Below are 72,089 nucleotides of genomic sequence, written 5' to 3' on the forward strand. Positions count from 1 at the left end.
TACACAAGCTATTTATTCTCACTGACTTAAAAGCCCATTCAGAGATGAGAAGGGTATTGAGATACTGTATTTTAATATGTAAGTGAACTTGAAAAGTCAGAAAAACAATAAAAACTTTTTAATAAGAGTTTTATTTGTGGTTCATTGTGAAATCAGAGTAAAAACTTAATAAAAAATAAAGCACTTTACTTTAAATAAGCACTTACTCTTACTTTAAAATAAGAAAGGCACACGTTACCCTGTAGAATTAGAACACATTCACCTACTCTCTTTCTCTGAATATAACTAAAGTGTAATACAATGGCAATTGGTGATCATAAAAAATAACCTGAGTGTCTAGATGAACTGAAGAGATGAGTGATTTATATTCTGTATATTAGTGCATACAATTTGCTCTAAAGCCATGAAAAATAATCATTTTAACGTTGTATATGTGAACACATACTTGAATTCTGAATTCCTCAGCATTAAAGGTAGAGTGCTGGACAGAATTTTTATTCTTATTAATCTTCTCCTTTTTAAACAAATGTTTATTTATTTATTTTGAGAGAGAGAGAGAGAGAGAGAGAGAGAGAGAGAGAATCCCAAGCAGACTCTGCACTATAAGTGCAGAGACAGACACAGGGGCTGGATCTCACCAACTGTGAGATCATGAGCTGAGCCAAAATTAAGAGTCAGATGCTTAGCCTACTGAGCCACTCATGTGCCCCTCAACCTTCTTCTGTTAACAAGACATTTAAAATATGTGAGTTTTGGCCAATAATTTTGACCTTTTTTCCACCAGTAAGAAAAGTTAAATTTAAATAACATCTAAAGTTTCAATTATTTCCTCATTATATGGTTAGTGAGAAGGATTCCATCATGTTTTATTCCTATAATTCCAATAACTAGAGCAAAAGTCCATCCTAGGAACCTCTAGGGGTTTATACTGATTAAATGTGTGCTACAAAATATTTCATTCATAGTTTTATATTTCTTATCTTGAGAAAATTTACTACATCAATGCCACTTTATTTATTCCTCCCTCTAGTTTTATAACAAGGGATACAATTTTAAGGAAAGATTATTACATCATTGGTAGCTGTCTTTTAGTATCCCTCTTTTATCCCTACTGTGGGAATAAAATTTTTTGTTTCAAAAAAAAGATTAGAAAAAATATTTCAAAATTAATGTTTATGGCATAGTTCTCACAGTCACACACATATTTCACAAATTAGTCAAATTTCCCAACATTTTATGTATGTTGACAATTACATAATTATAGATACTTTCCAAAATTTCTCTGAAACTAAAATTTTTCATGGAAGTACTTGAAAAAAGGAGGAAACAAGCTAAAAACTGGCTAATCACCAAAACCAAAACGAAACAAAAAATAAACAAGAAAAATAACACACGCAAAGCAAAATAAAATAAAATGCAAAGAAAAACTGTGCAAAGAGCCAACCCGGCATCAATGCTTTGCATGTGAAGGGTGGGGTGGGGGGTGGTTCCCACCAGGTGCACAGCAGGCAAAGTATGGGGGTGACAGGCCCTCCATATGCCTGGCTGGCCTCAGAGTACATTTGGAGAGGTAGGACGCTCAGATCTTGGACTTTGGCTATGGCTATGTAACCGTGGGTTGGCACAGAACCTACAAAAACACCTAAATTCAATGTCTAAACTTAAAACTCTTTGGGATAACTTGTGTGGACCTGAGAGTCCTCCCCATATATTCTGTGGTAGCCAAGACCATTTCTACATGATCTGGGGATAGAACTAAAACCCCACTGGTAACTGGGAGGAAATTTTACACTATTTACACTTAATTTGGTATTTAGAATTAGATGTAATTTTGTTTTTGGAAATACTAGACAGCATTTCTTGCGTGTATAAGAATGTGAAGCTACACTCCTTCTTACCATTTGAGGATTAGAATGGTACTAGGGTTAAATTTCCTTCTATGAACAATATGCATTATGAATAAACTAAAATTTTAATTGCACTGAATCCCCCAAGTCACTTTACACAATAATGACCCAACTGACTTTACTAGAATTGGTAGTGCACTTCCAAATAGCTGCACACCAGATTGTTTGTTCAATAAACAGTTTTTGTTTTTGTTCCCATGAGATGGTCCATGAACACAGCACAGCCTGTCTCAAGAAGTAGAGAGCCACGTGTATGAACCTGACAGTGATCTGTAGCCACTGGAGAACCTGTAATGCCCACCTCTGAGCCAGGACTTGCCAACCACGGTTGGCCCGCTTGGCATCTGCAGCTGTTGTTACCATCCTGTCCCACAGCAATATCTTGATTACTTAGAACTACTCGAATGGCCTAATGTGTTTGGTTTAAAAGACAAATTAAAAGAGGAAAAAAGAAAAAAAAGCAACTCATCATTGACAGCTATATCATAGGTGCTTTTACTACTGCAAAATAATAAAATAAATAAAAAGATAAATAGACACAGTGCACATTTACATGTCATTTCATTTCCCTATCCTGTAATATAATAAAATATGTAGGAAGGTTCGGTTTGTCTTTGCCCCTCCCCTGTACAGGGAGCTAAATGTCCTGAAACAATCCATAGAAGGTAACATTTGTGGAGATAGTTCAAATACCTACGTGGTGATGATTCCTCGTGAAGTCAAAAATTCTGGGTAAGAGAAATGCTTTTACTCTATTTCACAGCTTATGCCAGGGTTTCTTCAAGAGCCAGTTTTGAGAATGGCATCCTGTGTAGGTCTGTGGCCATACCTAGGAATCTCCAAACCAAAGAGCTCTATTGTTTCATTGATGCCAGAGGAAAGGGAGCCTGCAGTATATAATGATTAACCTCCAAATCTTTATCAGAAAGGCTAACTCTTTTTTCTAAATTTAGGAGAAAAAAAAATGCAAGTTGCACTGGAAAAGGGGTTTTGGTACCCAGATTTAGTTTACATTGTACCCAATTTTTAATAAAAGGATGCTATTTTCCCAGGAAACATTTATATTAATGCAGATATTTAATTCCATATTCACTTTAAATTTTAATTTCAAATACAGGGTAGGTTAACAATCATATTTCATCTTTTTTAACATTTGGAGTGCTGTAGGTAGACCTTAATTTTTTTATGCAGTCATTTCTTTTCAAACACATACTGAGCATAGCTCTGTGTTCCAGACAATTTTTAAGCATCAGAGAGAATCGAATGATCCCCAAATTCCATACAACCTAGTTGAAAGAAACAGGACATATTGCAAACAAAAATATATATTTTTAATTAACTAAGTACTAATAAATTAACAGGGCATGGGCTAAGTTTTAAATATTTGGCAATTATTAGATTTTATGTTCTAATGAGATATAAATGTTTAAAAGTATTCATTTGTTATTCACAGCAATCACATGAAGAAGTTATTATAACAGATTAAAAATGAAGATTCGTAGAAGCTAACTATATATATATATATTTTTTTTTCTTTTTATTTGAGAGAGAGCACGTGCAAGCAAGCAGGGGAGGGGCAGAGAGAGAGAGAGAGAGAGAGAGAGAGAAAGAGAGAGAGAGAAAGAGAGAAAATACCAAGAAGGTTCCATGCTGTCAGTGCAGAGCCCAGTGTGGGGCTTAATCTCAAGGACCATGAGTTCATGACCTGAGCCGAATCAAGAGTCTGATGCTCAACTGACTGAGCTACCCAGGTACCCCAGAAGTTAACTAATATTACACATGGTCATACAAATAGTAAGTGGCAGAACAGGGATTCAAAATATTATATGAATAGTATGAGCAGAATACGGTGAAAGCTAAGAAGAAGGCAAATGAGAGACAGCTGGCTGCTCTGGGAGGTCATTGAAGGCTTCAGTGTAAATGTATCTTTGGTTGAAAAAGATGAGAGACCTAATCAAAAATCTGAAATCAAATAAACCCTGGCTCAAGTTTTATGCACTTGTGTAGCTACCCTGACAATTTACACTCACAACTTTTGTTTCCTATCAAGTTGAGACATGAATATTAACTATTTCAGAGGTTATTTTGTGTGTGTGAAGAAGAAAGTGATATAAAATCTTTAGCAGGGTTCCAGGCCTAATGAATTAATCTAAAAAAATGATTACTATAAATGATGAAAAAGAGACTGTAAGAGAGATGAAATGGAAAATGTATCAGAAAGATAATGATTACCTGCAAGGAGTGGGTGGAAAAGAGTAGAAAGAAGAAAATAATGGGAATAAGTAAGAGGGAGAGGAGGCAATGAAATTTCACTGAATATAGCCTTTGTGTATCTCTGACTCTCAGCCCAGAATTAAAACCTACCAGCATGTACTGAGAAACCCAAAACAGAATACAAGAGTAAAAAGTTAACCTAACTGAACTACAAATCAATAATATAACTCTACTAAAGGGAATAGGAAGGCAACATATAACCTAAGAAACTTTTAAAGGTAAATAACCTATAAATAAATACTGTAATCGATATAATAGAATTATTAAAATAGACATCGAGGGAATGAATAAGTATTTCTGAAATTATTTATATACTAGCATTAAGTGAATATATAGATACAGATACTAAGAGTTGATTACCTGTCTAAAACAGAAGTTGTAAATAAGAAAAGGAAAAAGCTCAAATGATGGAATTTGAAGTGTCCGTATAAATGCATGGCAACAGATTAGATAGATAGTTGATTGATAGATTAAATATAAATACAGATATTTAATTTGTGCTCATTGTTATTGGGGTATTATTAATACCAAGCCTTGTTAGTGGACAGAGCTAGGAAATATATGTATGTATACTAACCCATGCATACACACAACTAGTGCTAAAACCATTTTTTTTCTTCTAAATGACACTTTTACATTAAAAGACAAAACACAAACAAAAATAAAAACTAAGGTTCCATATTGAAATAAATGGTTGAGTCCAGGGTTGGAGCAAGAGAAATACAAGATAGGCGTAAAACATCTTAGGGTGCCAGGAAGTAAGAACGTTCTCATAAGAGGATGGACGCCTGACAAAAAGACAAGGGAATCCGCCTAAAGTAGAACCTAATGGCCAAACAATTGGAACAATAAAATAATGATAGTGTTGGATTACAATCCATGCAATTCAATATCCATGAGTTCATACTAATATAAATAAATATTTAATTAATAAATAAACAGGGGAGAAAGAAGAGTGAGTACCTTTTCTGAGAAGAATTCCACTTTAAAATTTCAATCTTTTTAAATGTTTATTTCTTATTGAGAAAGAGAAAGAGAGAGAAAAGCAGAGGAGGCGCAGAGATAAAGGGAGACACAGAATCTGAAGCAGGCTCCAGGCTCTGAGCTGTCAGCACAGGGCCTGACGCCGCTCCAATTCCCTAACCGTGCGATGATGACCTGAGCTGAAGTCAGACGCTTAACTGACTGAGCCACCCAGGCGCCCCAGCAATTTAAAATTTTGAAAGGAAAAAGAAAAAGAGGAAGCCAACATTAGGCAAACACCACAGCAACAATTGTTAAAGACAAGGCTGGAAAGGGTTGTTAAAATTAGTAGGTGGAAGTTTGAGGAGAAACAGGATATTTGCTTAGTCTCAAAGTATCTACCCCAAGGTATGTATTAAATATAGTAACCTTAAGAAGGATAAACCTGGCAGATACCAACTTAAGCAAGTGATTGAGGCTAACATCATCAGTCTTAAAATATTTTGACATCATGTAGTTTCTGACCTAAGCCACTAAAAACAGCATAATATCAGTTATGTAGTATTCTTTCCCAAAAAGCACAATCTTATTTTAAACATGAGACAACCATCAATCAAAATCAAATTAGGAAAGGTTTTCCAAATAACTAGCATGTATTTTTCAAAAGTGTCAAGGTCATGGAAAAAAAAGTAAACTGGCAACTATAAAAATAAATTAAATAAAACTAAGAATAAATAATAACTAAATGAAATATGGGAGTCTATAACAGGAAAAAAAGGACATTAGTGGAAAGGCTGATAAAATTTGAATAAAATTTTATCTTAGTAGTATTGTGACAATGTTAATTCGCTGGTAGTGATGACTGTACTATGGTAATATAAAATGTTAACAGTAGGGAAAGTTTGGTGAAGGGGTTATGGGAAATCTCTATATTTCTTGCAACTTTTCTGTAAGTCTAAAACTATATAAAAATAACAAATTTCATAAAAATTCACTCAGGAGATTTTGTTATGAGCAGTGCTTAGGTTTCTTTGCTCTATGTGTCAGAGTGGAACAGTGTAAGATTGAAGGAGTAGGCAAGAATCTAATCACGAGGACTCCTATAAGTTATGCCAAGCCATATAAAATAGATTTCAGGTGAAGGGAATGACAGTATCATTTTTACATTTGAGGGAGAGTTTTCTTACAACCTGCACAGAGGAGACTGGCAGATTCCAAGAGTTGAGGAGATGGAGCTAAAAGTTCCAGGAGACGCAAGCTGTTAAAGTTCCCAGTACAAGTACTACAGAGAAGAAATCTTCACGCAAAGAAAACCCCAGAGAGCTACAGAATGCCCCTCAAATGGTCAGCAGAAAACGCGTCAGGGTTTACACATGAGAAAATTACCTGGCACTAGGTAGAGAACTATCTGAATGAATTAGACCATAAAGTGTCTGGTGCTCTCTAGGGCCAGGAATAGCATATGTTCCCACCAGTAAGATGGAAAATTCATAATTCATGAGGCAATACATAGACAACTCAAGAAAGTCTTATTTCATTGATGGTAAATAATTAGCTGCCTGGGAACTGCTCTGCAGCCACCTAACCAATAATAAAATTAAGACCTGAAAGGAACAAGCTATGTCTAAGTAACTTAACTGAATTCCAGAACAAAGATCTAGAACATTTATAGAAATATGAAAATACAATGATTTAAAATTTATTGGGGCATCTAGGTGGATCAGTTGGTTAAGCATCCTACTCTTGATTTTGGCTCAGGTCATGATCTCATGGTTCGTGAGATCTAGCCCCTTGTCAGGCTCTGCACTGACAGCATGGAGCCTGCTTAGGATTCTCTCTCTCTCCCTTTCTCTCTTCCTCTCCCTGCTCATGTTCTCTCTCTCCCTCCCTCTCTCTCTCTCTCTCTCTCTCTCAAAGATAAATAAATAAACACTAAATTATTTTAAATAATATAAAATTTACAATATCTGGAATATAATTAAAAAATTAACAGACATGCAAATAGGTAATGAAATATTCTTCATAATAAGGAAAAAAAATCAGTTAAGTAAAAGTACACTAAAGGTGACACCATGATTAGAATTAAAGGAAAAGTACTTTAAAACAATTATTATAATTTTACTTCTTTTTTTTTAATTTTTTTTAACGTTTATTTATTTTTGAGACAGAGAGAGACAGAGCATGAACGGGGGAGGGTCAGAGAGAGGGAGACACAGAATCTGAAACAGGCTCCAGGCTCTGAGCTGTCAGCACAGAACCCCACGCGGGGCTTGAACTCACGGACCGCGAGATCATGACCTGAGCCAAAGTCGGCGGCTTAACCGACTGAACCACCCAGGCGCCCCTACAATTTTACTTCTTATTTTCTAAAAGTAGAGAATGAAAATATATAAAAAGTCCTCAAATTAAACTTCAATAATAAATTAAAAATATCAAAATAATACGTAAGAATAAGTGGAGAGACAATATTGCATAATATGTAGGAAGACTCAGTATATTTAAGATGTCAATTCTTCACACATTGATCTGTAGATTTAATACAATTCCAATAAGGATTCTCATAGCATTTTTTTTTGTAGAAATTGACAAGCTGATTCTAAAATTTATATTAAAATTTTTCTTAAATAAAATTTATATGAAAATTTGAAATGCTGAGACTACTCAAAACAACCTTGAAAATAAGACCAAATTTGCAGGATTACTGTTTCAAAACACATTATAAAGCTACTGTAATCAAGACCATGTGATATTCTCATAAAGATAGATTAAACAGATAAATGGAATATAAAATAAACAGATTGACATATATAAGGGCAACTCATTTTTATTTTTTTATTCTATTTTACTTTTCAGTTTGTGCTTTATTGACGTTGATGCTCATGTCTTGACTGCATACTTGCTGCTGCTTCTTGGTCTTCAGGTTCTCCTAGTGCTTGTTAAGTTGGTGGACCATGGCATGTGTCTTCTTGGGCCACATATCCAAAAGCTTGTACTTTTTACCCTTGTAGAATTTCCTGAGCTTCTCTTTCTGAGTTTGCTTGATGATGGTAAGAACACAGGCAAAGGATTCGCAAACAACTCAGGTCTTGGAGAACTTGGAAGCCCTGGCACCCATCACTTTGGTGATGCACAGCTGGGGCAGCTCAACTCTGCTTTCTTCTTTTTTAATGTTTATTTTATTTTTAGGAGAGAGAGAGAGAGAGAGAGAGAGAGAGAGTGAGCGGGGTAGGGACAGAGGGAGAGGGAGACAGAGGATCTGAGGAGGGCTCTGTACTGACAGAAGGAAGCCAAAGTGGGGAATTCGAACTGATGGACCACGAGATCATGACCTGAGCCAACGCTTAACTGACTGAGCCACCCAGGCATACCTGCCACAGCTCCACTTTCAGGTCCTCCAGCTGTTTCAGCAGTTCTTCCTTCTTGCTGAGAAGGTCTCCAGCCTTAATCTTGGCCAGGTCTGCACGATCTGTTGCCACTACCACCAAGGGAAAGAGACCAAGGGAAAGGCCAATTCATTTTTTAATAAAGGTTCAAAGGCATGGCATTGGAGAAAGAATAGTCTTTTCAGTAAATTTTCCTGAAACAATTGGATGTCTGTATGAAAAAAAATGATACATACCTTGGACGGTAAGCAGATGTTCACTCAAAAGGATCATAACCCTATGCAAAACAGTGAGAAAAAATAGAATGAAATCTTTGTTACCTCGGGCTTAGCAACAAAAATTTCTTAGATACATCACCAAAAGCACAATCCATTAAAAAAAATTGATAAATAAAACATCTTCAAAATTAAAAAAAAAATCCTGCTCTTGAAATATCACACTTATGAAAAAGAAAAGATGAGTTACAGGGTAGAATACAATTATTTGCACATCTTGTATCAGACTGTGTCCAGAATGTCTAGGGAACTCAAATAATAAGAAATCAAACAGCTAACATAAAAATTAGGGGAAGAAATTTGGACAGAAACGTCATGAGAAAAGATACACGGATGACAAACACCTGTGAATATGTTCAACATCACTAAAATTTAGCGAAGTGCAAATTCACTAACAAGTATGATTTTTAAGGAGGATATGGAAGAATTGAAATTCTCATACATCGTTGCCTACAAAGTGAAGTAGTACAGCCACTTTGGAAAATAGATCCAAATGAAAGCATATGTCCATGTAAAGACATGTACATGAAAGTTCATCAAAGACTTATTTAATAGACAAAATCAGAACCAATCCAATGTCAATGTCAATCAACAGATGAATGAGGATATATATATGGTGTTATATCTATACCATGTAATTCTATTCAACATAAAATTTACTATAGAGATATTCAACAAAATTGATGGATATCAAATGTGCAGAATGAAAGAATCTAGACAAAATTGTACACACCGTATGATTTTATTTATACTAGCATTTATTATGTGAAAATGAATCTGTCACTATAAACAGATTGTAAAAAGAGCAGGAAAGAAAGTGTATGAGGAATGATACTCTGGCTCTCACAGATTTAATCCAGAAGTGGCACACATCACTTGTGCTCACATTTCATTACCAAAGCAACTTATATGGCCACATCTAACATTAAGGAGCAGGAACATGTAACCGTGTGCCCAGAAGTGAAGAGAGAAAAAAAATACTTGTCAATATTATCAACTATATACTTGATTAACTCAGAGGGAAGCTTTATATTGAATAGGAAGGAAACACAAAACACTTAATTGAACTGACGTATAAAGGATAAAAGACATTCTTGTGGTGTAGGAAAAAGAGTGATACACTCCTGCACATTGTTCATTTGAAACCTTTCACCAAATCTAGTTTCTTGAAACTTTTTTTTTCGACTTTGTCTCTAATTCCAATATGGAGTATATTGTTAAACTAAGAGTGTAAATGTGTTTTTGTTTTAGCAGCAAACACACATCAACTTAGAATTAATTTTAACCATGTTATAACATGTATAAGTTGGTGTCAACAGGGAAGCTGAACAAGGAAGCTCATGTTGGTGAATATTGGCTTAAATATCTATTTAGACGCTGCCTTGAGATAATATTTAGATGCAAACTAAATTGAGAAATATGCAAACTAAGTTGAGAGTTTCATCAGCAGTATCTTATAGTCAGATATGACTAAATTTAGAGTCATGCCAGGGGCTGCCTTAGCACAGACTTAACCAGCTTCTGTCATGTCATTGTCAGTATGCTGAAATCCACATGTGTATATTTTCTGATTTTAGGCAGAAGCGAATATTACATTCAGAGAGAAGACCTTTTTACTGCTTTATTATTGCATAATGTCCTGGATATATTTGATACCGCTTACAGCTCCAATACACCTGTCACTGCACCTCACTGCTAAGTCAATGACAGCTCAGTAGTCACATGTTACCAGCCAATATATTCCAATGCTATCATTTTTCTAGTCATTTTGAGTTAATCAGTGTTAAAATCCAGGCTCAGACTTCTGGATTAGCTGTCTTCAGAGATGTATATCACTAGCAAGTTTGATTTTAAGAAGGTGTGATGAGTATTGCACTGAAGTACATCTATGTTCAGCATTTTTGTTATTTGAGATTATAATCTAGCCTGTGTGGCCTTGAGTACTGTCCAGCCCCCAGCAGAGGAGATTAAAGCTTCCAAAATGGTGTGATTTGATAATGCCCAGTTTCTTCATGCTTACATTAGTTCTAGAATTATATAATTATTAATTATTGGAGCTGGAAAGTACCTTAAAAGAAAAAAAAACATATATGGAGAATATCCAGTGATTAGGCATTGTATATACATGCTTTTATAGTGCAGTTAAGTAGGTCTAATAATCCTCTTTTTACACTTAGAAATACTGGATTTAGTAAGTGGCAAAGCTGTGATTAGAATTCAGGCTTTCAGCTTTCTGGGTTTTGTATAACCCTTTCATTTAAAAAAGATATTTTACTATAAACATAATCATGCACTTAAATCCTCCTGTTAAATATGAAAAAGTCAGGGCAGAGAAATTAAATAATTGCATAAAGCTTGCATAGATTGATAATAACATAGCAAATGTGTCTCTTGAATTCCAGGTAAATATGCCCTGAAATCAAATCAATATCCCAAATAATGTATTCTTTTAAAAGTAATCCCTCAATTAATTCAATATTTGACCCACACCTAACATTAATTAAGCATCTGCCGCATATGAGGCTCTTATTTTGTACTGAAATATATTTGATATATAATATTGTATAAGTATAAGGTGTACAACATGTTAATTTGATACATTTATATGTTGTAATATGATTGCCATTGTAGCAATGATTAGCACATCTATCATGTCATGTAATTATCATTTATTTTTAGTGGTTGGAATAATTATGATCTAGTCTCTTAATAAGCTTGATGATTAGAATTTAATATTGTTACCTATAGTCACCAAACTGTGCATTAGATCTTGAGGACTTATTTACTACTCATTGCAAATTTGTTGGCACTACATCTTGAAATAAGTTTCTCTGTTCACTGAGCTTACAATTTAATTGAGGAGGATACTGAGTAAAAACAAATTAAGTATCATTTCAAGTAGTTTTAAGTAGTATAAAAAGAAACAAATCTGGGTAAATGAATAGACATACTACTCTAAACAGAGGAGGACTTTGAAGAGAAAATATTTGAGTAGACATAAAAATAATGAAAATACGGGGCCCCTGAGTGGTTCAGTTGGTTAAGTAGCCAGCTCTTGATTTTGGCTCAAGTGATGATCTCATGGTTTGTAAGATGGACCCCGACTTAGGGCTCTGTGCTAACAGTGGGATTGGACAGTGCTAACTGCTTGGGATTGTCTCGCTCTCTCTCTGCCCCTCCCCAGCTCGCACTGGTGCACATACATTTCATTCATATACATTATGTATACTGTGTGTGTGTATGATACATAATACAGAAAGGCAGAATTATTTTTTTATGTTTATTTATTTATTTTTGAGAGAGAGAGCACAAGAGGGGAAGGGACAGAGAGAGAGAGGGAGACAGAGAATCCTAAGCAGGTTAGGATTGAATCCTGAGCTGTCAGCACAGAGCCTGATGTAGGGCTCAAACTCACAAACCTTGATACCATGACCTGAGCTGAAGTTGGCCACCTAACCGACTGAGCCACCCAGGCACCCCACAGAAAGGCAAAATTATTTTTTGTTTGTTTGCTTGTTTGTTTTGTAAGGTCAACTTTAGAGCTGCATTGACAAACAATGTGGTCATGGCTCATTTCAATGCTCTGGGACATATGAAAAAAGAAAACAGTATTAAAAATTTCTAGAAATAATGTTTCTTTTTTATTTACTTAAGACATGATTATTTTCCATTTCCTAAAAATAATGTAAACCATTTGAATGGAGTAGAAAAGAAATCCACCTGAAGTTAATAGAAATTTTCTAGCACAGTTTATATTAATCAAGACCTGTTAAGGACTTGGGCCTAAATTTAGACAACTGTACTTATAATTGACTGAACAAAGAAGAACTCAGAATATTAGGAAAATTATTAAATTTAGGGACAGTTTCTTCTCCTTTAACGTAAACAGTAAGGACTGAGATAATGACAAATTTATATTCTAGGATCTCTTTCTTATTAAAATAATTGTGCAAAGTTCCCCAATTGTCAGCACAGGATACTAGATTCTATATATCACAAATGGTGCCAAATTTCATTATTTTTTTTCTCTTTGGTTGTATCTCACACTGTGCTGTAACTCTCAGCTGGGAGGATTTTGGAATAGATAGAAGGAAAAGATAACCCAGAAAGGACAAAATACTGAAGTAAGTTTTGAGGATAGGGTTTTCAACTATTTGAGAACAACAAAAAAGCACCTATCTTGTATAGTTTACACATTTACACATCTGTCTTTAGGCAAGGGATTTGAATAGACGATTTCTCAAAACCCATTTGAACTATTTTAGTCCATTCACCAAGTCTCCATTCAGTTCTATAATACAGTTTAATGGATATAATGTTCAGCACCATCTTCAAGCCAAGCTTTCCAAATACCTTTCTTGCATTTCTGTCTTTTTTCTGGACACTTTTACCATATCTCTAAATGTACTTTTTTTTCTGAGTTTGCTCTGTTTTTAGCCTATTATGTCTACATTAGATGCTAGGTAAAGCTATTTGCTAACAGGCAAACACTGAACTCATTTTTTTTAACCTTTAGGTTGTTCCCACAATCTGCCCTTCTTTAAATATCTGACTGAATATTAGATCACACATATGCTAATGACTGACATCATTAAATACGGTGGTAATGGATCTTCTTCTCTTTCTTTCTTTCCAATGGAACACATTGCCATCTTTTATTTAACTGAATTAGAGAAGTTCTGAGAATTAAGTAAAGTTCTGCTTTATTTAACTTCTCTTGCCTTCCTTTCTTCTCAACAGCTAGGACTTAGGCTAGATATAATAGTCATCTTATATAGTTAGAATCATGTGTTCACTTTTCAAGAGATTCTTTGATCCTAGTACATGGTATCATTCTGTAATTTAACTGAGTGTGCCTGTGTGTGTATGTGTGTGTGCGCACATGTGTTCTTTTTACTAAAATCATATCTCTTCTCCTTAATGTTGTCTGGTTGGTAATGTAGAATATACTGTTCACATTATATCCTAAAATCTTACTCTCATTTTCTAAAATTTTCTAACACTGAACAATCTTACTGTTATTTCCATTATCCTATTCAGTTCCATGGTCATCACATGTACTCATACATCTTAAATAATGATAATCCTAGATAGAAGATAAAAAGCCCTTTCCAAAATTGTCTTAAACTTTTTATACATTATAAGATTATTACATAAAACTATCTTTGGTGTGAAAAATCACATAAGGTTCAATGAATTTAACAGGAAAAAAAAACTAATTTATCTCTCTCATTTCTTCTTTCCCTCCTTCCCTTCCTTTCCTCTTTTGAATATTGGCCATATTGGAATTTCATGATCTGGGGAAAATGACTAAAGTGGTTCCACATGGATTTGTATAAAATATATCTTTCAGTATGTTAATGTGATTGAAGAAATGTCACAAGGTGCCTGGATGAGGCTGACATTTGTGTACAGATGTATGTATGAGTGCATATGTATAGAACCATTTTGAAGTTACTTTTCTTTACTATCAATTGCTAAGACTTAGACTGCATACATATAAGTCTTTTTTGTAGGAATAATCATTTCCTCTTTTGTATGAGATGCTTCCATTACAGTACACAGTACCCTTCCCACCCCATCATTTTACCTTTATTGCTTTCACTTTATCAATTTAATTTTACCACTCTGAAGTATATACCACTTCAAACTTAACAGCTGGAAAAGGCAAGATGACTAATAATTTTCTTTTCAAACTGAAATTATTTGATACTTTCAAATAATTAGTTTTTTGAATATAGTTATTTTTAAGTATACTGAACTAATTATTATATAGACATAGCTATTTATGTATATGGTAGATATCTATATAGAAACTGTATTCTATGTGTTGAAAGACCATTCCCAGGCTTGGCTCTATTGAAATTGAACACAATTTAGTAAATCTTGTCTTAAAAATGCTGAACACTTGCTTCCAGATGCACAATAAGAAAAATCATCTTTTATTTCCACTTTCAAATTTTCTTATTTATTTGTAACCTTTAGTCACACCTATTAAGTCAGCAAGTTTAAAAGTAAATAAGTATCATTCAATTGAATTAATATGATAAATATTAGAATATTTACTAACAGACTCATGCAATGCCAGAATTGTAATTTTTTCATCTTTGATAATTCCTATTTATTAAACTAAAAATTTATTGATACTCAATTTTACAATGTTTTACATAATCTGTGTAACATAAAGTTTGCTGGAAGGCTTGAAATAAATGTGATCCACAAGTTCCCATGAGGTTGCTTTATTAAACAACATCTAATATATGTAAATTCAACATATTTCACATTCAAGAAGATTAAATGTATGGGGTTTTATTTATATTGTTGACATATCAAATAAATATTAAAAAGCATAGAAACTTAAAAATGTACTTTCTATCCTGATTTTCTAGGAGAAAGATATTGTTGCTTCATTCTGGTTTAACTGCTACAGTAGCATCCAAATCCCACAATCTAGCTTAAGCCAGCCTTGTCAACTTGATCTGCTGTCAATATTCCATATTCCACTTTATGCATCGTCCACACTAAATCCATGGTCATTTAAAATACGCTTATTTATGTCTCTTTTTTATACATGCTATCCTTACTTCCCAAAACTTTTACTGTCTTCTCTTCATTACCACCTGTCAAGTTTCTACCTTTTCAAGTCCTGGATAAGTGTTCAAAGTGTCTCTTCCTATATGCACCTCATCCATCCTGACAGAGTAATGATCTCATTTATTACTCTAGTAATTTGGATACATCCCTATCATAGCCTTTCTCGCACATTTAGACTTCGTTATATGTAAAACTACTGTTTCCAAGTATACTGTAAACTCCTTAAGGACAATGACTGTAATTTAAGCATGTTAATAACATTAACACTTGATAAAGTGCCAGACAGATTATTATCTTTCTTCTGTTACCGATATCATTCAGCCCAGGTGACCTACGACTGTACATTACAAGACCTCTGCAACCCCAAGTTTAATTTATTAAGAAAGAAGCCTCTAGAACAAATAAAACTTCACGTTGTTTTCTTTAGGATTTTCATTTTCCAATCTAACTGAATATTAGTTTTAACTGAGAAACTCTGAAAAAAAAATGTACTAATGCTCAGGCTTTACCCAAGCCAATAAAATACTAAGTGTAGAGGCTAGACCTAGGAAAAATTAGCATCTTGAGCAGAGCTCATAGACACCAAATTGCTGCAGCATGTGAAACCGTACATATATGGATATATTTATTTCTGAAACCTGGTCTACACTGGGTTGGCGGTAAAAGACTTGTCAGGGAGGGAAATTTTCCTCTACCATCTGAGGTTTGGTGTTGGGGCTTATGAATTAAACCTACAAAGCTCAAATTTACAGGGAAAGAAGGTTTATTTGTATGCATATGAAAGCTAACAATAGAAGTAGCTAGCTCACTAAATGGTTAAAGTCAGAGATTTATATACCTAAACCACTAGGAGAAAAGGAGAGGATAGAAATGGTTTCTATGAGAAAATCAAATGGGTCTCCTTAGGAAAGACCAAAGAATTTTCAGAAGAACAAACAGGAGAAAACAGTTTGTGATGTCCCTTTATGTAGGTGAGAGTGGTCTTTCCTTCTTCGTGGCCAAAAAAGTCCCCTGAGAGAGGATTTATGGTTGGTTTACTCTCCGTCTGCTTTCTGGGAGAAGACCTGCTCTAAAGAGGGAATTTATGACAGCCTCATTTCCCAGAAGTTGTTGCTTTTAGTCAGATGAGGGAAGATCCAAGAAGCCTTCTCTTTTAAATCTGTTGAATCTCAAATGTCTTTAGCTTAAAGTAATTTTCATATCAACCATGGGCTTCCAAGTAAGTCCCTCACAAGTTGAAATCTCATAACAAAGTTAAATAAGATGAGACTACACAGTTTACCAATAATTCCCAAGCCAAATGAGAGGAAATGGAGAGAAAACTGCCACAAAGTTTGCATTCAAAGTCTACAAGTGCTTAACCTTGCCTCCACAAGACAAGAGTGTCAAGACCTCTGAAATTATGTTAGAGATTTGCTATCTAAATCCAGTATACTTTTCATATCTTTGCTTAATTATCACAATGCTTACTTTCCCAAGCCACTTAGCCTTAAGAGGTTATTCTTCCAAAATGCTCCCACATATTTTGGGACCACAACAAAAGTCATTATGATTTCCCAAATCCTTCCAGTGCATTGATTTCCTAAAAGAATTTAATTACCTGAATCTGCAATTGGATTGACATTTGATATGTCAGCAAACTTCATAAGAGCAGATAACTTGTCTGGCTTACCTACCTTTTTAAATTAGATCATGTAAAGGCATTCTTTGCTCTTAGTAAGCAGGTTTGAATGAATGAAGCCATATTAAATAACAGTGTTTTTTTCAATGTGTAAATATTTACAAAGTAGGGTAGTAATTGTACTCATTAGAGCAAGCGTATCAGAACATAAAAACCCAGATAAACTGTCCCATTTCAGTACTGACTTTTTCTATTTATAAGACCTTGGGAAATAATTTAGTCTTTTCCTATATCAATGTCTTTACCTACAAAGTAAAGAACAAAATAGCACTATTATTCATGTTATTGTGAAGATTAAATATGTTGATGAATGTAAAGAAAATGTGATAATGTCACCATGTAATACTCAACAAATATTTATTATCAGGTAAAGTCACTTTTTAAGGTATATATGTCAAAGTTTTATTAGCAATTTTCTGCCTTTCATCATGAAACTCTACACACTATACTGAAATACACTGTTTAAGACTCACTACCAAAAAACAAATAATCCAGTGGAGAAATGGGAAGAAGACAAGAATAGATACTTCTCCGAAGAAGACATTCAGATGGCTAACAGACACATGAAAGATGCTCAACATCACTCATCATCAGGGAAATACAAATCAAAACCACAATAAGATACCACCTTACACCTGTCAGAATGGCTAATATTAACAACTCAGGCAACAACAGATGTTGGCTAGGATGCAAAGAAAGAGGATCTCTTTTGCATTGTTGGTGGGAATGCAAGCTGGTGCAGCCACTCTGGAAAACAGGATGGAGGTTCCTCAAAAAAAAATAGAACTACCCTACAATCCAGCAATTGTATTACTAGGTAGTTACTCAAAGGATACAAAATTACCGATTTGAAGGGATACATGCACCCCAATGTTGATAGCAGCATAATCAACAATAGCCAAATTATGGAAAGAGCCCAAATATGCACTGGCTGATTAACAGATGAAGAAGTTGTCGTATATGTATATAAATAGAATATTATTCAGCTATCAAAAAGAATGAAATCTTGCCATTTGCAACTACGTGGATGGAGTTAGAGTGTATTATGTAAGTGAAATATGTCAGTCAGAGAAACACAAATACCATATGATTTTACGCATATGTGGAATTTAAGAAACAAAACAGATGAAGATAGGAGAAAAAAAGAGAGGCAAACCATAAAATAGTCTTAACTATAGAGAACAAACTCAGAGTTACTGGGGGAAGGTGGGAGGGGGATGGTTTAAATGGGTGATGGATATTAAGGAGGGTGCTTATTGTGATAAATACAGGTATTATATGTAAGTGATGAATCACTAAATTCTACTCCTAAAACTAATATTACACTATATGTTAACTAAGTAGAATTTAAATAAAAATTTGAAACAAAAAAAAAACTTTTAAAGACATCCTTTAATCTAGATAGTAAAGTATTTTCCATACTTAAAATTAAGATATGGTATATACTTTAATTCATAACTATAGGATAATATATTAATTAAAATATCAGGCCCAGAAGAAGGTCTTTCTATTTTAACCTAGGCCACTATTCTGGCTTGACAGTATAAGTGAAATTATTTTTTTAGTGTTTATTTATTTTTGAGAGAGAGAGAGAGAGAGAGCACAAGCTGGGGAGGGGCAGAGAGAGAGGGAGACAGAATCCGAAGCAAGCTCCAGGCTCTGAGTCAGCACAGAGCCCGATGCAGGGCTCAGACTCACGAGCCATGAGATCCTGATCTGAGCCAAAGTTGGATGCTTAACCAACAGGGTCACCCAGGTGTCCCAACAGGATAAGTGAAATTAGTCAATAAATCTCAGAAATTCTGTCTAAACCCTTAACGTAAACAGCAGAAGGAAATAAAATTTAGAAATTTTAAAATATTTTACCTTAATATAAAAGTCAGGTTCTAGACTATTTTTTAAAAGCATCTAGAATAAAAATATCTATTCTTATTGTTGGAAAATATGCCAGGGCTTCTGGTTTAAAACCAATAAACACTACATAAATAATGGTTTCAGATTTTCCAGAATGTAATCCACCATAGCACATACTCTTAGAGAAAGCAAAGGATATTCTCTAGCTAGAAAGAACCATTGGTTTACATATCCTGAGTCGAATTCCCATCCTACCTCTCCACCCACATTGTCATTTTAGTCTTTGATCCTTGATGATTATAGGTTAGTAGATACGGAAATAGTTTGTCTTTCTTCAAAAGGACTTTGTAACTCTTATTGTGTGGATATTCTGCAGGTGGTAATTTAAAATAAGACAGAGTAATCTATTATTAAGAGTCATTAAGCAAAATAATAATTGCACATAGGAGCTTCCAAATTTACACTATAATGAGAAATCCTAGGACTTCCTTGCAATTCATTTATACCATTTTTAACTAGAGAATGATTAAATCCCTTTCTATAGGCAAACTACTCCCCAAGAACAATTACGGCACTGAAACTGTCACTGAATTCTGCTTTCCTCAGCAATTCAAAATAAAGGTTCATAAACCACTTGATACTTCGCAACCTATTATTTAGTATGAGATTTAAAGCTGTCACTGATGTCACATTATTAGAGTAGATGGCTTGATGTCATGTTGACACTAAGCTCCATCTAAAAACTTCCAGAAATATGCAGGGTGTCTTGTTCTAACTTTTACAACCTTTGATATAATCATCTGGCTGGTCTTTTTAACAAGCAGAAACCCGTGATTTTAGTAAGCTCCGTAATGTGAGACAATCAGGGCGGAGACATTTGTATGCTGATGTTTTGTATTAGAAAATGCACAGGGTAGTAGTAATGAGCATATGGCAGTGCTCTAAGTGAGAAATGGTGAGAGTCTGGACTGAAATTGGAGACAAAAGGCAGAGAAAAAGAAAAAAAAATAGTTAAAAAGTGGAGTGGACCAGGAAGAGACCCTTTTGCAGCTGGGAAGAGGAAGGAGAAATAGAGGGCGACTACAAAACTTCTTGTTTTTAGGCTGGGTACGTGGACATGGTACTCATCTTCATGTACTGAAGGGCTAGGGATTTAAAAAGAAAAGTCTAGAATTACGCATCAATTCAAGAAGTTCTAGGGCAGTTGTCCTGATCTGCCTCCACTCTATACATTATAAGCAAATGTGGCTTCTCTCAACCTCCTTTGCTCTGCCTTCTTTTTCTCTGGCTCTGGGGCATATAATTTGAGCCAGCTTTTTCTCTAATCAGAATGGCGAGGCCAGAAATTTCATTTACACAATTGGCTCAAGGCTGTCAACTCCAGGAAAAAGTGTGAATCGACCTACCTTACTGATATACTTCCTTGTAGTTTTGACATGCAGGCCTCCATTTTCTGTGAAGTAAAAATAAAACAAAACAAAATAAACAAAAACATCCAATGTCCTTACTTGAGAGTCAGATGAACCAGAACGGTGTCCAAACTACCTATGGTGAATAAAGTTACTCATTTTGAACAAATATCTATATCTAATCTATAAACCATTATTTATATAAAATACAATAAAAAGTGAATTCCTAAAAAAAGTTAAATGAAAAACCCAACCATACAAAATGCAAACCACCCAATTTTGTATCACTATTCCATTAATTGACATAACATTAGTCTGCCAAATTGCCAAAAAGGGTTATAAATGCTTTTGATTGCTGCCCCCATCTTATCATCATAAGTGGCAAGAGCTCATAGACATCTTCTGGCCTGCCAAATACAGTTTGCGGAGCATTGGATTGCAGAACCTGAATCTAAAAGGAAACATGTAGACAAGGACTACTGAGGACAGAAAGAGATATGCTTGGGAAAGTACATGAAATGTTGTAAGAATCCATGAACCACAGCTGGGATGAGAAAATAAAACTGTAATGTCATTATTTTTAAAAACTTTTTAGCAGATGGACCTCACAAATTAAGGGGTAAAAGTTGATACAGCTGGAATTGAGAGTTGGTCTATTTTTGACCATGTGGGGGAAAAAATGTCTTTTGGAGAATAGGGGTAGGAGCAGTTGAAAGACAGGAGTGGAACTTCTGAATCTAAGATTAGAAGTTTGAATTTCCTGTCATACTTTTAGATCTTCATTACAGAAAATTTTTAGAATGATGCTATTCGGAGTTTCCTAAAATACCAGCTTGCATTCTTACATAAATGATCACCTGCTCCTCTTCTCAGCTTACATTTTTTCCCCATCGCTGCTAGAAAGTTGTCCAACAGCACATACATTTCTGGTTCTCTACTCAAAGAGTAGACCCTTACTAAGATGCAAGTGTTTACAAAAGCAATCACAGAGTGTAGCAGAATATGTTTCTTTCTAAATGGCATTTCATGGAGGAAGGATGACCTGATATAAGATTGCTGATTGACACTCATTAATCTAGTATTAAAAATGTTAGAGCTGAGAAGTTTTTGACATTTCCACCCCCATTTGGGGAAAACTGTCTTCAGTATTTTTTAAATGACAAGTAAAATTTAATATTGAATTGCAAAGAATTTGAATTCTTGACAGATTTGGTAATTTTGACAGCACCTAATTCACATGGAGTTTCACAGATCTCTAAGGACCACAAAATAAAGAAGCGTACATTATTCAAATAATGGAAGAAGATCTGAAAATAGAATAAGTGAAATTTATCTGACTTGCCAACCTTTGAAGCTGACCCATGATCACTAAAGGGCCTCTCATAGAAGTTTCTCTTTGCAAACCAGAGCAATACATAGGGGGTCCCTGAGAGACAGAGTCATCTATCAAAGTGACAGATCAAAGGGCAACACATATAATGGAGATATGTGAGCTAATGATTCCAAGAATTTTATGGGAGAGAAACTGATGGGTTTAGCTTAGTGTTAAAAAAGAGAAAAAAAAAAAACTGACAATACATTTAACCCTAAAGTTTTGGTGTGGGCTTATTTTATGTAAATACATAGATATTTATGTAAATATATGGAATCATATACACCCATAGTGAAGACAATGTATATGTGAAAATAAATGAAATTTTCTAGGTTAGTTAAAAAATAAAGTACTAGTGTTAAATTTTTTACTTGAAGAGGGTAATAACTCTAGAAAATTATGTAAGTCAAACTAAAAATAGTAATAACACTAAGTAACAATAATAAATGCTCCTGGCATATTTACCAAATGAAAGGCACTGTACTGAAAGGTTTACATGTATTATCAGTTACGTGTTACTGCTTTTTTTTTTTTTAATTGAGATAAAATTGACCTATAACACTGTGTAAGTTCAAAGTGTACAACATTTTGGTTTGATACACATAAACTGCAATATGATTACCACATTAGTATCAGCTAACACCTTTATCACATTAAATAATTAGCATTTATTTTTGAAGTGGGAACATTTAAGATAAGCAACTTTAAAGTATGCAATATAGTATTGTTAACTATAATCTCAATGCTGTACAATAGACCATCAGAATTTATTCATCTTCTAACTGGAAATTTGTACTCTTTGACCAAAATCTCATTTTTCCTACCCACCTCTAGCCCCTGGTAACCACCAATCTACTCTGTGTTTCTAAAAGTTTTGCTCTTTTACATTCCACGTATAAATGTTATCATACAGTATTTTTCTTTTTCTTACAGCATAATGCCCTAAAGGCCTACTTGTGTTGTTACAAATGGCAATATTTCCTTCTATTCTTATTACTGATTGAATATTACTGAATAATATGGTTAAATAATTATATACGTATATATGTATGTGTGTGTGTGTATATATATATATATATATATATATATATATGTAATCATCCATTCATTCAACACCAATAGCAATAGTTTCATTAAACTGGAGGTACAGATATATCTTCAATATTCCTGTTTATATTTCGTGAGGATATAACTCAAAAGCAGGATTGCTGGATCATATGGTAGTTATATTTTTAATTTTTTGAGAATTCTACATTCTCTTTTCTATCTTAGCTAAACCAGCTCTTTTTTTGTAACAGATAACAGAATGAGGATCAGAGAGGTTGGACAGAGTATCACTTTGATGAGTGACAGATCAGAACTTTGAGTGCAGATGCTGTATAATGACATTTTATTTAGCTTCTTGTTATCCCTTAAATACCTGAGCAGTGAGCAGATGTGGTGTTATGCTGCCCCCGAGTAACAAGAATGCTGGTCTGGGATAAAGGAGACTTATGATATGGTCCTGCTTCTTGAACTGAATGGGTATGTCATCCTTAGTAATCTACTGTCTCTAAAAGGCTTTCAATTTTCTAACCTGTTAAAAGAAGTAGCTGAAATACATTTTAAAATTCCATCCAATGTGAGCAATTTACAGTAGCTCCCCCTTATCTGTGAGAAATATTTTCTAAGATTCCTACTGGGTGCATGAAACTGTAGATAGTACTGCAACTTACATATACCATGTTTTTTCCTATGTGTAACACACCTATGATAAAGTTTAACTTGTAAATTAATAACAGTAAAAGATTACAATAACAACTAATAATAAAATAGAACAGTTATAACAATATACTCTAATAAAAGTTATATGAATGTGATTCCTCTCTCAAAACATCTTATTGTACTCTACTCAACCTTCTTGTAATGAAATGAGAGAAAATGCCTATCAGATTAAATGAAATGAGGTAAATGACATCAGCATCATGACACAATGAGGCTACTATCAACCTTCTGATGATATGCCAGAGGGCGGATCATCTGCTTTTTGACTATAGTTGAGCACAAGTAATTGAAACCATGGAAAGGTAAATCATGGATAAGGGACTACAGCATGCATAAAGAGATTTTAATAACTATTCTATGATTACTTGATATATTGCATTCTTATATTCAGCCAGCCAATTTTCATATCTATAAACTATAGGTACAATAGATAAAAGATTACAGCCTATTTGGCAATCTAGCACGCCATAGAAAATGATACAGAATACTTGACCATCACAAAGGTGCTTTGAGATAGTTCTGTGAAAAGTGCTGTTGAACACAAAATTCTCAAATTTATTTATTTTTAATGTTTATTTATTTATTTATTTTTGAGAGAGAGAGAGAGAGAGCACGCACAAGCAGGGTAGAGGCAGAGAGAGAGGGAAAGGGAGAAGGCCAAGCAGGCTACGTGCTGTCAGTGCAGAGTCTGACATGGGGCTCAAACTCACAAACTGTGAGATCATGACCCAAACTGAAATCAAGAGTTGGCCGCTTAACAACTGAGCCACCCAGGCACCCTTAAATTCTCAAATTTATATGGAACCACAAAAGACCCCAAATTTCCAAAGCATTCTTGAAAAAGAAAAGCAAAGCTAGAGGTATCACAATTCCAGACTTCAAGTTATATTACAAAGCTGTAGTAATAAAAAACAGTGTGGCACTGGCACAAAAACTGACACATAGATCAGTGGAACAGAATAGAGAGCCCAGAAATAAACTCACAATGAAAGTCAATTAATCCTCAACACAGCAGGAAAGAATATCCAATGGGAAAAAGAGAGTCTCTTCAACAAATGGTGTTGGGGAACTGGTCAGCTACATGCAAAAGAATGAAACTAGACCACTTTCCTACCCCATACACAAAAATAAATTCAAAATAGACTGAAGACCTAAATGGAGGCCTAAAACCATGAAAGTCCTAGAAGAGAGCATAGGCAGTAAGGTCTCTGACACAGCTGTGGCAACATTTTTCTAGGTATGTCTCCTGGGGCAGGGAAAACAAAAGCAAAAATAAACTATTGGGACTACATCCAAATAAAAGGCTTTTGCACAGTAAAGGAAGCAATAAATAAAGCTAAAAGACAGTCTCCTGAACAGAAGAATATATTTGCAAATGACATATCCAATAAAAGGCTATTATCCAATATATATAAAGAACCTGTGTATATAAACACCCAAAAACAAATAATCCAATCTGGGGAAAGATGGGCAGAAGAAATGAACATTTTTCCAAAGAAGACATAGAGGTGGCCAACCAACATATGAAAAGATGCTCAAAATCACTTATTATCAGGGAAATGCAAATCAAAACTACCATGAGATATCACCTTACACCACACCTGTCAGAATGGCTAAAACCAAAAACACAAGAAACAACAGGTATGGGCAAGGATGTGTAGAAAAAGGAAACTTCCTGCACTGTTGGTGGGAATGCAACCTGGTGAAGCCACTGAGGAAAATAGTATGGAGGTTCCTCAAAAATTTAAAAATGGGATCCAGTAATCATGCCACTGGTATTTACCCCAAAATTCAAAAACACTAATTCAAAGGGATACATGCACCCGATGTTTATAGCAGTATTCTTTACAACAGCCAAGTAATGGAAGTAGCCCAAATGTCAATCAATAGATGAATGGACAAAGAAGTGGTATATATAGAATCAAATATTAGTAAGCCATAAAAAGAATGAAATCTTGCCATTTTCAAGGAACAAAGAACTAGAGAATATAATGTTAAGTGAAATAGGTCAGTGAGAGAAAGACAAATACCATATTATTTCACTGATATGTGGAATTTAAGAAACAAAACAAATGAGCAAACCAAGAGTGTGTGTGTGTGTGTGTGTGTGTGTGTGTGTGAAGAGAGAGACAGGCCAAGAAACACACTCTTAACTATTGAGAACAAACTCATGGTTATCAGAAGGGTGGGGCAGGAGATGGTTGAAATAGGTGATGGGGATTAAGGAGTGCACTTGTCATGATGAGCACTGGAATCTCTATATTGTACACAAGAAACTAATATAACACTGAATATTAGCGATACTAGAATTAAAATTTAAAACAAAACTTTTAAAAAGGAGCTTTGATATCATTTTCATAAATAAGTATTATATATTCTAAATGTTTTATCCAAATGTGAGTCTCAAAAATTACTTAAGCCTTTCTTGAGACTTTGGAAAATAGCAACAATTTTATGACTTACTGAATAATTGGTTCTTAGTTGCTTTGTAGCAGAAATGACATCAGTCTGGAAGTCAGTTATTACTGTTTATCTATTACATAAATTAAAAAAAAAATTGAAAACAAATAGTATCCATCCAGGAATGGGTATTATTTTAACAAATATTATTCTGTGAGTGGGAGAAGCATGTTATCAGGAGAACTTGATCAAGATTTTGTCCTAAGTTCCATTATTGAGTTACATATGATTCCAAGTCAAATGGAAACCACCATAGCCTATGAATTACGTATTTGACTAAGTAAGGGTTGTAAAAAGCAAACACTCAAATGCACACACACACACACACACACACACACAGACACACACACACACTCACATACATGTATTTTTCCATGTCATTAGCTGAAGAGTATTTTTTTTTGCAAAGAAATTTATTTTCCCAGATATATGTGTACGTACATACATATCATTAGCATTCACCTCAAAAATAGGGTACAACTTGAAATAGACTGTAACTCTATTCTGTTTTTGTTTTCGTTTTTTTTTAATATCAAATTTATTGTCAAATTGGTTTCCATGCAACACCCAGTGCTCATCCCAAAAGGTGCCCTCCTCAATACCCATCACCCACCCTCCCCTCCCTCCCGCTCCCCATCTACCTTCAGTTTGTTCTCAGTTTTTAAGAGTCTCTTATGCTTTGGCCCTTGAAGAGTATTTTTAAGATGAAGCATGTAGAGAGGATATAATTTCAAATCAAAGCATGTATCACTCAGTATACAAATCTATTTTACTCCTAAGTTAGGACAGTGACATTAGATAGTCACAAAGAGGGCTTTCTTACAACAATTCCATCACAATTTATCTATATGGCCTCATCTCCAGAGACTGGATGGAGAGTCTGGGAGTGAAGGACATCTGGCATTTGGCTTTATGAAAAAGTTTCTGCAGTGACCTTATTCTTTCCATTTTGACAGGAGTTCAGTGAAGCATTATTACTATTAGCAAGCAGTTTCTGATTGCCGAGATAATAGATTACAAGACAAATATGGTTTATAAATTGTTGACTTAAATAAATCAACAGACCCTAAAAAGTAGATTTATAATTATATAAAATAAATATAACTTTAGAAATAAAAAAAAAACTAAATATATCACAGTCCATTCACTTTTCACAATTTAAAAGAGTTCTGTTTCCATGTTCAGTCCTTTTTAAAATATACTAGATAGTCTTCTTTTAGGTCCATTACACTTACTCCTGCACTGTAAAGCACATCAGTATAATCTGGGAAAATTCTACTTCCTATAATGATAAGAGGTTCCCTTGAAATATAATTTTTTACAAAAATGATGCGCAATACTTTACAAATAAAGAACACCTTTCTTCGTGTGGTCTCTGTGTTACCCACAGTTTGTTCTGTCATATTAAGAAAAAGAGTGTTAATAATATTAATAAATCATACTGATATGATGAACCAATGGAATGAGAATTGAAACTGTATCTAAAAAATGTCATACATAGTAGATGAATCAACATAAGTCAGTCCTTTTTCTCAACTTATAGTGTCCACTTCTCAATCTTTCATTTTCTTATAATGTTAGAAAATAAGAATTTGGGATTTAATCATACACTGGGTACTAAATAACATTCCTCTTTATATTGTCCCAGTGGGAAAAGATTTTGAATAAGTAACATCAAATACAAAGGAAATGAATTTGTGTTGGAAATTTAGAAGGAGGAAACTAAGATATTTACTAAGCTTTCAAAAAGAAGAAAAAATAAATGAAATTTTAACTTTTATTTGATGTTATTTGAGTTTTTGCCATTAAACATTTTTAACATCTTAAAAATATATCTACCTTCCATTTGTCACAAATTGTTTACCATCTACATATTTTATTACATTCTTAAGAAATATTGTGATCAATGTCAGATATTAGCACACATATTATTTATTTGATTATGCCTCGGACAAAATCTAGAGGTTTTAGATAAGGATTCAATCCAGGAGCTTCTTATGTAAGTTTTTTACAAAGACTGCAAGTCAATTCTGGAAGATAATGAATTCGCACTCTTGAAAATCATATAATTTTATAGGTTAATGTAGATGTCTCATTAAATGAAAAATGTTGCCCTTTACTTTAACTCATTCCTACTATACCTCTGATCAGATTCAATTTTCCCCCTAGAATCCTAATGAAGATAATGCATCCATTTGCTTTCTCAATTCCTTCCTTAGAAAACTTTTGAGAGGGTGAAGAAAATGGAGAGGTCACCTTTTGACAATATACTAAAATGAAAGCATTATACATATGATGGGCAGGAAATTTGAATTAATTTACAATATTAGTTAATTAAGTCTTCAGTTTCTCTCACCTGTCACAACCTAAAATTAATTATTGATAGTCAGTGTTAGAAACTGTTCTATTTTCCAAGTAGGTTTTATTTTAGAACACTGTAGAACCGTTCATAAAGGTACCAAACATTCTACATGTTATTTTTGCTAGTTTCCACACAAACTCAATGATTCTGTTTGACTCTTTGTTGTTTTTCATAAATATTTATGTATAATATCATTTTCCTTGTAAACAGGATGTTTCCTGCCCAAAGGGAGGAAAAACAATTTGTGTGTTAATTTTATCTCACTGGTTTTGTTCAGCTTCAGTAGTTGTGTATATAAAAGAAGAGATTAGATAAAGGGGAATACAAGCAACCCCTGTTGCTAACGTAAAGAATTTTAATTAGCATGATGATAATTTTGCAGCAATTCAGGTATATTCCACCACCTTGCTTATAGTACAAAACAGCTGCTAAATGGTTCCTGTCACTAATCCTTCAATATTTATTTTGTTTAGATTTTGCTGCCCTCTACAGAAAAACCAAAAGCATTCATGAGTTTGGAGTGTACCTTGAACTTCAGGATGAAAGCCTTTCCTCTCTTTTTGAGAATCTGATATTAAATAAATTTTACATGGTAATTATCACTACCATTGTTTGACATGTTTTGTCATACTTGTGACAATCTTTAATTTTCAGAGGAACTTAAAATCAAAATAAAAAAAAATTAAGAAAGTATTCTTCCCAATAATTCCTCTTGTCTTTTCTACATTTAAAATAAAAGGGGAGAAATCTTTTAAGAGAAAAATGAGTGACATTTAAAAATTTTAAATAGTAACTTCCGTGTATAATTATAAAGCATTTTGCATTTGTTTTCCTATTTAATGACAGACATTTTATTGTCCTTAGTGTCTACCAGGCACAAATAGGCCATGAGACTTCAAAACTTCCTATCTATATCAAGAAATATTAAAGATTTACTACTAATAAATATGAACTGCTTCTTTCATTGAAAATCATATTACTGATTTATTAAATCTCTGTTTTTTCTGAGTCTTCAAATAAAGAAATAAAATAATGTCTTGTTTTTAAACAGTTTACCCAAAGTAGAAAAATTTAGGTTAACCACTAATTAATAATTCAGTGTCTTCTATTTCCCCCAAGTAATTGGAGAAATTGTGAGACATTATTCTCATATTCAACTAAAACAAATCCTTCAAATGTTATGAAAAAAGTCTTTGTTATGCTGCATTAGAAACAAATGGATTGTTTCATTATTGGTATACATTTGACATGTTCTTTTTTATAAAATTAAGATTTTGAAACAAAATTCTGTAATGTTCATGAGATATTTGAGATAATTGCTATTTTTAATTATAGAAGGTTGTATGTCCTCTATTTAAATATAAAGCCAGAGTCTAATATGTGAAAATACTTTAAAAAAAAGTATATATATAAATAGTATCTGGAACTTAATGTGAATGATTTCACTTTACTTTTTTTTTTTTTTTTTTTTTAAATCTCCCATCTAGGAAATAGATTTTTTTTTTTAAGGATAAACACATCCAATGTTCACCTAAATGGCCTTTTTATCTCCAATGTACATCAAAACTTTGCATGTTTACTGCCTTACAAAACATCCTTTTAGATCCTAATATAGGGTTATCACTGCTAAAAGCCTGTGAAACAAATTACCACTCTCTGTCTTAATTTTAAATGACATTTCTTTTTTAAAAAAGAGGGAAAAACAGCATAGGAAATAAAGAAATATATAAGCCACACTAAAAAGGAGTATATGATTTTTAAACTGAAATATTTTAGTTCTCTGTCCTTTGCAGTTCCAAATAAATTTTATAATCAGCTTATCAACTTCTACAATAAAAGCAGGAAAATGTCTTCATAACATTTTACATGATTATTATCAAGTGTTTTTGTACTTCATTCATAAAAGCTTGAGCTGTACCTTCTTTATAAACTTACATATTTCCTTCTAAGAAATATATAACAAAACTATAAAGCAAATTTTTGAAAAACTATCCCTGAAGTTATTCTTTTAATGGGATTAATAGATGAATCTTTGGGGTGCCTGGGTGGTTCAGTCCATTAAGCACCCTATTCTTGATTTTGGCTCCAGTCGTGATCTCATGGTTCATGAGATCAAGCCCTGCTTTGGATTCTCTCCCTCTCTGCAGGCACACTCTGTCTCTCCTTCTCTCTCTGAAAATAAATAGGTTACTTAAATAAATAATAAATAAAGCTTAAAAAAAGATAAATATTTTATGTAATTGCATCTCAGGAGGGAAAATAAAATGAAATTAATTTTAATTCTTTAAAAATCAAAAACAAATCTCATATCCACTCGAATACAGTGTCTGAAAATATACATATATATATTATTTTAACAACATAATTGCAGCCAGGAACAACATAATCGCAATAGTGAAAACTTATTATTAACTAGGTAGTTTTTGTCTTGAATTCCCATAGTTCCTTAAATAGTAACTTGTTATTGAGGACTTTTGGAAAAAGCTTTCTCAAAAAGAAATATTTTCCTTAAGCTTTTTCCATATTCTTCTTGATCAGTAAGTGCCAGTCTGTGTTCCAACTTTTCATTAGCAACCTAAAGTTGTTTGTTAAAGGATATATTCCTAAAAAACAGATGCTATAAATATGGTCATTTCACATATATGTAATTAGAAAATAATTGGAAATGGTAAATAAATTCAGGCAAAAGTTTATTTAATTTTTGGCTTATTTTAAATCATAGGATGAAGTACTTTTGCAATACATTTTAAAAGTAATATTACATTTTATGGGGCACCTGGGTGGCTCAGTCAGTTAAGTAAAAGTAATATTACATTTTCAACTGAAGTAAAATTTGCACACATTGAAATGCACACTTAAAAATGTGCAGTTCAAGACGTTTTTACAAATGTATATATGTACATTTAACACATCTATCAAAGTACAGTATATTTCCACTAGCAAAACTTTACCCTGTGTCCCTTTTATGGTTATTCTGACCTTTGGTAGATTTTAACTCATCTCTATTTTCATCTCTGTGTATTAATTTTGACTTTCTAAATATCATATAAGTGGAATCATATAGCACATACTCTTTTACACTGGGTCCTTTGATGAAGGTAGTGTTTTGTCGTTTAAAAATATATCTGTCCTGGGGTGCCTGGGTGGCTCAGTCAGTTAAGTGTCCTACTTCGGCTCAGGTCATGATCTCATGGTCCGTGAGTTCGAGCCCTGCCTCGGGCTCTGTGCTGACAGTTCAGAGCCTGGAGCCTGCTTCAGATTCTGTGTCTTCCTCTCTCTCTGACCCTCTCCCGTTCATGCTCTGTCTCTCTCTCTCTCAAAAATAAATAAAACATTAAAAAAATTAAAAAAAAATATATCTGTCTTTTATTCTCCATTTTTTATAGATAATCACCATCTATTACATGAATATGTCATAATATATTTATCTTTTCTTCTTTTTTTAAAAATTTTTAATGTTTATTTATTTTTGAAGGAGAGAGAGAAAGAGTGTGAGTGGGGTAGGGGGAGAGAGAGAGAGAGGGAGACATAGAATGTGAAGCAGGCTCCAGGCTCTGAGCTGTCATCAAAGAACCCGATGAGAGGCTCAGACTCACAGTGAGATCATGACCTGAGACGAAGTTGGACGTTTAACCGACTGAGCCACCCAGGCACTCCATATATTATGAATTGGATGGTTTAAATAAATAAATCAATATGTAGAGAATTAATTTAAAACAATCAATGAACGTGGATTATTATGATATATTAATTTCTTTCAAAAATGTTTTGAATCCTTATAGGTCAGAAGACTCACACACCTCTAATTTATTTTATTTATTCTTGGTATTTAAAATTAATTTTAAAATTTGCTTTCCAGTGATTCCTGAGTGGCTCAGTTGGTTAAGCACCTGACTCTTGATTTCGGCTCAGGTCATGATCTCCCAGTTCATGAGACAGAGCCCGATATCTGGCTCTGTGCTAACAGGGTGTGGAGTCTGCTTCTGATTCTCTCTCTCTGCCTCTCTGCCCCTCCCCTGCTCACACTTGTTCTCTCTCAAATACATTTTTAAAAATTAAAAATAAATAAATAAAATAAAGTTTACTTTCCAATCATTTACAGTTAGCATATAGAAACAGAATTGATTTTTGAATATTGATTTTGTAGCCTTCAACCTCTCTGATGTCACTCATTAGTTATCAGATTTTTTTTTAAGCACTCTTTTAGTTTTCTTAGGTATACAATAATGCCTTTTGCTGACAAAGAGAATTTTACTTGATTTCAAAACTGTATGCCTTTCATTTCCTTTCCTTGCCTTGGTGGTTGCATACTTCATGTTGTTGGTAATCACAGAGGCAAAGTACTTAGTATACTTGGTATTTTACTATTAAGGCAGTTTTTAATCAGTTTAAGGGAGAACAGTTGTATTTTTATTTTACTGAGAATTTCATCATGAATAGGTATTGGATTATGTGTCAAGTGATTGGTGTTTTTAACTTCAGATGATCACAGGTATTCTTTTTAATCTTTATTTTGTTAACGTGATTACTTAATCTGATTTTCAAAGGTTAAATTAAACTTAACTTCAGACAATAAAACTCACTGGTAATGATATTTTTTTTTTATCCTTACTGGATATGATTTGACAACATTTGATCAGAATTTTGTGTCTTATGAGGAATTTGTGGTTCAATTTTTTTATGTGTTTGTCAAATTTTTATATCATGATTATGTTGCACTCATAAAACTAGTTAGGAAGTATCCCCTCCTTGTCTATTTTCTGAAAAAGTCTATATATTATTAGTGTTACCCTTCCTTTAATTTTTGATAAAATTTCCCATCAAACCATCTGGGCCTCAAGGTTTATTTTGGGTAAGATTATTTATTATTAATTCAAAATTTAATAGAAAATAACTATGCACAATTTTATTTCTCCTTGTGTCCATTTCATTATATTTGGTTTTCAAAGAATTTTTGCAATCCATGTAAGTTGCCAAATGTACTGGCATAAAAGGTCTTCATAATATTCCCTTATTATCCTTTTAATATATAGTATCTATAGTGGTTTCGCTTCTTTCATTCCTAATAGTGATTATTTTACTTTATTTTCTTTATTGTGCATTTTTTTTTTACTATTACATTTATTTCTGTTTTTGTCATTATTATTCTTCCATCTTTTGAAGGGTTAATTTGTCCTCTTTTCTATACTCTTAAGAAAGCAACTCATAACATTGATTTTATAATTTTATTCTTTCTAATATACACATTTAAAGCTATAAATTTTCCTCTAAGTTCCTCATTAGCTATATTGCATAAATTTTATCAAGTTGCAAAATTATCATATTACTTGAAATATTTTCTTTTCATGTCCAGTAGTTTTTAAATTATATGTTCAAGACTGTGTGGCAATTGTTTCCATTGGCAATTTAGCCTTATTATTTTGCAGGGCAGATTCCTTTTGGTTTTGAACTTCATCTTCTAGTATGACCCTTAGTCTACTAAGGCCACTCTAAGCTATGGCCTTCTGCAGACTGCCGTATATGCTCACGATCTTGGAGTCTTGTCACTTGTTTGGTCTGGAGCTTTGACTTCCAGCTTTGCTCTATCTCTGGTGTCTCTATTCAGTTCTTATCTCTGTAGCAGGAGATTTCTGCCGGCCCTCACTAACTCTTGTCTTCCTGGACTGCACTTTTCCTGTATGCTATAAGAATATGCCGCCTATGCAGAAAGCTGTGGCATGTGTAGGGCTCATCTTTTACCTTTCCCTTCTCTCAAGATCACAGTAGTAAGTGGTCTTATGGTCAATGCATAGAGACACTTACTTTATATATTTTGTTTCCTTGTATACTTGTTTATGACAACCTACCAAGTATAGCATCAGTTGCTCTGTCATCACCCAAAGAAGTCTTGTCTTTCATTATAAGTAGCAAAACTATAACATATGATACTTATCACTATGTCAAAAAATAATAGTTGGTAAATGTAACTTGGTAATTTCATAGCTAAAGCCAAGGATACATGAAGTCGAATTTATTTCAATAGTTTATTCAATAAATCTTTCCTGATCTCTATTGGCACTGGTTTGGAATCCTGCTTTGCCTCTTATAAACAGAATGGTTTCAGAAATGTTACTCTACCTCAATTTCCTCATCAGGAGAATGATGATGAGAGAGTTGGCATTTATAGCATAAAACTATGATGAGAATTAAGATAGTACAAATAAAAATTACAAAATAGGGCCTAAAATTTAACTCTCCATAAAACTTAGCCATATTTATCTCACAAAACAGCAAAATCTCTTTTTTATTTCTAGCCCTTTATTATCATATCTGTAATGTAAAGGGAATGAATTAAATTTTATCTAGAGTTTATTTCTTTTAAAAAATAGTCCAGTGATATTCAGAGCCTAGAGTCATCAAACCAAGTATTTCCATTATGTAGCTCTTAAAAGTTAGAAAATGTCCCCTCAAACACACATAATTTTATACAAGGTTGTTACTTGTAATATTTTTTCCAAAGGAAAATGATTTTTAGTGAGAAAAAAAAGAAAAGTAGTGGAAACCTATAGTGATAATAAAAATGCATATGGCACTGGTGCAGCCTACATAATGTTTTAAGTTCAGCCCTAAACAGTGATGCTGAACCACCATGGACAGACACAAAGATGACTGTGCTTATAAAGAAGACAAACAAGCCACAGTTAGTTACACCAACAGTTTTTTTTTTTTTTTTTAATTAGATTCCACATACATCTCTTAAATATCTATTACAGATTATTTGTCACGGGTAGTTTCTTCCATCAAAGGCAGACTAGACTAATGGGCAGAAAGAAATAATTATAATAAATAAATAAATAAATAAATAAATAAGAAATAATTATTTATTTCATTCACTCAGTGAATATTTACTGAGTGACCACTATATATTACACACAGCCTGAGAGCTAAAGAGACAATTGTCACAAAAACAGAGAAAAATTTACGGAATCTATATTTCAAGGAGGATACACAGAAAACAAAAGATAATATACAATATGATGCCAGAGAGTGACAACTACCCTGAAGTATCATACGGGCAAAGAAGGCATACACAAATGTTACGTTTTTGTTGATCATCCCCAAAATAATATCTAGAGTACTAATACCTTCCCTATTTCCAGAATTGTATTGGCAACTTGGCCCATAAGAGATCAAATAAAACATCTGCAAAACCGAACTCTGACTCCTCCCTCAAATCAACAGAAACTCCAGTCATCCCTATTGCAGTAAATCAGTCTCCCATCCATCTAGTTATACCACCTACTTTAGAGTTGTCCTTAACTTTTCTGTTCTTCCTTCTCTGTTATAGATAAGCCATCAGCATTCTCTCAGCTTTCACTATAAATTATACTCCAAATCTATTTACTTTGCTCCATTTCCTCAGTGTTGCCCTAGCCCAAGAAGCTGGCATTTCTGATTCAAGCTCTTGCAGTGGCCTCCTAAATGGTCTCCTTGCCTCCATATGAAACCCCTTTCACTTGTCTTCCTTAGAACAGCCACAAAGATTTCCTTAAATCAAATAAGCTCACATCACTTCTTTTTTTATTTTTATTTTTTAATGTTTATTTTTGAGAGAGAGAGAGTGAGCAGGTGAGGGGCAGAGAGACAGGAAGATGCAGAATCTGAAGCAGGCTCCAGGCTCTGTGCTGTCACCATAGAACCTGACATTGGGCTCAAACTCACGAACTGTGAGATCATGACCTGAGCTGAAGTCAGATGCTTAACTGACGGAGCCACTCAGGCACCCTTCTCATGTCACTTCTTAAACTCTCCATTTCTTGTGCATACCATTTGGCATTAAAATTCAGACTACAACTGTGACTTCTACATTCCCATATATGATAAGGATTCTAACATTCTGAACACATTCTGTAACACGCTATTCCCAGGTCACTAACTTTCAGTCGTACTGACCTCCATTCAGGCCCTCAGAAAATGTGTTCATGTGTCAAAGCTGTTGCTGCTCTCTTTTCCTGTGAAGCTCTGGTCCTACATTATTGACTCACTGATTTTTTTCATTCAGCTTCATTTAGTCATGACCACCCTGTCTTAAGCACAATTCTTACCCACACCCTGTCAAATTACCCTCCTTATTTTTAAGTGAAATTATAATAATTATATTTTATTTACTTGTTTATTTTTTGCACCAATTTCTATTGCCCACTAGAATGTAAATTCTTTGAAAGAAGGACCCTAGTTTATCTTCCAGTGTTCTTAATAATGTGTCCAATAAATGCCTATTTACTAACATATACTGGGCCATATATGTCAGCATAGGTAGTAGAGAATTAGCATGCCTTTTAAACTGGGTAATTTTATGATTTTATCTGTTTTTAGAGAGACCAATATGGAAGAAATATTAAGAATCTACTGTAGAGATGTAGAACTGCTTATAAGGCTTCTAAAATAGTATATAATAAAATCGTGCTAAGACATATTCAATGGAGATGCTACATCAGGAATTCAGATCAGATTGTGAAGCATGCAAGTGAAACAGGTTGTGGAATACACTCTCTCAATTAGTATTTTTGAAACTTATATGATCAGGGTCTATTCTTTTGGATTCTGCCATAGTGACATTTTCAACTATCATGAGATATTCTTATTAAAAGAATTAAACACTTTCCACTTCGAGCTGTTGAAGAGAGTAGGAGGTGTGCAAAACAGTGATGAGGTTTTCTGTGTCAGGGGTACCATCTAAGAAGGCAGGAGTGAGACATGCTCACAGAGCAAGAAATAGTCCTTCTTCAAGGGGCTTCTGTAATAATGAGGCAGGTGAAAAGTATGACAGCTGGGACTAAAAAGTAGTGAGAGTAGTCATATAGAGGAGATAAAAGGTATGAGTAAAGGTTTCAAGGCAGAAGAGACTCAACAGGGACATATTTTATCAGAGAGAGTAGGTAGCATAAAAGTAACAAACCTATATTACAAACACAAACTTATACAAAATGAAAAGCAGATATTCCCAAACTTATATTTATAACATTTTACAATATGCACTTAGAGACTAACTCCCAACCCAATAAAAACCTCATAGAACTATGGCACTACCCCGCCCCCCTGCCCACACTCACACACACACACACACACACACACACACACACACACAACTCTAGAATACCACACCCATTCACATTTAGCTATCCCTGCCAGCTACACTTGCGCTACCAACACACACAATTCTCAGAAAAATGCATTTGCCAGTGTGCTGTGTCTCTTATCACAGACACATAGTAATGGCAGAACATATAGGTGCAGGAATATAATTGAAAACACTAGGCTTCCAGTTATAGCTTAGTTCCAGTAAAACAACTGCAACATCAATTAGAAAATAAATATGCCTTCCTGACATTTTGAGGAAAATCTTAGAAATAACAGAAAATTATCCTAAAGTTTGAGAAGTAATACTACAGTTTCTTCTGACATCGTTTCTGAATCTTAGTTCCCTACCACTGCTCATCTTCTGAAAATTTTCCTGAATAAAAATTATTAAAAACGTTCTCTTCTGCACAGAATTGTAAAGATTAATAGTTGCATTACAATGAAACAAGAAAAATATAAGTAGAAAACTAAATTGCATTGATAAATCATATACACTGGATTTGAAATACTAAATAGGGAAAACTGAGTGGTAAATAAATAATAAATGGTAACAAATAAATAAGTTGCTTAGGGACATAAGGTTAAGTAGGATGAGAATGAGAAACATTTAGTAGCCAGGTGACTGAATAGAATAGATGAGAGATGAAAAGTGAGTGATAACTGAGACATATGTATCCAGAATTTTTAAAAAAGGCTATTAGATGGAAAAGTATGACCTTAGAGTGATTATTGTCATGAAAAAAATGCACTTGAATAGTAGGCTTATTTCTCTATTATTATAGTATTAATCTTAGTGCTTAATTTCAACATTTAAAAATACATTATGTATTTAAAAGCGTAAATGAACTATCATGCATAGACTTCATTTGTCCATTTGTTGTAAAGCTCAATGCCATTCTGAAACATTTTTAATTAAGAACATGAAATGACTCCTTAACATTCAGCTCTAAAAATAAGTGACTAATTATAGTATGTTGACAAAAGCAAGTTACTTTATGCATTGCCACCAAATCTCTTCTGAAGAAGCAAAAAATGGATTCAAGAAATTTTGTTTCAAAAAACTTGGGGAGGTAGAATGTTTGTATTTTTAAAAAGTGGAACTCAAAACGATGTCAGACCCAGGAGTTTCACCCATACACACGTGTTAGAAGTACATATTGCTCTCATCACAAAGTACACATTGGTTAATGGTAATAAACAGCCTACCCTTCAACCCTGGAGCAGAAAATTTAGTTTTTACGTAACCAATATTTGCAAACTTTCCAATCACCTTTATTTATTCCTATAACAAATCATGAGTCAAGTTATTCAGTTCTAATTTTACACCCAAAACAACTGTTATAAAAGAGTTACTGGGCTCTCTCAGAATTACACAGGAAGTTAATAATAGATACATAAATATAATTGAAAATGCTATGCATTCATTTATGGCTTATCAGTATGGAAAAAACAATTAAATATATGGCTTCAGGAAAACTTTCAGTGTCTTAGAATTAACAGAAAATTGCACATTTGGAAAACAATTTATTAACATATTTATTGCATCTTTCATCATTTTCCCCTTCAAATAGCCTACCTCTATCTAAATTCCCCTTCACATCCCCAGTAGAAATTCATCTACTAGAACCTATCAAATATTCTTTGTCCCAGAAAAACTATGACAACCAATGAAAAACTTAAAATAAGAGAATATGTGGCGGAAACATGCAAGACCCTACCAACAACAACAACAACAACAAATTCCTCTAAGCATGGATGTACATAAAGGCAACAAAATCTCAAACTGAATTATTTGGTCAGGCTGATTTCCTGTGACTCAAAAAGATAGTCTTGCAGGGATGGGTACTTTTGGTTCAACATCATTCTTGGAGGCAGAGCACACTTTCTGACTCACCAAGTGTTTCTAAAAATGTTCTTAGGAACTCATTATAGATATGACTAACATAAATTTCCATATTAACTAAGCAAGATTAGTTTATACGTGTGTGTGTGCACAGTGTGTCTGATAGTTACATTATCAGTTAAAAAGAAATGCAAAAACATTTTATGGTATGTCATATTGGCAAATATTAGAGATATTACCCCATTCTATCAGTATCATGCAAGATGATCACTTTTCTTCTCTTCCAGTGGAAATATTGTTATAGTCATTTTGGAAAAATAAATTAGGCAAGCCATTTAAAGATGTTTATGCTAAAGTATAACCTTCTAGAAAACTATTCTAAGCATTAAGTAGTGTTGGCTAGACTTCAGTGGCAGAGGGAGGATCACCATAAATCTATTCCTCCAGAAAAATAACAAAAATACTCTCAAAAATTATCAAAATCAATTATTTCAGAAATTAAACAAAGGTTTTCAGCAACCTGAGGAGTGTTCCATTTAGAAAAGTGCTTCTGTTGTAGTGCCAGGGTTTGTGGTCCTGCAACCAGGCCTTCCCCCATCTCCGTATGCAAATCTCTTGGCATCCTTGAAACCCAGCACCCTGCATTGCATGCCCTGGAGGAGGCAGACTGGTACTGAGTCCCTTCAGAAAATCCAACCCAAGTATTATCACTACTTGACTCTGTCTCACAGCTCTCTGGAAAAGCCCGTTCCCCAGATGTTTCCATTATTTGATTTGTCTGGAATTCAATTGGAAAAGCCTTATCTTCAGAGTATGTGTCAAAAATAATCAGTGGCAAACATCTTGGTTGGCTCAGTCAGTGGAGCATGCAACTCTTGATCTCATGATTGTAGGATCTAGAACCATATTGGGTGTAGAGATTATGTAAAAATAAAATCTTTGAGAAAAATTATCAGTGGCAAATGTTTTCCATCATGAGCCTGTTATACTGGTTGATTAAAGCAAGATCCTGACCAAAAACATCTAGAAAATTAAATGTGCATAGAGGATTTTGAAAACCTCCAACATGTGAGAATTTAGAAAGCTGAATAGGTTGAATATATATGCAGAGCTGTGCAAATGGTCAAGAAAAACCTGAGAGAGCACAAATGTCCCACCTGTCTGACCTGAAGTTCTACACAAGCAGGAAGTAAAGGCTTAAGGCAGATTTATAAACTGCCTGAGCACTGCCCAACACACACACACACACACACACACACACACAGCACTCGGCAAAGGGCGGGAGACATATTACTTAAGACATTTAAGGAAAATTGTGACCAATCATCTGAGCAGTAAGTTAACTGAACACAGACTTCAGTGGCTGCACACATGAGGAAATACAGAATCTCCGCGAAAGTCAGTAAACACCAAAAAATGAAAAGCAGCAGCAAAAAAAACCCCAACAAACTCTAAGTAAGGGAAGTCTGATTTCCAGAGCTGCCACATTATATTATTGAAAATGTACAGTTTGTGGAAAAAGTTATGAGGCATATGAAGAACAATATGTATATATGCAAGAAAAAAACAAAATTAATAAACACTATCCCTGAGGGGGCACAGATGTTGGACTTGCTAGGCAAAGGCGTTAAAACAGTGATTTTAAATATGCTCAAAGAAATAAAGAAAACTCTGCCTAAAGACTTACAGGAATGTATGACAATGCTGTCTCACCAGATACAGAATCTCAAAAAAAGAGAAATTATGGGGAAAAAATAACCAAATAGAGTGAAGCAGTGTTATGTTAATAAATTTAAAAAGAAAAATATTTGGTACAACATTTTTGCTTAAAATTCAAAGAAAATAATGGAAACCATATTTAACAAAACAAGCAGTTTACTTTCATTGCCTGGGTGACAAGAATGGAGTCAAATATTTTGAAGAAGTTTAATCATTCAATGAATTTATGCTTGACATTCAGAGCTGGGATAAGAGCTGTGCACACATATTTCTGCACAGAGTTAACAGTGTGAATGTGAATTTTAAAAGCATATAATTGGCCCCGGAAGATGGCAGTGTAGGAGGATGCTGGGCTCAACGCATCCTGCTGATCAATTAGATTCCACCTACATCTGCCTAAATAACCCAGAAAACCACCAGAAGACTAGCAGAATGGACTCTCTAGAGCCAAGCGTAGACAAGAGGCCCACTGAAGAGAGTAGGAAGGCTGGAGAGGTGGTGCACCCTAAATGGACTGGCGAGATGGAGCCAGGGCAGCAGAGGGGCAGCCCACCTGGCAAGGCAGAGCCCCCGAGTCTGACTTGCGAAAGCGGAGGGGCCGGACTGCGTGAGTTCTGACAGCCAGCAGGACTTAACATCTAGAATGTTAAAAGTCAACAGCTCTGCTCTGAGAGTGGGAGGGGGAGAGAACACCAGGAGGGAAAGTTGTTAAGCCCCAGGAGACAGAGCTCAGATCAGCTGGGGAACAAAGGTTCTTGCAAGCACCATCTCCCTCTCCCATCCCCCAGCCGAAATTCCAAAGGGAACCAGTTCCTGTCACCAAACTTGCTTGCACCACTGCAAACACCCAATGTTGTGCTTCTGCGGATCCATCCCTCCGACGGGTCTGCCTCCCTCCCGGTGCCTCAGGGCCCCTCCCGCAGCGGACTACTGAAGGCAAAGCAAGCTGAGTCTGCCCCTCCTGCCCCTGTGCACCTTGCGGATCCACCCGGCTAATACGTCAGATCCCATCGAAGCAGCACCACAAGCCTGGCAGTGTGCAAGTAGCCCAGACACGGGCCACACCACTCCACAGTGAGTCTTGCCCCTGGGAGAGGGGAAGATAAGGTACACACCAGTCTGACTGTGGCCTCAGCGGTAGGCTGGGGGCAGACATAAGGTCTGACTGCGGCCACGCCCACCAACACAAGTTACTCCAGACAGCACAAGTGAAGAGCCCTGCAGTTCTTTGCCACTCCAGGGACTATCCAAAATGACCAAACGGAAGAATTCTCCTCAAAAGAAACTCCAGGAAGTATCTACAGCTAACAAACTGATCAAAAACGATTTAAGCAATATAACAGAACATGAACTTAAAATAATAGTCATAAAATTAATTGCTGGGCTTGAAAAAAGTATAGAGGACAGCAGAGAATCTATTACTACAGAGATCAAGGGACTAAGAAACAGTCAGGAGGAGCTAAAAAATGCTATAAATGAGGTGCAAAATAAAATGGAGGCGACCATAGCTTGGATTGAAGAAGCAGAGGAGAGAACAGGTGAATTAGAAGATAAAATTATGGAAAAAGGAAGCTGAGAAAAAGAGAGATAAAAAAATCCAGGAGTAGAAGGGGAGAATTAGAGAACTAAGTGATGCAATGAAATGTAACAATATCCGTATAATAGGAATTCCAGAAGAGGAAGAGAGAGAAAAAGGGGCTGAAGGTGTACTTGAACAAATCATAGCTGAGAACTTCCCTGATCTGGGGAAGGAAAAAAGCATTGAAATCCAAGAGGCACAGAGAACTCCCTTCAGACGTAACTTGAATCGATCTTCTGCACAACATACCATAGTGAAACTGGCAAAATACAGGGATAAAGAGAAAATTCTGAAAGCAGCTAGGGATAAACACGCTCTAACATATAAAAGGAGACCGATAAGACTCGTGAGGGATCTCTCTAGTGAAACTTGGCAGACCAGAAAGGAATGGCAGGAAATCTTCAATGTAATGAACAGAAAAAAATATGCAACCAAGAATCCTTTATCCAGCAAGTCTGTCATTCAGAATAGAAGGAGAGATAAAGGTCTTCCCAAAGAAACAAAAACTGAAGGAATTCATTACCACTAAAACAGTCCTACAAGAGATCCTAAGGGGGATCCTATGAGACAAAGTACCAGAGACATCACTACAAGCACGAAACCTACAGACATCACAATGACTCTAAACCCATATCTTTCTATAATAACACTGAATGTAAACGGACTAAATGCACCAACCAAAAGACATAGGGTATCAGAATGGATAAAAAAACAAGACCCATCTATTTGCTGTCTACAAGAGACTCATTTTAGACCTGAGGACACCTTCAGTATGAAAGTGAGGGGATGGAGAACTATTTATCATGCTACTGGAAGTCAAAAGAAAGCTGAAGTAGCCATACTTATATCAGACAAACTACACTTTAAATTAAAGGCTGTAACAAGAGATGAAGAAGGGCATTATATAATAATTACAGGGTCTATCCATCAGGAAGAGATAACAATTATGTCTATGCGCCAAATACAGGAGCCCCCAAATATATAAAACAATTAATCACAAACATAAGCAACCTTATTGATAAGAATGTGCTAATTGCAGGGAAATTTAATACTCCACTTACAACAATGGATAGATCATCTAGACACAGGATCAATAAATAAACAAGAGCCCTGAATGATACATTGGATCAGATGGACTTGACAGATATATTTAGAACTCTGCATCCCAAAGCAACAGAATATACTTTCTTCTCGAGCGCACATGGAACATTCTCTAAGATAGATTACATACTGGGTCACAAAACAGCCCTTCATAAGTATACAAGATTTGAGATCATACCATGCATACTTTCAGATCACAATGCTATGAAGCTTGAAATCAACCACAGGAAAAAGTCTGGAAAACCTCCAAAAGCATGGAGGTTAAAGAACACCCTACTAAAGAATGAATGGGTTAACAAGGCAATTAGAGAAGAAATTTAAAAATATATGGAAACAAAAGAAAATGAAAATACAACAATCCAAATGCTTTGGGATGCAACAAAGGCAGTCCTGAGAGGAAAATACATCGCAATCCAGGTCTACCTCAAAAAACAAGAAAAATCCCAAATACAAAATCTAACAGCACACCTAAAGTATATAGAAGCAGAACAGCAAAGACACCCCAAACCCAGCAGAAGAAGAGAAATAATAAAGAGCAGAGCAGAAATAAACAATATAGAATCCTAAAAAAATTGTAGAGCAGATCAATGAAACCAAGACGTGGTTTTGAAAAAATAAAAAAAATTGATAAACCTCTAACCAGGCTTCTCAAAAAGAAAAGGGAGATGACCCAAATAGATAAAATCATGAATGAAAATGGAATTATTCCAACCAATCCCTCAGAAATACAAGCAATTATTAGGGAATACTATGAAAAATTATATGCCAACAAACTAGGCAACCTGGAAGATATGGACAAATTCCTAAACACCCACACACTTACAACTCAAACGGGAAGAAATAGAAAGCTTGAACAGACCCATAACCATTGAAGAAATTGAATCCATTATCAAAAATCTCCCAACAAATAAGAGTCCAGGACCAGATGGCTTCCCAGGGGAATTCTACCAGACATTTAAAGCAGAGGTAATATCAATCCTTCTCAAGCTATTCCAAAAAATAAAAAGGGAAGGAAAACTTCCAGACTCATTCTATGAAGCCAGCATTACTTTGATTCCTAAACCAGACAGAGACCCAGTAAAAAAAGAGAACTACAGGCCAATATCCCTGATGAATATGGATGCAAAAATTCTCAATAAGATACTAGCAAGTCGAATTCAACAGCAAATAAAAAGAATTATTCACCATGATCAAGTGAGACTCATTCCTGGGCTGCAGGGCTGGTTCAACATTCGCAAATCAATCAAGGTGATACATCACATTAATAAAACAAAAGATAAGAACCATATGATCCTGTTAATCAATGCAGAAAAAGCATTTGACAAAATTCAGCATCCTTTCTTAATAAAAACCCTTGAGAAAGTCGGGATAGAAGGAGCATACTTAAACATCATAAAAGCCATTTATGAAAAGCTCACAACTAATATCATCCTCAATAGGGAAAAACTGACTAAGAGCTTTCTCCCTGAGATCAGGAACATGCCAGGGATGTCCACTCTCACCGCTGTTGTTTAACATAGTGTTGGAAGTTCTAGCATCAGCAATCAGACAACAAAAGGAAATCAAAGGCATCAAAATTGGCAAAGATGAAGTCAAGCTTTCACTTTTTGCAGATGACATGATACTATACATGGAAAACCCGATAGACTCCACCAAAAGTCTGCTAGAACTGATACATGAATTCAGCAGAGTCGCAGGATACAAAATTAATGTACAGAAATCAGTTGCATTCTTACACACTAATAATGAAGCAACACAAAGACAAATAAAGAAACTGATCCCATTCACAATTGCATCAAGAAGCATAAAATACCTAGGAACAAACCTAATCAAGATGTAAAATATCTGTATGCTGAAAACTATAGAAAGCTTATGAAGGAAATTGAAGAAGATATAAAGAAATGGAAAAACATTCCATGCTCATGGATTGGAAGAATAAATATTGTTAAAATGTCAATACTACCCAAAGCTATCTACACATTCAATGCAATCCCAATCAAAATTGCACCAGCATTCTTCTCGAAGCTAGATCAAGCAATCCTAAAATTTGTATGGAACCAGAAAAGATCCTGAATAGCCAACGTAATATTGAAGAAGACCAAAGCAGGAGGCATCACAATCCCAGACTTTAGCCTCTACTACAAAGCTGTAATCATCAAGACAGCATGGCATTGGCACAAAAACAGACACATAGACCAATGGAATAGAATAGAAACCCCAGAAGCAGACCCACAAAAGTATGGCCAACTAATCTTTGACAAAGCAGGAAAGAATATCCAATGGAAAAAAGACAGTCTCTTTAACAAATGGTGCTGGGAGAACTGGACAGCAACATGTAGAAGGATGAAACTAGACCACTTTCTTATACCATTCACAAAAATAAACTCAAAGTGGATAAAAGACCTGAATGTGAGACAGGAAACCACCAAAACCCTAGAAGAGAAAGCAGGAAAAAACCTCTCTGACCTCAGCTGCAGCATTTTCTTACTTGACACATCCCCAAAGCAAGGGAATTAAAAGCAAAAATGAACTATTGGGACCTCATGAAGATAAAAAGCTTCTGCACAGCAAAGGAAACAATCAAAAAACTAAAAGGCAACCAATCGAATGGGAAAAGATATCTGAAAATGACATATCGGACAAAGGGCTAGTATTCAAAATCTATAAAGAGCTCACCAAACTCCACACCTGAAAAATAAATAACCCAGTGAAGAAATGGGCAGAAAACATGAATAGACACTTCTCTAAAGAAGACATCCGGATGGTCAACAGGCACATGAAAAGATGCTCAACGTTGCTCCTTATCAGGGAAATACAAATCAAAACCACACTCAGATATCACCTCATGCCAGTCAGAGTGGCCAAAATGAAGAAATCAGGAGACTATAGATGCTGGAGAGGATGTGGAGAAACGGGAACCCTCTTGCACTGTTGGTGGGAATGCAAACTGGTGCAGCCACTCTGGAAAACAGTGTGGAGGTTCCTCAGAAAATTAAAAATAGACCTACCCTATGACCCAGCAGTAGCACTGCTAGGAATTTACCCAAGTGATACAGGAGTACTGATGCATAGGGGCACTTGTACCCCAATGTTTATAGCAGCACTCTCAACAATAGCCAAATTGTGGAAAGAGCCTAAATGTCCATCAACTGATGAATGGATAAAGAAATTGTGGTTTATATACATAATGGAGTACTACATGGCAATGAGAAAGAACGAAATATGGCCCTTTGTAGCAACGTGGATGGAACTGGAGAGTGTGATGCTAAGTGAAATAAGCCATACAGCGAAAGACAGAAACCATATGTGTTCACTCTTATGTGGATCCTGAGAAAATTAACAGAAACCCATGGAGGAGGGGAAGGAAAAAAAAAAGAGGTTAGAGTGGGAGAGAGCCAAAGCATAAGAGACTCTTAAAAACTGACAACAAACTGAGGGTTGATGGGGGGTGGGAGGGAGGGGAGGGTGGGTGATGGGTATTGAGGAGGGCACCTTTTGGGATGAGCACTGGGTGTTGTATGTAAACCAATCTGACAATAAATTTCATATATTGAAAAAAAATAAAAAAAATAAAATACTTAAACCACACACACACACACAAAAAAAGAAGACATCCAGATGGCCAACAGGCACATGAAAAGATGCTCAATGTCACTCCCCATCAGGGAAATACAAATCAAAACCACACTCAGATATCACCTCATGCCAGTCAGAGTGGCTAAAATGAACAAATCAGGAGACTATAGATGCTTGCGAGGATGTGGAAAAATGGGAACCCTCTTGCACTGTTAATGGGAATGCAAACTGGTGCAGCCATTCTGGAAAACAGTGTGGAGTTTCCTCAAAACATTCAAAATAGATCTACCCTATACTCAGCAATAGCACTGCTAGGAATTTACCCAAGGGATACAGGAGTGCTGATGCATAGGGGCACTTGTACCCCAATGTTTATAGCAGCACGTTCAACAATAGCCAAATTATGGAAAGAGCCTAAATGTCCATCAACTGATGAATGGATAAAGAAATTGTGGTTTATATACACAATGGAATACTACGTGGCAATGAGAAAGAATAAAATATGGCCTTTTGTAGCAATGTGATGGAACTGGAGAGTGTTATGCTAAGTGAAATAAATCATACAGAGAAAGACATATACCATATGTTTTCACTCTTATGTGGATCCTGAGAAATTTAACAGAAGTCCATTGGGGGAGGGTAAGAAAAAAAAAGGAGGTTAGAGTGGGAGAGAACCAAAGCATAAGAGAGTGTTAAAAACTGAGAACAAACTGAGGGTTGATGGGGGGTGGGAGGGAGGGTAGGATGGGTGATGGGTATTGAGGAGGGCTTTTGGGATGAGCACTGGGTGTTTTATGGAAACCAATTTGACAATAAATTTCATATTAAAAAAATAAATAAAATAAAAGCATATAATTTATTGGTCAAGAGGTAAAGAGCCATTTACACACATTACCTGAATTTCATTAGTCTTCTCTGCATAGCTTTCTTTGGTAAGGATAAGAAAACAATAACTACAGTTACCACAAAATTATTTAAATACTCTAGAGTCAGAGGAAAAATAAACGCGCAGGTAAAATGTATATATCTTCTCTACTCTGAGAACTCAACATTCCTTTCTTTATTTCATCTCCCCTTGCACACTTAATCAAAGGGAACTAAAAGAAACTATTTTCCACTTTCACAATCTGCTTAGAAATCTGATCAGCCAGGTCCACAAGTTTCTTAAATATCCTGGTGTTCATGTTACCTGAGAGGATATCATTAATTTACTGCCAGTATATAACTTGGTCCTCTTTTCTCTACTCTCTGATAGCAATTTTATCACTGCTTTTCCTGTTTTCATCAACAGTGTCCTCTTCCATCTCCTCTGTTGCTAAATGCCTGATCCCAAAGTCAAGGCCACACGTTTGTTGCCGCTGCGGTCCACTTTTGTTAGCAATTTCTATTTTAGTTAATAATTCCTCTCTAACAAACCACCATCAGAATTAGTGGCTTAATGAGACAACGATCTTACTTCTCAGAAATCATCAATCTATGCTAGGCTCAGTATGTGATTCTTTTGCATATCTTGTTTGTGGTTTTAGACTGCTGTGTGTAGCCGGCAAGTTGTCTGCAACCATCATCCATCTGGGACACTGAGACAGCCACTTTCCTCTTACTCCAAGTAGTTTTGAGGCTTTTATTTCTCAATATGGTCTCTCCTCCTGGTCTTTCTATTTGGAAGCTCCAGCTCAACAGCTAACTTTGTACTAGAGGATCAAAGAAGCTGCTTAGCTTTTGTAAGGTTTCAGCCCAGACTGCCACATTGTATAATCTGGCACATTCAGTTGGCTAAAGCAAGTTACCAGCCCATAACAGAAACTAGGAAAAACGCCATATGGGAGCATGAATGCTGAGTATCTGTGGTTCAGTTCACTGAGGGTAACCAAATGGACTAACTACCATAGCTGTATGATCAGTAGAACCAAATATGTATCATAAGTTCAGAAAAAAAAGTTGTTACAACACTCAAAAATATTCAAAAATGTTTTCTGTATTTCTGGTTTTGGTTATGATAGGATTTGGGAGACAATTAGGAAGAAGAATGGGATAAAAAATTATCTACCACAAATAATTTCCTATTGAAGCATTATTGCTTTATAATACAAAGGTCTTTATTACACTAAATAATAAATATAAATTTTAAATAATAGAAATAATAATAATAGAAATTTCTAAATTGGTCTCTATAAATCACATTTAGCCTGCTGTTACTCCCACAACACAACTGATTTTAGTAGATAATAATTTTAATGATTTTTGTTTCTGTTGTTTTACTGGTCCAGCATGAACAGTTTTTAACTAATATACAGGGAAAAATGAATTTAATTGTTATTTGGTAAGTAGGAATTAAACCTTTACTGTAGAAGTCAGCAGTGAAATAATCAAGTCATGTATTTGACCTCTAAAATGTCAGTTCAAACAAATGAAATCAAAATAAACTGTGGCTCCTATAAATGAATACATTAATGGCTTGTCTCTGAGTAAACAAGAACATTAAAGATGAATGGCAACACCTGATTATGCATTTCTAAAATAGAAAGAGCTATCTCATGTCCTGTTGTGTAAAACAGTGCATTAGTCCAATTTTCACAAATATTTTCTTTAGAGGATTCATACTGTGTTTACAATGATTTCATAATTTTCTAGCTCGATTGCATGCTGTGACATAAACACAAATGTGGACTAATGGAAAAAAAAATGAGGAGAAAAAATATCCCACCACATTATAACTAAAACCCAGAAGTACACAGATGAAAAATTCTACACTAAATTCCCAGTTATACATTTCATTTTATGTAACAAAATATTTATCCTGAGTCTAAATGGATTGTCAGAGCTACATATATTGAAGATATCTACTTAATAGTGTTTCAGACTATAATAATTCCCAAGGATATGGCAATATAAAGAAAATAATTTTACCATTTATCTATGGAATATGTCCTTGAATGTATTTTATTCATATTACATAAATCGATAATTAATACTAATATCAATGTAATAGGAAGGTTTATCTGAAAACACAACCAAAAAACTTAACATTAAATTTTCATGTATTTTCAAATTTATGTATTTTTATGGAGGGTAAGATTTTGCAATACATGCCACCTTTAAGAGAGAATACCAAAAGTACTAATAAAATACACATGTCTTTCATTGGGGAGGGATCAGGAAGTTCCAACTGATAATTATGTAGGGTTGTTTATAATGATGAATTTTAATAACATCTACATGTGGCGAAGATTAAAGTAAAAGAGAAAGCAAGGTAATGATGATTTAAAGAAATTCACTATTGATGACTGACTGCATAACTGGGCATCTTACATGTCTTCTGAATAGTGAAAGTACACTGTATTCCATGAAATTTATAAGCTTTCTCATAAAGTATAATAAAATCATCTTTAATATTTACTAATGGAAAGATTAAATATACATTCCCAGTATGATTCCCATTGTTCTGGCTTGACAAGTGTATCACCACAATGCCAATAATTGGAAGGACTTAATGTTTAAGATAAAATATGTTCTCTCATAGCTTATTCTCCAATTTTCTGGTTAGATGGTGTTGGGAATGAATGGCTTTAGATCCCATTAGTAGTAAACACCTATTCTATACAAACTATTCTTCTTCATGTTGTCTCTCTGGGAAATAAATGTCAAGAAATAAAGTGATGTAAATTAACACATTTTTTTTTGTCTGAATTTGGCCTCAGAATTTTATACATTCATCTGGGATAAACCAAGTTATACAATAATTATATTTTCCAGATACATTCAGAATAAGAATCAAGCCAAAGGTAAAGTCATCTATCTGTGACTTAAAGAAGTGTTATCCTTAATAACCAATCAGCCTATGACTTTCTAAAGATTACCTTGGATGAGAAGAAATATGAGGGATGAAGAAAACATAATAAAAGAGGAAATAATGGCGAACACGTGAGCAAGATCTGATTAGGATGCTGTCATAGCCCAGTCGTTTCAACTCAACTTTCAACGTAATCAAGCCAATTCAAAAATAATGCTTAGTAAGAAATCCACCCATTAGCAGTGGTCAATACACTATCCAGAAAAGGATCACTGAAACAGAGATATACTTAGAGGATTTGTCAGCCCATGTCCACATAGTTAAATAAGAAGATCCATTCAATTGAAAAACTTATTAATATTCTGATTTTCAAAATAATATTGACCATTTACTCTATGCAAATTATTGGGATAAATCCTATGATCTACAAGATAGGGTCCTTTATTAAGCAGCATCGTTAATATAGAACTGATATAAAATAACCGATACATAATTAAAGTGTATACTAAATATACTATAAGTTTTGATGTATATAGACACCCAGGAAACCATCACAAGTTCAATAATGAACACATCCATCACCTCCAGAAACTTCCTCTTGCTCCTCCCTGCCAGCCTCCTGCCCTCATCCTCCAACAAACACTGATCTTCTTTCTGTGACTATCAATTAGTTTGCACCCTGTAGAATTTTATATAAATGAAATCACATGGTATTATCCTTTTTTTCTGGCTTTTTTCACTCACCATAATTATTTTGAGATTCACCCATGTTATAGTATCTACCAATAGTTCATTTATTATTACTGAGTAGTAGTTGATGTACAGATATACCACGGTTTGGTTTACCATTCACCTGCTGAAGGACTTTTGCATTGTTATCAGTTTTTGGCTATTACAAATAAAGCTGTCATGAACATTTGTGTACACACACATTAAAAGGATAGGGTCCTTATGTGCTAACATAATATTGTCTAACAAGAGATAATACAAATGCATACAAACAAGGTAAAGGGATACACCATTTATTGATCACCTACTATGTGCCTCTAAATTACTTAAGCGTTTTATAGATGTCATTTGATTGAGTTGCCAAGAAAATGGGGGTAGGAGGATAATTCAAACTCATATTTCACACCAAACTCATCTTCCTTTTTTGTTTTTAAATGTTTATTTACTTATTTTGTGTGTGAGAGAGAGAGAGAGAGGGAGAGTCAGAGAGAGAAAGAGAGACAATAGTGATAGTGGGGGGGGCGGGGCAGAGAGAGAAGATCCCAGGTAGGCTCCATGATGTCTGTGCAGAACCCAGTGTGGGGCTAGATCCCATGAACCATGATATCATGACCTGAGCCAAAATCAAGAGTCATACACTTAACCATCTGAGCCACCCAGGCACCCCATCTTCTTTCCTTTTTTTAACCATCCTTTCTAAAACTCTGATTAATAGATAACAATACTACATGTGTATATATTTCAGTAATAATCTGTTTTTAGGAAATGAAACTTATATCCCCAAATGAAGTCTCATTAGAGGTCATGTGGTATATGTTGCATGGTAAAATCATTCCATTCCCACACTTATGAGTGTTCAGCATGTAGTGAAAATCTCTACCTTGATACATACAGTCTAATGATGAAGGTTACTATATGTTGCTTTTATTATGTAGTAATTTATAGGTATATTTGTAGGGCCTACAATCTTTATTACATATTTTACAGTTATAATACTAATGACAATATTACTTAATTTGTTGTATGGTTACTATGCCCATGCAAGCTACATGATTTTATATATTTTATTTCATTTACTCTTCACAGTAACCCTAAGATGTTAGTGTTATTATTTTCAAAATTTTCCAGATAGGAAACTGAGGTTTATAACTAATATATCCAAATCATATAAATGATCTAAACCGAATCTGTGTGGTAACAGATTTCAAGATCAAGATATCTATTACATAAGCCAATTCCCTATGCTTCAGGGGAAAACTTAAGTTTTATTTTTTTTAATGCTTATTTTTTTTTTGAGAGAGAAACAGAGCATGAGCAGCGGAGGGGCAGAGAAAGAGGGAGAGAGAGAACCCCAAACTGGCTCTTTGTTAGCAGCCAACGCAGGGCTCCATCCTAAGAACCAGGAGATCATGACCTGAGCCAAAATCAAGAGCCAGTGCTCAACTGACTGAGCCACTCAGGCACCCCTAAGGGGGAAAAATCAGTTTTAAATAAAAATCCCTTAAATTATATAAACTCAGACAAACAAAAATACATCAGGGATTACCAGCATTTATTTGTGATATGTGAAGTGCACACTTCTGTATTTAGTACTCAGAGAAGCACAGAAGGACTGAGCAACCCATCCTGGGTCACAGGCGTATGTAATCCACTGACAAATGAAAGCAGAAAGGAGAACTGAGAGTAAATTCACAGGCAATCTGGGCTGTCCACTGGAACCAGGCAACAAGTGTCTGCTATTGTTGAAGACACAAGAGTGTTGAAAGAAAAGCCTTGTTAGACTCAGATGCAGTGTCAACAGGGAGGACCACCAAAAGGAACCCCAAAGACACGAAGACCTTGTGGCAAGTATCTGGCATCAAACCATTCTACAATTGCAGAAGTAAAGGAGACCTGAAAGAGACATCTCTGAGGTCTGTTGATGGCTAACAATGGAAGAGAGAAATAAGTCAAATCCTCTAGTCACTTAGATCTCAAACGTTGCTAAGGAAAATGTATAAACTTGGGGCACCTGGGTGGCTCAGTCAGTTAAGCGTCCTATTCTTTATTTTGGCTCAGATCATGATCTCACAGTTTGTGGGTTCAAGTCCCACATGGGGCTCTTCACCAACATCTCGGAGCTTGCTTGGGATTCTCTCTCACTCCTTTTCTCTCTGCCCCCCCTCATATGCTCTCTCTCTCTCTCTCTCAAGTAAATACACGTTTTAAAAAAGAAGAAAAGGTGCAACCCTGCCTCAAATAACTTGAATACAGTGGTGAACTGAATGTAAATGAAGCACAATAATGCCAAGAACCAGTCCACTACAGACTTGCTTGACTTAGGAGAAGAGGCATTAGCAGAAGACTTAGCAGAAGACTTAGCAGAAGAGGCATTCCTTTCCCAGACCTAAATATTACTCACAGTACAATTTTGCACATGTTGATTCATATTCAATAAAAAATTACTAGATATGTTAAAGAGACAAGAATGTATGATTTATTAATGAGAGGAAATAGCCAATAGAATCAGATAAAGCGTGTATTCAAATGTTGTAATTTTCAGAAAAGGGCTTTCAAATGTGATGAATGTGTCATTTAATTTATTTGTGGCTAAAATAAACATGTTAAAAGACTGAGTGGAAAAGGAACAAGAAATATGAACAATTTGGGAATTTCTACAAAGGTATGAAATCAAATGTAAATTCTAGAAATAAAATCTATGATATTGGAGACAAAGAATTCAACTTAACAACATGCTGTGTATATAGCATGGGAAAATTCATTACCTTGAAACCAGACCAAAAAAAAAAAAAAACCTATAAAAACAGAAACCAAAAAGGATCATGTGAAGAAGAAAATGGAATACACCATTCTGAAAGTGGTGGGATAATAACAAATGATGTAACATATGTGAGATGGGAGTTTAAGAAGAAAACAAAAGATGTAATAGTGCAGAATAACATCTGAAGAGAGAATGGCTAAGATTTTCCATATGAATGAAAAAACATAAACCCACAATTCCAAAAAGAATAAACAGAAAGAAAAACTTTGGGATATTAAAGTAAAACCACCAAAAAATAAGGAAAATGAAAATATCTCAAAAGCTTTCAGAAAAAGGTGTATAACATTCAGATAATAATGCAATAGATAGTTGACTTCTCATAAGAAACAACGAAGACCAGAAAGCAAAGAAGTGACATCATTAATGTGCTGAAAGAAAAAATATCAACTTAGAAATCTATTCAAGAAAAAAAACTTTCAAAAATGAAAGTATAAAAAAGACTGACTTACAAAGACAAATATGTGAATATATATTTCCAGGAGTTTACTATCAAAAAAGTTATTTAGGTTGCAGGATAATTGATGCCAAGGAGAAGACCAGTTTACAGGAAGGAATAGAAAACTCCAGAAAGAATGGACACTAAATATAAAGAAATTTTCTGAGTATTTATAATTAAAACCATTTTAAAACCATTAACTGTTTAAACCTAAAATAATAAAAATGAAATACAGGGTTACAGTATATATAGAAGTAAAATGTCTGACAGAGCACAAAGGTGGGAGTGTTGAAATTTGAACTGGAAATACAGTTTTGTAAGACTCATGTTGTAGCAATCATAATGTTCATGAAGCTGTACATACATACACACACACAAAATGTTTTAAGTTTATGAGGCTTACAGCAGACTCCAACAAGTTAGCAAAAGAAAAAAAAAAGCAATACAAGTGAAGCATTTTAGTCAAAAAATAAAGGCATGGAAGGATCAAGAGGAGCAATGAGAAGCCAAACACAGAAATGGAAGTCTTAAATCTAAACATATAAATAACCACATTAAACCTAAAATTAAATATAAAATGGCTAAACATACAACTAAATGTGAGACTATCAGACTGAATTAAAAATATAAAGACTCCACTGTGTTTCAAACAAACATAGTATAAGAATAAAGGCACAGGCTTCTGTTTTTGACCAAGATACAGTACAGGGACTAGATTTATGACCCTTGTCAGAGGTGTATGGCTTCCAAGGAAAAGAAGCAAAATATAACCATTCATGAGAAAAATAACTCATTGACACAGAACTGAAACAGATGTTAGGATTAAAAGAAACATTAAAATAGCTATTGAACTAGATTCCAGGTGTCCAAAACTTAAGTAGAGTCAGAGAATTATTAAAATATTAAGATTAAACTTTTATAAATGAAAACTAAAATGTCTGAGATGAATAATTCAGTGGATAATACTGATGACAGATCAGACATTATATAAAAAAAGTGAGTGAATTTGAAGATGTAGCAATAGAATTTATTCAAAATAAAATGCACAAAGTAGAAGTAATTTTAAAAGTGGGACAATTCCAAGTGCAACTGAAGTCTTGAAAGGAAGGGGAAAAATATTTACAGAAATAAATGTTAAAAAATTTTCAAATCTGATGAAATTTACAAATACATAGATCCAATGAGCTCAAAAAACTCCAAACACTTTTGATACCATCATCACAATCAAAGGAACAAACATATCTAACATATCCCAAAGATTCCATTGTTGATATTTGTGTCATAAAAATACTTCCATTGAGATGATGTCAAATGTATTAAATTGTGCACAATAAGTATATACATCATTTTATGGGGTGCCTGGGTGGCTCAGTTGGTTAAGTGTCTTACTCTTGATTTCAATTCAGGTCATGATCTCGTGGTTTTGCAAGTTTGAGCTCCGCATCAGGCTCTGCCCTGAGAGCACAGAGCCTGCTTGGGATTCTCTCTCCTTCTCTCTTTGCCCCTCCCCTGTTCTCTCTGTCTCTCTGTCTGTCTCTCTCTCTCTCTCTCTCTCTCTCTCCCCCCCCCTCAAAATAAATACACTTAAAAATTTTTAAATATATATATATATACGCATTATTTTGTATATCAATTATACCCCTATAAAGATGTTAGAACACACACACACACAAGCACAAAAACAGGTAGGACATAACCTAAGTACATAATGCCCACATTATTCAAAACCAGTAGTAAATAGAAGATCTTAAAAACAGGCAGTGGTAAAAGACACATTATATAAAGAGGAACAAAAATAAGAACACCAGCAGATTTCTGGTCTGAAAGAATACAAGCAATAAGACAATAGACAAAAGATATTTATAAAGCACTGAAAGAATAACAACGAACTGTCAACCTAATATTCTAAATATAGAAAAAAGTTTTTAAAAAATGAAGATGAAATAAAGAACTTTCAAACATACATAAGAAGAAAAATGCAGGGCACCTGGGTGGCTCAGTCGGTTAAGCATCTGACTTCGGCTCAGGTCATGATCTCACGGTTCGTGAGTTTGAGCCCCGTGTCAGGCTCTGTGCTGACAGCTCAGAGCCTGGAGCCTGCTTAGGATTCTGTGTCTCCTCCTCTCTCTGCCCCTCCCCTGCTCATGCTCTGTCTCTCTGTCTCTCAATAATAAATAAGCATTAAAAAAAATTTTAAAAGAAGAAAAAATGCATTACAAGCATACCCACACCATAAGAAATGTTAAAATATTTTTTTTTCATATTGAAGGAAAATAACACCAGATGGAAATATGGATCTACAGAAATGGTAGTTACATGGGTAAACACAGATGTTTTCATTTAAAATTATAGTAAAGATAATTGAATTTTTAAACAAAAATAATATCAATGTGATATTGATATTGATTGATAGTTTATAAAAATGTATAATTAAAATGTAACTCAAGTATTCCATAAAGACCAGGTGGAAAAAAATGGAAGTACTCTACTGTCAGATTCTAATACTATATGTGAAGTGGTATAAAATCACTTGAAGATAGTGATACATTAAAGTTATATAGTAGAAACCCTAAAGCAGCACTAAAATGACTGAACAAATAATTTTAGTAAATAAGTGAACAAAAGATACAAACTTGAATCACAAAAATAGATATAAAAAAGACAGAAGAAAGAAAATGGGGAGTAATGAATTAAATGGAACAAACTGAAAACATTAAATGTAAATGAACTAAACCCCAGATTAAAATGCAGATATTATAAGGTAGGGTGAAAAAAAAAAACCCCAACTATCAGCCTGATTACACAAAATGCACCTGAAATTTTATCAGAGAATGAAAAAACAAGAAATTTTATAACAGAATTTATGATCACAAAGTAGTCTCATTTATCCAATATACACTATTATACCCTAGAGCTTCAATCCTGGTAAGAAGTTGGTCAGCTGTTCAAATTACTGCAGGTAACAATTTAGCTAAATTACTTCCTGCGCTATTAGAAGGACAGCATTAAAAGGCCATTCATCTTCCAAATTCTAATAGCTATTTTCTCACTGGCTATTACCTCACTACTACGGCAATGACAAACATTTAAAGTTTTTATTTAAACAATATTCCACTTTTTTTGTTGCAGGTAGGATAATTTTCCCATCTCAAAATGTGATTAATGTAATCACATCTGCAAATCTCTTTTGCCATGTAAAGTAACATGTTCACAGGTTTCAGGAATTAGGATATGGACATCCTTTGGGAGAGTGGTATTATTCTGTCCACCACGAATATAAAGCTGACTAAAGGACAATGCACTAGAAAGGAACAGGAAGCAAGACAGGAAACAAACAAGACCCAGCAGGTTTTTCTGTTCTTCTCCAACATTCCAATCTCACTCTGCAACCCCTACTGGTAGCATCTGAAGCAGGAACTCTTTGGCAAAGAAGAAATGCTGTGTATAGATTCTCAGTCCCAGAAACACACACACATACACACAAACATAATGACTTCAAGAGACTTCAATTTTGGGGTGTCTGGTTGGCTCAGTCCATTGAGTGTTGGATTTCAGCTTAGGTCATGATCTAACGATTCGTGGGTTCAAGCCCGAGGTGAGGCTCCACACAGTGTGTGCTTGGGATTCTTTCTTCCTCTCTCTCTGCTCCTTTGGTATTCTCTCTCTCTATCTCTCTCAAAATAAATAAATAAACTTAAAAAAAAAGAGAGAGACTTCAATTTTATGAGAAGTTAGGAAAGTACAAAAACAAATGCAATAAAAACAGAAATTAGGTAAATGATACAACAGAATACATAAAAAATGTAAGGCGAGTACAGAGGAGAAAAACTCATAGAAAACCATAGAAAGAGGGTGTACTATGGAAGAGGCAATAGTGTCTCTTCTCTGGTCTTTGACCAAGAATAGGTATGTTAAATGAAATAAGTCAGGAGAATAGGAATATTTTATAACTATTATTGTTTTTTCAAATACTTGCTAAGTGTAAGTTTTTATCCAAATATTTTATATTTTGATTTGGTGGTATTTTGATAGGAATTGCATTAAATGTGTAGATTGCTTTGGGTAGTACAGACATTTTAACAATGTTTGTTCTTCCAATCCATGAACATGAAATGTTTTTCCATTCCTTTGTGTCGTCTTCAATTTCTTTCATAAGTGTTCTATAGTATTAAGAGTACACACCTTTTGCTCTTTGGTTAGGTTGATTCCTAGTTATCTTATTGCTTTTGGTGCAATTGTTTTTCACTTTTTCATATGGTTTATGTGATTAATGTGTATACATTTCCAAAATTTCTACATTTCACTATTTCTACAATATACTAATACTTGTACATCTGTAAGTAAAATAAAGTAAATTTTTCTAAAATAAAATTCCTTTTACAAATATAAATAATTAGAAGTTTAAAAATATTAATAGTTCTTTATTTTGAGCCTATTTTGTCATGTGTATGATGTGAATGATATATTTATACATGTTTATTATACATGTGTCAACCAATATAAACATTTCATAGCAGTTTTTATCTTTATTTCTTTAAAATTAAATATTTGCAAAAAATTGAAAATAATCACTTGGCATATTAAATTGTACTCATTTTATATTGGATTATATATTTAAATATTAATTTGAAATATAGCACAGAAAAACAATAAGGCATAAAACACTCATATAAATCTCCATTTTCTTGTAAATTTCCATTCTCCTATAACTTCCAATTATAAACTCCCTTCCACATTGCAAAAATTAACATTAACTTTTTTGGCGATCAGTTTGATTCATTACTAATAATTGCTTTATCATGTAAGCTCGCATCCCAAACCATGAGATTTAGTTTCACATGCTGTCTCTCTCTCTCTCTCTTTCTCTCTCTCTCTCTCTCTCAAAATAAATAAAATAAACTTTAATAAAAGGTAGAATGTCTAGGTTTTATTGTAATGAATTTTAGGAATCTTTTGATTTTGCATTTTATACAATTAAAATTTATTATACAACCTTATTGGTTTGCCTTACATATAAATCTGCAATCCATCTGGAATTATTCCTTATTTGGGGTGTTAAAGACAGATGAGCTTGCTTTATTATTTTACCTACATACACACTAAACTAATCTGCATCATTTATTGAAGAAAATAATTTATTGAAAAGCTTGTCAATTATTGCCAAAACTTCATTTATTGAAAAGACTCCAGTTCTACAATGCCAACCTTGTCATATATCAAGAGGCTCTGTTTCCATGATGTCTATTGTATTCCATCAGCCTAAATCATTGAATTTAGCACAGTCTTCTCATTGTCTTACCTGGTCTTGGTCCTTTTCATTCTCATATAAATTTAGAATGAACTTGTCAATTCCTCTTCAAAAACATTTGAGGAATTTTTATTGGACTTGAAATTGATTCATAGCTCTATAGGTCAATGTGGGCAAGAATTTTCACTCTTACATTACTGGATATTCCAAATCTAATATGGTATGTAAGATATTTTCATTTCTTATTAATTTTTTTAATGTTTATTTATTTTTGAGAGACAGAGAGTTGACAGAGCATGAGCAGGGAAGGGGCACAGAGAGAGGGAGACACACAATCCAGTGCAGGCTTTGGCTCTGAACTGTCAGCACTGAACCTGACATGAGGCTCAAATCCACAAAACATGAGATCATGACCTGAGCCGAAGTCCAACACTTAACTGACTAAGCCATTCAGGCGCCCCCAGATATTTTAATTTCTTTCAGTAATGTTTAAATGTTTCTCTTGCACTTCTCTTGTTAAATTTATTTCTGTCAATTGATGTTTTGAAGTTAACAGTTCAACAGTTGATTTAACAGTTTCATTTGAAAAATTTTTATTGCTATCTAGAAACTATATATATGTACATATATGTGTGTGTGTGCGTGTTTGTGTGTGTGTGCGTACACAAAAAGCACACATATACACAGATTGATCTAATTATATATTGACCTAATTTGTTTGCTCCTGCACTGGAATAAGGATGACAGAAGACACAAAACTGCCATTATTGATAATTAATATCACAGAACACACAGAAAACAGTAAAAAAAAAAAAGCCAAAATAAAATTATTAGAATAGAGATGCTGCAGATTGATTATCTCTGATTTCAAACACTGAAGGACAAAATTTCAACATTTAAACATTAAGAATGGCATTTACATGATTATTTTTGTTTATTTGTATTTCAGATAGAGTTAAATGAATGAAGTTTTCTTCTTTTCCTAGTTTTCAAAGAAAATTTTACTATGAATGGATGCTTAATTTTATCAAAATATTCAAAATTTAGTGAAATTATTGTATTATTTTTCTCCTTTATTTGAAAATATGAATTTTATTGATTTTTAAATAATAAATATTTTCATTCTTCTGTTTTACATATGAAATTTAATAATTTATTTTTAAAAAGTATTTATCAATTGCCTACTATAGATAAAAGCAAAATTAAAGCTAGTGTTGTGCAAAATATATAGCACAGATACAAATATAATGCCCTAGGATTATTACAGTTTAATGCTCACTAATAGTATAATTTATTGTTTATAGTTCGATTTATAAATCTTTGTGTTTGTGAAGTATATTGAATATACCAACAAATATAATAAAGGTAAGTGTCTATGTTTTTTAGTGCATGGTTTTTGATATATGAAAGATCTAATTTTTAGTATATGAAAGTTTTCATGATATGGTTTTCTTAATGCACTTCCTTTATTACAAACAAATGTTCTTTGGATGTAGTCTGGAACAGAACATGGGATTTCTGGTGTATAGACCATATGTTATACTACCATTTAAGAAGAAAATATAATTATACAAAACAGACTCCTGAAAATACTCTAGTGATTGGCCTTTTTCTTAGTTTTCATACATTTATTTCACAAATGTGATATAAAATGAATGGAAATTTTAAAATAAAATAAAAATAGAATACAGTCTCATAAAATATGACTGTGCCCGATGATTCTATCAAATCTCTCAAGGGAAGAATCAAATCTGATAAAAATGGGTATCCAATAATTTAATGTAGCACTCCAAACACTTTATTGGGAGTTGATATTGTTAGCGTTCAAGCTGTTGTGCTGACATTTGATTATATTTTTATATGGGTGTGAAACTAAACATGACAGGATTTTCTTTCCAGTTTGTTTTTCACATCCAAGGTCATTTAAGCCTTTGTGGTATACCAGAAAAAATGTTCTATGTCATGTATTACTAAATAAAATATTGTGGCATAACTAATTATTTACCCCATTAAGTGACTTGTCATTTTGTTTTGATACCACATTAGATAAAAAATAGACTCATGTTAGCTTGTGTGTTTTAAGATTCATATATCCAAATATAAAATATTCATAGCTTGAGATGTAAAGATATTGGGAAATACATACACATACCTATGTACAGATATTAGATTATAAGTATTTCTCTATGCATACATAGGGATACATATAAATTTACTTTAAATGGTAAATCCATTTCATAATATTTAATTTTATAAATAGTATGGCATAAAATTTTCCTAAAAGATACAAAGTAATTATTAATAATTCAAATTCTACCCTTGCATTTTTATTTATATTACTAAGAGTTTGAATTGCACTCAAATGTCTGTGTATTTTTAATAATATATAACAAGGAATAACATTTCCCCACACAAATTCTAACAGAGAAAGATAAATAGAATTGTTAAAAATATCAGTCATAAAGAATATATAATGTTTATAACTTTCTTGAGAAAAATGTCTACCCTAATATTTCTGGTCACAAAACTATCCAGATATTTTTATATTTGAACTTTTTTTTTTTTTTGGCATGTACATTTACTATAAAGATTTACATTGCTGTTGTTATTCATATTCTATCATCATACTGTGGTATTCTAAATTAAAATTATACTTTTGGGGGGAAAATAAAGTGTCTGTGTCTGACTTTCCAGTCTCTAAGATATATTTTTGTCTTTGTTTTGGTTTATGTAATATTCTATCAAGAGTGTCAACTGACATAGAGATTCTAGGAAAATGTCTGTAAGTCATGTAAAGTTGGTTTGTAAAGTTACCGCAGCAAGGGACACACAGCCTTGGAAATCCCATTAGCAATTTCTCAAATGAAGTAAATTAAGACATGTTGTTTATTGGAGTTTGAGCTCTGAGCAAGACTGGTTATAAGTAAATAAGTAAGTAAGTAAGTAAGTAAGTAAATAAATAAATAAATAAATCCTTTCAAGGAGGGGTTTAAGATTAGGCCAAGTTCATATAGTAATTGGGAATGGTAAGATAAGGGTTTCAGTTTGAATCTTGAGTGATCTGTCATAATACTTTTTGCCCAGATGTGAAAAATTTTGCTGGGATAAACCTCCTTGCACAAATTGTTAGAAGTAAATAGTGAAGTTATTTAGTGTCTCATGTTCTGAGCAAGAATTTCCTGGAGCCACATTTAAATTATGTTGGCCCAGGTAGTCCCATTTTCAGTTCCAACAACTGAGATGAAACAGGCAGGTGTTCTCAGTTGTCTATCTCTCTAATCTAGGGGCACAGATCAGCCCAGAGACCTCACTTCTCTTACAGATCTAAGAAGAGATGATTTTTCGGTTTGTTCTTGTTGTTCAGCTTTTACTAGTTATTAGGACAGAGAGACAACTTCCAAGTTTCTTACATGAGAGACTGGAAACCAGAAGTCTAGATTAGGTTTATGTCAAAATCTGGAGTGTTGGAATTTTCTAAGTAGCATTACACACACACACACACACACACACACACACACACACACAACCTTATTTCCTTATTGAATATGATGTCAGATCTACTCAAGTGAAGTCATGTATATATGCTCTTACACCAAGTTCTGGGAAAGGATTGTTTAGGCTAACCTTCTATCTTACAAATCTTACAACTTTTGTAGAGATAAATAACAGTGAATCTACTCCAAACTTAATAGTAGTTATGAAGTCAGCCTAATGTGCAAAGGAGACAGGATTTGAAAAAGTTCATTGTTCATTAACCTGTAAATAAACAAGAAATGAGAGAAAATATGTTCAAACAATACTTTAAAACTCAAGCATTTAAGAATCAAAAACTAAATCTGTGATTTAGTTGCCATTCAAACACTTCAATAATTTATTTCTATTTAATTTTAAATTTATAGCATTTCCATGAGCTTTTATACATTTTTTTATAATGAAGAACAATTGGTCACATTTGAGTAAGTTGCTTCCTGTCTTACTCTGTTCAGGCTGCTATAACAAAATACCACAGTGTGTGGCTTATAAACAGTAGAAATTAATTTCTCATAGTTCAAGAGGCTGAAAGTCCCAGATCAGGGTGCCAGCATGATCAGGTGAGAGGTCTCTTCTAGGTTTCAAACTTCTACTTGTACCCTCACATGGGGCAAGGAGCTAGGGAGCTCTGTAGATTCTCTTTTTTAAGAACACTAATCCCCCTTGTGATCCACCCCCATGAACTCATTAACTCCCAGAGACCTCACCTATTGACACTATTAGATTCTGAGGGTTAGTTTCTACATATGAATTTTGGGGAGAGACACAAACGCTTATATCATAGCACTTCCCATGCTCTACTTCTGCTGTAGTATATTCTACGACACTGTATTACTATAGTATTAATATAATAGTACTATACTATATTACTGTAATATAGTAGTATATTCTACTATAATCCTCTGGCTTCTTTAAATTGCTACAAAATATCATTTTCATTAACAGATTTATTTCCCACACCACATTTATTTCCCAATTACATCTAAGAAAACGTGATTCTTAGAAGTTAAAACATGCTCAAGAGCCTCCACAGCACCTGATGAAAACACTTAAGTAAAGCCTACCCCCTTCCTTTACTGCTCTGAATGACATCAACAGTTGGGTCGAGTAAAGCAGGCTTTTTGGTGGATTTGGTTTTGCCACACGCAGTCCATGGGCCACCATGAGCCACAGCAACAAAGTCTGTACGTGCTACTGTGAGTTTTGAAACTCAAGCATCTCTCGGGTGCTGTGCTTCTGCAGGGCGGAGACTTTTCTAGCTTTTGGCACATCACTTCCTTGTTCTGTCCTTTCTCATGGCCTCGCTGCTATAAACCAGACTCCAAATAAAATTAACATGCTGAAGACGCCACAATTTCTTCCTATTTCTCTGAGCTCACTTCCTGAACTGTACACCTGAAATTTACATCTCAAGCTCTCTACTTGGTAACTAATAGAGTTTTCTAGGTTAACATGTCTTGAAACTACGTTTTATACACAATTTTTGATGAAATATGCTTCTCTCAGTCTTCCCTACCAGTAAAATGACATTTTTGGCCAGTTGTTTAAACCAAACCTCAAAGAATCTATTTCTGCCCAACAACCTCCAAGCAAGCACTAGTCACTATCATGCCTCAGCAAAATTCTGTCTATTGAGGTATATGGTCCTTGTAGTCTGAGAATGGTAAATATATGCCAATGGATTATAATTATTTAGATCACATTTAATATTAGATTTAAAAAAATATTTTTAACGTTTGATTTATTATTGAGAGAGAGAGAAAGAGAGAGACAGAGGGCACAAGTGGGGGAGGGGCAGAGATAGAGGGAGACACAGAATCCAAAGCAGGCTCCAGGGTCTGAGTTGTCAGAACAGAGCGGATGTGGGTCTTGAACTCATGAACCGCATGAGACATCAGGACGTGAGCCAAAGTTGGACACTTAACCGACTGACCCACCCAGGTGCCCCCATATTATAGTTTTTAAAAGTCTTTAGTTGTAAAAGTATTTCCAACACTAGGAAATTCTTATTATATCATGTAAACAATGTTGTTCCATTAATGGGATTTCATAAAGAAAATAATGTGAAATCCAGTCTGTAGGGCTTATCTTAAAGATCAGTGTTAAACCTCATATACAGCTAATTTAACTCTTCTGATTAAATTATCTACTCAGTCCATTACCAACATTGAATCCTTCATGATAATTCTTCATAAAAAGGATGCATTTATGACATATGAAAAAACATTACATTTTTTTGGAAATGTAGGGCCCAGGAATTTTTCTGTTTTCTATCTAGGCAGAACAGGTGAAATATAACTATTTTTTAAATCTAAAATAAAGATAGAATTAGAGTATAAGCATAAGAAAAGTAGATTAAAACAAATGATATTTTGAGAACTTTCAAGTACCCAAACTGTTCATGTACATACATTATATATTTTATTCACCCAACAGATCATAAGTAAAAAGGTATATTTAATATTCCCAAATTAGATATGAAGAGATGATATAATAGATGAATTTAGCCAGCTTTCTTCACTTAGTAACTGGCTTAACATGTAATTTAGCCTAGACCTCTGAGTCTCAAAGAATCGCTCCTACTTCTCTACTGTAACTGTTAAACTAGTCTTCTAAAAGAGAAATGTCCCAGTGAGGTCTTTTCAAAAGAAAGAAATTGAGGAAATCTACAATATTACACCTACTGAGAAAGACATGTGCTAAGAACAGAAATCTCTAGGATCAAAAAAAAAAAAAAAAAGAATAATACATAAAAACTGCTTAAAAGGAGCTGTTTAACCACACACAGTGAAACTATAAAACAGCTATTCAGAAAGGAAAATACTCAAGGGAATATGCAGAAAACTTACTAAAAGTTAGGAGTCACTGTAGAATGTGTTAGGATGTATATGACCGTGGAATCTGTTGTAATGAATGGACTTACATAATAAGCAATTCTGTGTGGCTCTGATAAATTGCAAGAGTGTGAATCTGGAAAATTTTTTCCAGAAAATTTTTACAGCAAAATGTATATAAATACAACTATAAATCAAGTAGTAAATGACTACCATGATGTTAATAGATTCAAACTTATCTTTAAACCCTTGCAAGTTTTACTTACTATACTTAAAATTGTGGGGCTCTGGGTGGCTCAGTCAGTTAAGCATCAGACTTCAGCTCAGGTCATGATCTCACCATCTGTGGGTTCCAGCCAGGTCTGTGCTGACAGCTCAGAGCCTGGAGCCTGTTTCAGATTCTGTGTCTCCTCTCTCTGCTCTCCCTTGTTTCCACTCTGTCTCTATCCCTGTCTCTCTCTGTCTCTCTCTCTCTCTCTCAAAAATAAATGAACATTAAAAAGTTAATTACATATATATCTGACTAAATTATTCAAGAATGGCACTGTCCAACAGGACTTTCTGCAATGACAGAAACGTTCTATAGCTGAGCCTTTCACAAATGATAACCACTTGCCACATGAGACTATTGAGCACTTGAAATAACACTATTTTTTACTAAGAAACAGATTTTTAAATTATATTTCATTTAAACTAATTTAAATTTAATAGTTACATGTAGTCAGTGGCCATCATATTGAAAAGGGCAGTTCTTATACAACATGGAACAAAAATCAAGAACTCCAAATTCAACCATCAGTTTATGTTGGTTTTTTCCTCCTCATTTTAACAAAATCACAAATAAATAACTTCTTATAAATTGGAACAATGAATGATTTAGTCCATTTATAAAGCCATATATTTTCAGGTTAGGCCAGTCTATATTTGCCAACAAATAGGAATTCACAGTGGAAGTGCTTTTGTTTTTGTAATTGTTAGTTATTGGAAAGGGCTATTTGGCTTCACTGATACTTAACATTTACAGATATATGTCCACACATTGATTTCCATATGTATATAAATTATAATTTTAGCAATTGTTTGTTAATTATGTTTCTTATTCACATAGTGAGGTTTATCTAAGTATATTTTATTAAAAAAAGAAAATTAAGCAGAAAAATTAATTCAATAGAAACTACATATATAGGGACTAGTTAAACTGAGATAAAAATAATTTTTCATTCTCCACAAGCCACATTTTTAATTCCCCACAGTATCCTGAAAAGAGGTTATGTCCTACATAAATTCCAATAACATATGCTAAATGCCTAGCAGACACCAGCACATAGTTGATGGTCAATAAATGTTTCTCTATCCTCTACTCTTTCTTTATTAACATCAAGAAAAATTCAAAAAGTACTTAATAGATATTATAAGACTATAAAGAAAATTACTGATTTGAATAAAGTTAAATGAATTAAAGAATATAACAAATGTTTAAGCAAGAATGGGACCAAAATAGAAATTTGTCTTTGTTTCTATTTTTTAAAAGTGATTCCAGTCTGGTAGAGAATAAACCCTTTAGGTTAGCCTCATAAAATAAAATTTATGTATATTATGAAAATATATGGGCTTTCTCACTGCAACTATAATCTTTGCTATGGTAGAATTTCATCCCAGAAATATTGGGGACACAAAAACATCTCACTGCTAAATATTTCTAGTAAAATTTCAGCAAAAATGAATGCAAGCTTCAGAGAGGTTTTCTTTTCTATTAACAGTGACTAGATAAAGCAGATTATCTAAAGATTTTTTATGAATAAATTTGAATCAAAACAAAAAAAAAGAAAAAATACACATAAACACTTTTTTGTATCTTAGTGAGTTTTGCCTTTTCTTACAAAACAAAGTTCTTAAATGTAAGACAACTTAAAGTCAAATTTTTTAGAGCCTGCAACTCTTTAATGATGACTAATTTAGGTAGTTATCTAAACTCACTTAAGACAGCCTGGTTTTAGATAGAAGAGGTCGACTTGAAATGGCAATTTTCTTTTTCATCTATCAATGCCATATGTTGTAAGCATTCCTAAATGACATTTAAACCTGGCTCAGTCATCTAAACAATAAAAGCCATGCATGCTCTGCTTGGTTAATAACTCTTACTTACATAAAAAGAATATAAAAAGCCAACTCCATAATGTATTAGGATTTTAAATATAGCAGCATTTACTCATCTGTATTCATCTTATTGTAATAGCATTTCGTTCACATCATTCTCAAATTTTCATGTTTAAAGGTATTTATGGAGAATGCAAGGAAGATTATTGTCTGACACTAACACTGATTTTCAGATTGGCACTAGGGTATTGGATTTTTTAAATTATAAGATAAAATAAATTTACCTTCTCCCTTAGATGTATTTTTGTAGTAAAACCAAGAAATAGCAAATTGGTTGATGAGAATTAATGTGTTTTTTGAGGCAGACTAATTTTACATTTTATAAATGATTGATGAGTAATTTTTCACATAAGTGCAGCTGGAGTTCACCCAGTAGTAAACCTTCTGTAATGATGTGAGACTTCCAGAGCATTGTGGAGGACCACCTTTTTTCTTTCACAGTTCTGAGTAACAGAGAGAGAAGCTAGAAACCCCAGGTCTTCTTTTAGGCCTGTAACTGGGTTTTACAGTTCCAAATTTTCACTTTTTTAATCTTTTCACATATCCATTTAAGAGAGAAAGTTTAACTCCTATAGGCTTTTATTTTAATTCTGTTTCTTTTTGTTTCATGCATGCACTAAGAGTATTTTGGAGATATAAAAAAGAGCCAAATGTTAATATTTACTATATTAACAGAATAAATTATATAGTAATTATAATACACAAGACATGGAGAAAATATACCTTTGTATGTGCCCTTTTGTCCTGAAATTAAATATATATTTTTATATTAAGTAACCTGACACTAGTAGCTTAACAGATATAAAATGCTAAATTTCACATGATTAATGAAGATGTTCAAAGATAAAAACAAGGAAGCATCTACTATTCCTCCACCACAACGCATGTAATTTATTGTTATTTATTATAGACACTGAGATGTTAAGTGGACATACTGCAGATGATGAGGCCCTTAGGTATTTTACTTTGTCAGAGGGAAAATGGCAGAAATTGAAGGCATATGTGATACGTAAGGAAAAAAAAGAACTTCTATCCAGAAATCTTTGGTATATACAAAGATGATCCCAATAGTTTACATCAGTGACCAGAGGAAACTGAAGTATTTTCATTGTTTCACAATGGTTAGCATTAGTATAATATGAAGAGCTTTATTATATATTAATTATAAGAGTAATCAACAAACATAATTTAAATATTGCACTAAAACAAAATGCTATAAAACACAAAATAACTTGCCCTCCCACCACAGAACATCTGTTGTGTCCATAGATAGATCAATAAATAGAACTTAGATATATCAATATAAGATATAGGGGCACCTGAGGAGCCTGCTTAAGATTTTCTTTCTCCCTCTCTCTCCCTCTGCCCCTCTCCCCTGCTCATGGTCTCTCCCTCTGCCTCAAAAGTAAAAAAAAAGTAAATAACTTAAAAAGAGGTATGTATTAATATATTTATATAACTTAAAATGTGAAATAGATAATTACGGAATTTCATGACACCCAATTGCCTATAATTTACATTCAATCTATTTCTCAGGAAAAGGGAACAAACAGTTCCAGGTGTTTCAAATTTTGATGATTTTCCCTTTATTAATACATCTTGAAGATATTCCATATAATCACACAGAATTCTATTCATAATCTGTAATGCTTTTGAGGTAATGCAAAGAATCCTTTCATTAAATAAGATTCACACGAATCATGTTTTATACAATATAAAGCTGTATAAACAATTGCAAGGATAAAATCCAGGTCACAATGCAGGTGACGCAGGGATTAATTCAGGACTGCCAATACCACCACTCCAGCTCTTTCTCACTGCATTAGGGTGCACCCTGGCCCAGATTTAACACATGGTTTCATGAAGTTATACCTGCAGTTATATCACTTATACAGATGACAGCTGTTTTAATGATGAAGTTCTATTTCATTCTCCAATACTTTTTCCAAAAAAAAAATGCCCCAAAAATCCATAAATGTTTCTTGGGTTTCTATTATTATTATTATTATTATTATTGCCATTATTGTCATTATTATTAGCAATTTTAGACAAATAAAGTGCACGTGACCAAAATTATTCCATGGTTAAGGATTCTCTTGCTGGCAAATACCATATAGATATGTCCTATTTCTTGTTGATTTTCCAGGATTGTACAGATTAGAGAAACAAAAAAAAATGCAAAATATTCAGGTGTAGGATAACTACCTAGGGAAAAGTATAATGTATTGCTTTTACATAGGGCAAAAGGGGATGAGATTTCAGAGATTTCTATACACTAAGATACACCATGCAACTGAAGCTATTTTTTCCTATTTGGTATCTTTACTGGAACAAAGAAACAGAGTTCATGGCAATTTATAAAAAACTACCTATCTGGAAAATAATGTTTGTCATTGGTGCTGTTTCTAGATATCAATTTTCAATAACCACCAGAAGTAATTTCTTTTTATTTAATGTATCCTTTTTGGATTTTTGCTTCAAGTTGATGCCAACTTTTTTGTTCTCTAACATTCTAGTCTGCAAAGATTGTGATGTATCACACAAAATATCACAATGGTACACTACATGAATGGCATAATGCTGAAGAGTCCAGATGACCAGAAGATACTAAATATCTTAGATGTATTTGAGAAACATTATTTTAAAACAGAAAATTGAATACAATAAATGTGTTAAATAAACAGCTGTCAAATAATTAAATAAGAAAAAAGGATGTGAATACATTAACATTAAAATAATACCCACAGAAGTAGCTACCACTTCTAGGACCATGAGAAAAAAAAGGAAGAAGGATGATTTGGGTTGTTACAAACTAGATTCTAGGAGAAAAGTTCCTGGGATCTAAGGATGCCACCTCTAAGGATGATACTATGCCAGTATCTCAGCAGCTTTTCAACTGTATCCCTGTCAGATGTTGCTAGGGTACAGAAATTTGAGAAAGAATTCTTAACCAATTGGTGCAGAAATCTCTGATGGGGCATGAAGAAGTTGATTCTATGAGTGCTACAAAAAGGTCAAAACTTGAAGAAAAGAACTAAGTAAGCATCACATGCATTACTCAGGTAACGTTAAGGTGATTTTGTGGTAACATCAAAAAAGAAGAATCAAGCCCTTTCTCCTCTACTCATGCTTCCAATACCCCTCTTTGTTGAACTCAATAGGGAGTGAACTAGCAAATGAGAAATGTAGTTTGCAGTCTCAGCCACAGTATTCTAAGCAGATTATAGATAGAGTGACACATTTGAGAATGAGAGAAAAGAGTATAATGATTAGTGCCTTATTAAAAACTGGATAGCTGACTTTTGAC

General features: G+C 34.0%; 1 long non-coding RNA gene across 1 annotated transcript; it reads right to left on the minus strand.

The window, feature by feature from the left end:
- Positions 1 to 8,339: 8,339 nt before the first annotated feature.
- Positions 8,340 to 20,385, minus strand: LOC144616270 (uncharacterized). Its single transcript, XR_013555413.2, has 3 exons — positions 20,338 to 20,385; positions 8,764 to 8,804; positions 8,340 to 8,619 (listed from the first exon to the last, which is right to left on the minus strand). It is a non-coding gene; the product is annotated as an uncharacterized LOC144616270 (long non-coding RNA).
- Positions 20,386 to 72,089: the final 51,704 nt, after the last annotated feature.

The sequence above is a fragment of the Panthera onca genome, chromosome B2 (genome assembly GCF_046562875.1).
Source record: "Panthera onca isolate mPanOnc1 chromosome B2, mPanOnc1 haplotype 2, whole genome shotgun sequence".
Taxonomy (NCBI): Eukaryota; Metazoa; Chordata; class Mammalia; order Carnivora; family Felidae; genus Panthera; species Panthera onca.